The 72089-nt window shown below is 40.6% G+C and overlaps 1 protein-coding gene and 1 pseudogene across 1 annotated transcript in view; both read right to left on the bottom strand.

The window, feature by feature from the left end:
- LOC127970975 (solute carrier organic anion transporter family member 1C1-like) overlaps positions 1–10282 on the bottom strand; it is a 12558-nt gene extending 2276 nt beyond the window's left edge. Inside the window, exons 1-7 of the mRNA XM_052573697.1 lie at positions 10220–10282; positions 9912–10053; positions 9602–9734; positions 9064–9170; positions 8816–8968; positions 8246–8344; positions 5007–5210 (exon numbers count right to left, since the gene is read on the bottom strand). Of these exons, the coding sequence (XP_052429657.1) occupies positions 5007–5210; positions 8246–8344; positions 8816–8968; positions 9064–9170; positions 9602–9734; positions 9912–10053; positions 10220–10282 (901 nt within the window). The remainder of the gene's footprint in view (positions 1–5006; positions 5211–8245; positions 8345–8815; positions 8969–9063; positions 9171–9601; positions 9735–9911; positions 10054–10219) is intronic.
- Positions 10283–39260: 28978 nt separating this feature from the next.
- Positions 39261–71593, bottom strand: LOC127970953 (solute carrier organic anion transporter family member 1C1-like; annotated as a pseudogene).
- Positions 71594–72089: the final 496 nt, after the last annotated feature.

The raw sequence follows: 72089 nt of genomic DNA, 5'->3' as shown, positions 1-72089 counted from the left end.
TCATTGAAGTAAAACAATGGAAAGTGAGGGGAAACACATGAATTAAATCAGGAAGTTCCCCTTCAGGAACTTGAGCTATGTCAAATGCTATGGGTATGTCTTCAGTGTAAACACGCTCTGAATCATGTGTGTAATCAGTCCAATGGATTGGCAAGACATCACTAGTGGGGTGACCAGGAATCTTAAAAGCACCTGCAGTGGAAACAAGCATAAGCTTTCTGTCATTCAGCCAGCACTCTGTGTGTGTTAGTTGCTATTTGTTGTAAGCCTTGTTGTTTGTCCCACTTTAAAGCTCCAATGTGTCTAAAGCTTCAGCCAAAGTGAAGCATCTGGGCAAGAGTAGACAGCCTTGTAGGCTGTGTGTTCCTCCCCGCCAACTGTACATTTCAAGTGGGGATATACACAGTCTGTGCTTTGTCTGCTCAGGAGTGAAGCACGCAGGGTCAGCTGGCTTTTGCCACTGCATACGCTTTTCTCTCTTTAAGGAGGGAGCCTTCACCAGCGTTCCTTGAAGCGGAGTGGCGGCTGCTCTCGTGATGGCACTGGACCCACCAGATCCTGGGAGAGGTTTCTTGCCCCCAGGGAGAGGGCTCAATGCTCCACTTGTCTTCCTTGTCTTCAGGCTGAACCACAGAAAAGCAAACTGGATGAATGCTTTCGGCAGACTAAGCCGCCACCTCCATGCTGGAGCCTTCCTTACTTCCCTGATATCCTCACCAAGATGTCAAGGTAGTCGGCCCACCTCTTCAACCCTGCCACGTTATTATGCCAACTTGGTGGGGTTGAGTGAGCATGGCTACAGGGTGATGCCCCAGATTGAGCAGACGTTTGTGAGCTATCTGTCCCCTGGTGGACATCGTCCTTGAAGGCTCCGGCATTGCCTTCTAAGCCACTGCGTACCATGTCAGCACTGGTGGACAAGGGGTAAATGGCAGCGGGTCAGGCTGGTGCATGTCGGCAATGAAATGGCCATGTTACAGGCACAGAAGCCTACCTGCTGAAAGAGCAGCCTGTCTGATATGAAGAAGATGGACGGGGTCTTCCTTTTAACCACCCGTATGCACCTTCTTCCTGTTTGGCGATGCCGTCAATACCATTATCAAAAGGTGCCACGGGCTCGTAAACCCACCCATGGTGCTTCCGGGCTCAGCACTCTCCAATGAGCACTTCTCTCAGTCACTGCCTGGAAATGTAGTGGTACTAAGAGCCTCGCTACCTCTAAGGAGGTCTCTAGAGCAGCTAGTTCGGCTGTCCCCTGTTGGTTCTCTGCTTCAGGACACTGAGCTTGTCGCTCTGATTACACCAGAGGTCAGTCTCGAGAGTGTGGAACCTACTGCCAAATGTGTCTCTGTGGGTCCTGCACACTGTATAGAGAGGCTACAGAATCCAGTTTGGTTTTCTTCCGCCTCAGTTCAATGGGGTGATTCCCACTCTAGAAGACCCAGAGCAGGTTCTGGTAATGGAACAAGAAGTGAACACTCTCTTGAGGAAGGAGGTCATCGAGGTGGTCCCTCCTCAAGAAATACAGTCCAGGTTCTACTGCCGGAACTTCATCATTCCGAAGAAGGATGGAGGGTTGTGTCACATTTTAGATCTGTGTCTAAAGTTCAGGATGCTCACTATAAAGCAAGTTGTGTCTCAGATCAGGTCCTAGGGCTGGTTTGTCACGACTGCAGTTAAACAGTTTATTAGGAACAATCAAAGATGACTTTCAAAGCAGAATTTTTATAATCATTACTCCAGTCACACGATTCTTCGGAATTCATTCTAATATTCTGATTTGCTACTCAAAAAAAACATTTATTATTATTATTATTATTATTATTATTATTATTATTATTATTATTATCATCATCATTAATGTTGAAAAGAACTGAGAATATTGTTTTTTTTTTTTTTTTTTTTGATGAATTGAAAAAACAGCATTGTCTTAACATAATTATTGTATTTATCATCACTTGTGTGCTTAATAAAAGTTTTAATTTCTATATATACTGACTTCAAGCTTTTGAATGGTATAGTGTATATTGTTACATTTGGAAGCTTAAAATGTATCTTTGATCACAGGAAACAAATTAAATGTAAAATATATTCAAATAGAAAGCAGTTATTTCAAATAGTACAAATACTGAACAATATTACTGATTTAGCAAACTGGTATTGACTGGTATTGTGTAATGTTCAAATATATAAAATGAATATCACATAACTAGCATTTCCAAAGTGTATATTTTTTATGTGCTCTCAAATAAACTAAATGATAAACTACATTATTAACATTATTTTGATGGTCACTGATACTAGTAGTGCAGTAGAACATTTAGATGATGTGAATGAAACTTCATAATGTTTTAATTGATTATACATTAATCAGGAATTATAGTTTGGAAAAAGTCTAACTAGTAAAATGTGAACAGTTTGTGTGAAAACTAATACAAGTAGATTAAAAAAAAAATATTGGGGAATTTTCTGGGGAAATCCAAAACTCAAATCCTGAGGTTTTTTAAAAAAAAAAAAAAAAAAAACTTGAATAACAGTCTCGCTGCTTTGTTTTCTGTGGTACGGGCGTTTACATGCTGCGAGCTTCACGTGGAACATTATAATATCAATAGTTCGTTTAGCGCGTGGGCATGGTCACATTAGATATAATGAAGGGAGAAGTGAAAGACGTGAAAGTGTTGTTTTCATATGGATAACTTTATCACAGAATATTTGTTTATTAAGACTTGCTTAGTTTAAAAGTAGACATGTCAAGCTTTCTATGGACATATCATGACTCTTTGTTGAGTATTTGCGGAGTAACATTTCATTTTAATGATGCGTTTCTAAATGAAGATCACCGCAGACCAAGGCTGCAGACAGTGCACCCTGATTGTCCCTAAGGTTCCCTCCTGGACGCAAGTTCTGAATGCATACATCCACAGAATTGCTCTGTGGACAAGGGCGGACCAACTGCTGCTATGAGATGCTGCGTCTCAGTGCCATACTGGAAGAGGAGGTCTGTCTATAATATCCTAATGCAGGGTGAAGAGGAGAGTTTGAGTGGTCAAAGACTCTCCAAGGATCATAGCTGGAGAACTGCCTATATATATATATATATATATATATATATATATATATATATATATGCAAAATTATTGAATCATAATTTCTATTATACATTTTTAACCCAATTTTGCTTCTTTGCTTGCAATCAGATAATAATAATAACAATAATAATAATAATAATAATTCCTTACATTTATATAGCGCTTTTCTAGGCACTCAAAGCACTTTCCATTGTCAGGGGCTATCTCCTCATCCACCACCAGTGTGCAGCATCCATTTGGATGATGCGACGGCAGCCATATTTTGGCAGAACGCCCACTACACCCCAGCTTATTGGTGGAGAGGAGACAGAGTAATGAAGCCAATCAGCCGATTTGGGGATTGTTAGGTGGCCATCATGGTCAGTGGCCAATGGGTGAATTTTGCCAGGATGCTGAGGTCTCACCTCTACTCTTTTTGAAAGACAACCTGGGATTTTTAAAGACCACAGAGAGTCAGGACCTCGGTATAACGTCTCATTCAAAGGACAGTGCTTGTTGACAGTATAGTGTCCCCATCACTACATTGGGACACTAGGACCCACACCGACCACAGGGTGAGCACCCCTTGCTGGCCTCACTAGCACCTCTTCCAGCAGTAACCTAGTTTTTCCCCGGAGGTCTACCATCCAGGTACTGACCAGGCTGAGCCCTGCTTAGCTTCAGTGGGCAACCGGTCTTGGGCTCCAGGGTTATATTGCTGTCGGCAAAGATAATTTTAAGCCGCTGAACTCTGGGAAAGTTTTATTTTTCCAATAATCCAGTAAGCAAATGCATTCAAACAGTGCATCCAAAATACCGCTAATATAAAGGAAACTAGGCTTACATCAGAAATTGCAAAGAAAACAGAGACTTGCGTTGTGTTTTCAGTGAATTATTCATTCCAGTGTGTTTGGCTTTTAAACACAAGGTCTGTAATATTCTGTGTTTGTCTCTGAAGCCCTCACACATCACACACGCTGTGTGAAGTACAGACTGAATGCAATGTCAACACATTCCACTGCTCTATGGCCAGATGAGACGCAAATTATGTTTTCTTGACTGGATAACCACTGTCTCACTAGTAAAGTTTTGATGGATGAAGACTGCACTCAAGGTAAAGACGATTGCGGTGGCGTACATGAGTGAGTTCTGTCAATGATTTGCTGATGTGCACAGAAACCTGCCAAATGTCCTGGACATCTTGTTCAGATACTGTACATGGCATCATGGATTCTATCAAATATCAACAGATAAACATTTTTTCAACATGACCACCTCTGTTATAAATTGTATAGTGGGCCATGGTTGGATATTCTATCAGGACAATGATCCAAAATGAAAATCAGAACCAAGACAAAAATGTGTCACTGAGCACAAATTAAAGCTTCTGCCATGTCCATCCCAGTTCCCAGACCTGAGCCCTATAAAAATGAGTGGGGTGAACTAAAGAGAAGAACTACCAACATGGAGCTGATAATCTGAAGGATCTGTAGTGATTATGGATGAAGGAATGGTCTCTGATCTCTTGTCAGCTGTTCTCCAAACTTATTAGGAATTATACTGTAGGAGAAACTCAGAGCTGTTACCTTGGGAAAACAATTTTGCAATAATTGGGTGCCAATAATTGTACACACACACACACACACACTTTCCATTATTTTACTTCAATGATAGGTTAGAATTTTGTGAATTTTTTGAATGTTAGATCAAAAGGATGCACAATGATTATTTATTTTCTCTGCTCATATTTACCAAGGGTGCCAATATTAGTGGTGGGCACTGTAATCATTATATATAATATGTCAAGCTATAAAATGTCACACAAACCTTTAAGCGTATCTAAGTAGTTCATACAACTGCACTATACAAATCATTGACTATGTTAGATTTAATTAGACCTTAATTCTACCGTTTGTGGTCAGTGTATCTTTGACATACCTTTGGCAATCTCTGTAATGCTGAGTGTTTGCTTGTGTTCGTTTGAGGGGTGATATGCTTTAGAGGTTTGGGGGTTTTCAGGTAAAGATTTTGGCAGGAACCAAAGAGGCAAAGCAGCAAGAAGAGTCAACAGCCCAGAAACCACATAACCCAGCCACCAGGCCCCAACCCAGCGAGAGTCCTGAGGGGTGATGGTCACACTGTCTGATAATGAGAAAAAAATATTTAAATAAACAAAATATCTGTTAAACATATTACACCTCCACCGGGCTCTGTCTTCATCTGTTGTCTCCATGTATGGCTCCCATACTGGCTGTCCATAAATTCCATCAGTTCTTTCAGGTTAAGCTCTTTTGTTATCATACATACCTGTTCACTATACATAACTTGCAATTAAGTAATAAACCCAACTCCACTTGAGATTACAATCAAACTCTGTGTGATGTATACCTTAAAGAAGCCCAAGCCTTTATCATTAACCCATTGGGATTTAAAATGCATTTCCTCCTCCTCAAAACAGCGACCTAATCTTCATCCTGGCCATCTCTCTCTCACAGACCAATCATCCTTACTTCTGTTCTGCCGGTGAGTTCTTCCTTTAGTCCCTTTTTCTAATCATAGATGCTGCCTGTGGGCTATACTTTCTGGTAACAGAAGGTTCCATTATACTTTTTGTTTTGGCCACAAAAACCCAAGCTTTTAATCATCCTTCAATATTTCACCAGCTCCTCCTTGGCATTTTCACTAGCTTTTTTCATGGCTCTTTTCACGGACTTTCTTTGGGTCATTCTTCTCTATGGTTTAAAATAGTCCAACCAGTTCCACAATGGCCTCTTATGTTGGACTTTCCTAATTTGGTTTCTGCTGATTCCCCAGGGAATCCTATTTTCCCAGAGCTACAAGAGCAATTTACTCTCCTGTTCAAATTCTCCCAAGTCTCCTCTTCCTTTGCCCACTCAGCCAAATTCTTTGAGTTCTCCTATCCAGATTGCCTACCCTAGTTTGATTGCTATACTGGGATTTCCTAAGCCACATACTCCACTGGCTCCCCTGAGGCCTCTTGCCTCTACCAGATCCCAATGGTCTTCCTGCTCCAACTGCGCAAAACAGGGTGGTCCCCTGCTCTAGAACTGAACCTCCTACTCTAACATGTCCATTGTTATATTCATATACCATGGTATTTACATGGTACTCTAGGGTTCTTTAAAGAGTAAGTACTACAGTGGTACGTCAAAAAAAAAAAAAAAAATATATATATATATATATATATATATATATATATATATACATATAATAATAATAATAATAATTTTAAAAAAAAATCCAGCACCCTTGTGATGAAGGGATCTTTAATAATTAAAAAGTGTTATTGTTTCGACCTAAGAGACTTACTCAGGGTATTCAATGCACATAATACATAAACATAAAAAAAATTATTCTCTCAAGATGTCACACAAATTAATAAGTGTTAACTATTCAAAAGCAACAATCACCCAATCAGAGTTGATCCACATCACCATTAACATATTTTACACATAGAAAGGAGACATACAACACACTTAAGTCTCTGCTGCAAATCAGAAAAAAATTTATAAAAATGTAAGTTCAAGTTAAGTTCAGGTCTATGCTCAAAAAGTCTGACAGTTAACGGGTTAAACCACTATCACAAAAAGTCCTAAAAAGAAAAATCCTCATTCTTACCCTTTGGAAAAATAATTTACAAATAAAAAAACCCAAAAGCTTCCCACTTCCTTCTTATACAATCAATATTACTTCCTCGTATATTCTGTTTAACCTTTTCAATTCCAACAAAGATAAAAATATATATATTTTATGGTTATGTTCACACACACAAAAAAAGGTCTTTCAGCAGGACTATATTTTTTCCATTAATTGCACTTCTGTGTTCTGTTATCCTTTCTTTTAATGAACAGGATGTTTAACCAACAAACATTTTGTTAAAGTGACGTGACATTCAGCCATGTATGGCAGTATTCACCCATACTCAGAATTCATGCTCTGCTTTTAACCCATCCAAAGTGCACGCATACAGAGCAGTGAACACACACACACTGTGAAAACACACCCGGAGCAGTGGGCAGCCATTTATGCTGCGGCACCCAGGGAGCAGTTGGGGGTTTGGTGCCTTGCTAAGAAAAATAGCTCCTTCATTGTTCAATGTAAAAAAAAACATACTTTGTTAGTTTTAAACTAGCTCTATTCGTCGGAGAATCGAACCCCGGTCAGTGTGACAGGCGGAGATACTGTCCACTATACTAAGGAGGAGCTGTACATGGACATTGAATTATATAAATCACATTATTTGTCTTACATGTTAACAAACTCTTGAAATGGCTTGAAATAGCTCTTAGGCCCGAAATGCATAGGTATTTTTTATTATTATTAAAGTTCCCTTCACCACAAGTGGTGCTACACTATTGTATATATATATATATATATATATATATATATATATATATATATATATATATATATATATATATATATATATATATATATATATCACTCAATATTGCGTACTGAGTGAGCGGAGCGCCTATAGTGGAAAACGCAGGTTTTAAGAACATGCTTAATGTAATTGAGCCCCGTTACAATATTCCTTCACGAGCCCATTTCAGCCAGACTGTAATTCCTGCTTTGTTCCAAAAAACATAAGCCCTATAGAGAACCAATTGAGTAAAAACACTCAATATAAAGAGTTATAGAGTTCCATATACAAAGTTACATCTTTGTATTTGTTCATAACTACTACAACAATATAACATTTTCATTTTTTTTTATAAGGAGCTGTTTTTGTTTTATACAGTATGCTGCTAAGAAAAATAGCTCCTTCATTGTTCAATGTAAAAAAAACATACTTTGTTAGTTTTAATAAATAAAACGTTTTTTAAAAATCAAGGAAATGTATCTGCCAATTTTTTTCATTTTGCTGTATCTAAAACGTACCGAACCGTACCGAACCGTGACACCAGTGTACCGTATCGAACTGAACCGTGAATTTTGTGAACCGTTACACCCCTAATATATATATATTTTTTTTTTATTTTACACTTTCTGTACTGTTTCTACACACCTTGTGTAAAGTTTCTCCAGATACCATTTTACATGTCAAAACTAAGAAAGCAATTTTTTACTTCTTTTTGATTCTTGTTTTGTGAGTTACCACTAAGAAGGGTGTATACCAATTCTAATTTGGCAATATACCAGTTTTAACTCACCTTGATTCACTAAGCCAATATCCACATATAGACTAGCACACAGAGATCCAAGTGAGTAACCGAAAATTGGCCCAATGCCTCCGATTGTGTGCAGACAACCTACAGAAAATAACAAAAGAAGAAAATGGACTACCGTATTTTTCGGACTATAAGTCGCACCTGAGTATAAGTCGCATCAGTCCAAAAATATGTCAGGATGAGGAAAAAAACATGTATAAGTCGCACTGGACTATAAGTCACATTTATTTAGAACCATGAACCAAGAGAAAACATTACGGTCTACAGCCACGAGAGGGCGCTCTATGATTTCAGTGTAGACTACAGGAGCACTGAGCAGCATAGAGCGCCCTCTCACGGCTGTATATGGTAATGTTTTCTCTTGGTTCATTTCTCTTGGTTCATTTCTCTCGGTTCATGTCAAATTAATTTTGAAAACTAAGTCACACCTGACAGTAAGTCGCAGGACCAGCCAAACTATGAAAAAAAAGTGTGACTTATAGTCCAGAAAATACGGTAAATCACATGCTGATACATGCATAGTTTTTATGGTAGATGCAAAGAAATTCTCACCAATGTAAAAAGCAGTGTTTTCTGGGCGTGCATAATCATCTATGAATGACATTCCCAGAGGGCCAATGCTGGCCTCCCCAATGCCACGCAAAATGTTTCCAAACAATACAATCCCCCATGTGGGTGAGCTTTCCACTTCTCCTTTTAGATTACCTATACAACCCATAAAGTGTGCTCTGTTAGGTATTTAACTGCATTTCACAAATAAAATATCCCACATGTTTTCTCACATATTCACCACATATTACCAGAAACAAGCTGTTGAACAGTATTCTGGGTGTCAGATGAGAATGTGGAGCTCACTGTGAAATTATCAGGATCATTAGTGTGGGTGGCAGCTGTATCGTACATGTACCTGTCAGAAAAACAGATAGAAAAAAAAAGAAAAGTTCAAAATGACATATTGTCTATATTTATTACCGAGAGAGCAACAATGCATGAATTCAATTAAATATATATTTTTCCCCTTCTTCTTATTTATTTATTTATTTTTTTGTGATGGACACATTTTTACTGAATTAAAGTTAATTTGGGTGACATACAGTGATATAACTGTCATGGGGGTCTACAGAATTTATAGACTACATGACATTTTTGAGTGATTAAATATGAACTTTTTTTGCAAATGTTATGAAAGTTTTTAAAAACCACATGAAATTGAACATGATTACAAAGAGGAAGTTTCTAAGAACTTTACACATGTGTTTTAAGCTAGATGTTTAAATGATCTTTCCTATTCTTTATTGTGGACACTGAATTTTTCATTGACCAATGAATGTTACTCACCGCCCCATGAGGAAGTGAGGTAAAGCCATTAATAGAGTCCCTATACCCATCAACAGGACCCCTGCTCCGATAATCTTGGGCCTGTGAAACTTAGCACCAAAGTAGCTAATAACAGTAATGACCAACAGATTACCTGCAAGCAAAAGTTATGTTATTTAACAAGTTTTATGTTATTTTACAGCATCAACTGTCCCATTTTTTAAAAGTATGATCAGCCATTCCATCACAATATAACATCAATGGTGTGACTCATCTAATGTCTGAACCACATCACTAATTTCTCAGTGCAGCTCAACACATCTCTACTCACCCATTTCAAAGCTGCCATCAATGATACCAACAGTGGAGCTTGGGATCTCAAACCGCCTCTCAATCTGGGTGATGGTGCTCTTGGTGTAAGCCCCCGTCAAGGATTTTGTGAAATAACAGAAGGCAAGTAAACCAATAAAGACCTTTGCAGACACAAGGGCAGAAGAGAGATTAATTTAGTATTTTATAGTTTTGTTGTTGTTGTCTGACAAATATTCAGCTACAGCCATTCAACCATTAAAACAAATTATCACCTAATAGTAACTTAGTTAAACTTAGATTGTGGCAAATTGTCAAAGTGTCTCTTGCCTTCAGAGTTGGGGAACAGCAGTTGGCTTGAGGTGTTGTCTGATTCCGGCCTGAATACTCCATAGGTCTGGGATCAGTCAATCTGTCTGGGCTGCCCTCCACTGTCATAATGAACTATGGGCCAGGGAAGAGATGGCAAATTTTGAAATCATGAACAATTTGGTTCCTGTGTTTAACTGCCTTGATATATAATGTTGTATCTGTGTTCAGAATCAAATACATTTAAAAAAAAACACTGCTAAACTGACTTATGAATAAATCAAAAATTAAATACATAATAAAAAAATACATATATATAATAATCACAATACATAATAATAAAATACAAACAAATAGTATATTTATTTAACATTATTAAAACACTCACATGTCCAGAGGTGTATTCACATAGAAAAGATTCACTAATATGCAGAGATGCAGTAATATGCAGATATATCCCCAAATGATATATCTCTAAATGGTTCTTTATATGTACCTTTATATTTAGTCATTAACTAACACTGATTAATCATTCAACCCATTTGTAGATCAACTAGTACAGTACAGTTTGTAATGTGTCCATTTTTTTATGCTTGTTTAAATGGCAAAAAGTATCAGACACCAGAAATTTCAAAACAGAGAGAAAATTCAAACATGATGAGCCATTAACAGCATTTAACAAACACCAACCAACAAGAAAACAAAGTGACAGCAATCAGCACATGTTTGCTTATTTATGTCTTTCTGCTTTTTAGTAGTGATGTGTGTGCATTCACATGTGCCTCCTTAGCCTTATCGGAAACTTGTGGTAAATTTGGAGTTAATATGGGCCTATGATACATTTTGGCAAATAAATCTGTATATAATTATTATTTTTATATTTTTTTTCTGTTTATTTTTTTTTTTACAAATAACTAGCAGAGGTTTGCAAAGCTACACTGGTGAACCAGCAGCAAATCTTTAGAAATAAGAGACAAACGCAACTGATATTATCCAGTGGAGTTAGAAAAATATTAATAATAATAATTCTCCCCGGGTGATGCTACCCCACCAGTAGAGTAACATATAAAATACCAAAAAATACAAATATTTTTTTTTATTGGGTAAAATACTGCAATATGACAATTCATACAAAAATAAAATCAGAAATGGCTTTTTAGAAAATCAATGCGTGTGACAGTATCAGATTAATACACAATGATTTTGCTCAAAACTCACTCTACTCTGACCTAATGTAGATATTGTATACAATTATCTAATGCATAACTGTATTATGAGGCAGAACACAGAATTTACTGTCACCATGTGGGAATTATGATCATGCAATATTGCCTGATGAATCATCAGAGAATCGTCTTTCTGTGAGTCATTAAGAAAATATGACTCTATTCTGTTTAAATAAATGTCAGGTAAACGTGAGAATACATGTACACACTTTTAGAGTAAAAGTTAGCATGTTTTGTAGCGAATCACAGATCAAAAATAAATGAAAGCAAACACGAATGAATACGTACAGGTTTTTGTACTAAAATAAAAGAAAACAGAAAATATAAAAAGAAAATTAGTGCTGTCAAATGATTAATCGTGTTTAATCGCATCTAAATTAAGTTTTTTTGTTTACGTAATATATGTGTACTGGGTGTATTTATTATGTATATATAAATACACACATACATGCATGTACATATTTAAGAAAATATATATTGTTTATATATATTTAATATTTATTCATATATAATAAAATGATCTTTGAATATATATATATATATATATATATATATATATATATATATATATATATATATATATATATATATATATATATATATTTGTGTATTTATAAATAAATGATAAATATAAAAAGTACAGATGTATGTATTTTGTAAACAAAAACTTTTATTTTGGATTCAATAAATCGTTTGACAGTAATAAAGAAAACTAAAAAAAACTCTCATCAGTTTGATGCTGATATATTGTTCATTATAGTTATTGCTATTTTGAACGGGCCACACCAAGATAACTGCAAAGTATTAAAAATTGCTCTTACTCAAAGAGAAAAGCTAAGTCCATAACACAACTATGATGAAATGGGGTAAAGTTAGTTGGAATCACTTTTAGAGTTATTTTTTGTCCAGCTGGTGAACCATAAAAACAAAATGTACCCTACAGAGCTCACTAATGCAAACTGCAAGATAAGCTTGTACAGTCTCACATCAAAAAAAAAAAAAAATGTAACATTTACTTTTGGTACTCTTTACAATAAGGTTTATTAGTTAAAGGTCCCGTTTCTTCGTGATCCCATGTTTTAAACTTTTGTTAGTGTGTAATGTTGTTGTTAGAGTATAAATAATATCTGTAAAATTCTAAAGCTCAAAGTTCAATGCCAAGCAAGATATTTTATTTAACAGAATTCGCCTACAGCGAACGACCAGTTTGGACTACATCCCTCTAGTTCCTGCAGTAATAATGTCACTAAAACCATTTTTTGACTAACCTCCTACCCACAGGAATACACAAAAAAGGGGGCATGGTCTTGTTGCGCTCGCATGGAGGAGGAGGAAAAGTTGCGTTTGAAGAGTGCTTTTGTCGCCATGTCGTCGAAACGCTGTTATTTTCATCTCAGAGTCCAATCATGTTTGTTTGGGCTTCCCATGGACGCTGTATTTAGAGATCAATGGTTACAATTTCGGTTCACGAAAATTATAATCCACATGTAAAACTATGTGCAGCAAATTTTGCTGAGGACAGCTTCCTCAATCTCAATCAGTTTAATGGCGGATTTGCACAAAGATTATTCTTGAAAGATGGAGCAGTTCCCTCTTTGTCTGGACAAGGCATTGTTTATGGACCACAACCAGTAAGTATATTTTATTATTTAATTTGGTGCCTTTAAAGGTGCCATCTGTAATGTTTGGCAAAAAAAATCAAGTCATACTCCACATTCCATACCAGATGGGGGCAGTATGCCTCAATAAAGTGAATTGGTCTACTCTAGAGTAACAAATGAAAAACGGCATAGTCTCTATGCTCCGCCCCTACTTTCACAACAACACTACAGCCATAGCCGAAGCCTAACTGTGCGTTCACACCGCCAGCGTCTAGAGCATCAAAAATCGCTCTTGCCGTTCTGCTCACGACGCTGCAGAAAGATTTGTGAGCGCTCAGATGCTCTAACGTAGATCGAATACTTATTTTGTATTTAAAGTGGCCGCAAAGCAAACAAGCTTGTTGATCCTGTGCAGACTAACCACAAGGAGTTATATCCTCATTAAATATTGTTGTGGACGAAATATTAGGATCCTTTACTTAAAATGAACAATCTCAGACACCTTGGTCCACATATCACTTTTAATTAATTTTTTTATGTCACTGTAGGCAAACAGGGACACATCATAGATTAATACAAACGCTAAACAGCAATAATCAACCTGTCCTTTATTCTGCTTGAGAACTAATGTGCCAACTCTTAAGCATTCACCGTGAGACACACGCAATTGACTCTTTTCACATGCTTTCACGCCACACATCAATTTCTTCATGCACAGAAAAACCACGAAGCAAAGAGGACACGGAGACCAACAGACTAGACAGAGCAGGTTAGTTATGATACATAGGGTTGTGCAAAAAATCGAATGGAATTTTCATGCACCTCTCATCAGTAAAGACGCTCCTGTAATTAGAAGTATATCTCCAGCATGTGCATTCAGATCAGGGTTGCCAGGTTTTCACAACAAATCCTGCCCAGTTGCTTCTTAAAACTAGTCCAAAACTAGCCCAATCGCGTTTCCGGGAGGTTCCCCGATAAAAATTGCTTCCCGGGGTTAAAATATAAATTTTTGGGAAGGGTTTCCCTGGTAAAATTAGCATTTTAGGGGCTAAATATCACTTTATTGGTATTGGGATTGCTTCAAAGCGCAGACATGAAAAACAACCGCAGACTTGGCAACACTGGTTCAGGTGGAGCGGCAGTTACTGCACAGAGCCTTAGTCTACCGACAACTAACACAAAATAGCTTTCAAAATTGACAAAGAATCGCCTGCGATTTTAACATCGATGTTGTGTAGATTGTCAGTGAATTACGGCTCTGTGTAGTAAATGCCAACCAGTGTTGCCAAGTCTGTGGTGGTTGTTTTTCATGTCCGCTGGTCACAGCGACCCCAATACAAATAACGTGATATTTAGCCCCTAAAATGCAAATTATACCAAGGCAACCCTGCTAAAAAACCTATATTTTAACCCCGGGAAGCAATGTTTTATCGGGGAACCTTCTGGAAGCGAGATTGGGCTAGTTTTGAGAAGCAACTGGGCAGGATTTGTTGTGAAAACCTGGCAATCCTGATCTGAACACACGTGCTGGAGATATACTCCTAATTACAGGAGCGTCTTTACTGATGAGATGTATAAGAGTAAAGACATGCAAAGCCCTATATAATAAAATGGGTAACGTTAAGTTATAGCTAGCTAATTATCAAACGCAGCTACGGTTAGCCATCGCTAACATTAGCACGTTTATCGAACAGCCTTCGATACATTTTTATGTTATAGCTTCCCGAAAACAAATACACAAACATATAAAACAAACTTCTAGCGAAATACTAACAGCATCTACCTTGCAAGTTCGGAGTCGAACCTCATTTCTTTCAGGTCCATCAGTTGTCTCCATCTATTAAAAGCAGTGCCGATGTTTACTCTGGTATTCTTATCGGATTTGATTTGTGATTCCGAGCGTGGTTGTTTCCCTGTAGCGGGTGTTGGTCTCTTGCCAAGGGCTTCAGCTATCCTTCCGCTCTTTTCCCTGAGCTGAAAGTAGTGGGCTGTACTTTACACACGATTGACATCAAGTTCAAGTACACGCCCACAAGCCCTGCGAGTTATTCGTGTATTGCAGGTTGGCTGGTGGATATGTTGCCCACATACAGCCTCTCAAGGCCGAAACTGTTATTACAACACCTGTCGGGCCGGGGCTAGTAATGCTAATGCTAATTAAGGTTGATATCTCTGCAGCACTATAACTTGACATTTTTTTTATGACATCATCGCCCTTATTTCTTCTCATTCTTTTGATGCGTGTAGGTCATGTTATGGATATTTTTACCTCAATTTCTGTATATGGCACCTTTAACAGTTTCTGTAACTTATTACACAAATGGCAATGCTGTTTAGCTTTGTTAACTATATGGTAGGGATGTGCAAAAAAAATAATCAAACGCGATTTTCATGCACATATCATCAGTTAAAGCTTTCTGTGATTAGAAGTACATCTCCAGCATGTCAGTTCAGATCAGGATTGCCAGGTTTTCAAAACAAATCCTGCTCACTTGCTTCTCAAAACTAGTCCAAAACTAGCCCAATCACGTTTCCAGGAGGGCAGCGTGCGCTAAGCTGCTGTAGAATCACAACACAGGAACCGCTGGCACAATCAGAACTCGTTACGTATTTCTGAAGGAGGGACTTTATAGAACAAGGAAGTCATCAGCACGTTTTTATGACAGTGAAAACAGCGGTATACAGATAAGTGAATTGTGTGAAAAATACTGTGTTCCCTTTTGAGTTGTTCAATCTCGATGCCACGTCGGTGACCGACTCAAAATGGGATATCGCTTTGATAGACCAATCTATAGCGTAAACTAAACGAGCATGCACATTGGCATGCAATTATTGGTGGTGAATCTTTTGTTTATTTTTTTCCCAAATACTTGACAAAAGAGCAGTTTCCCTTATCACTGGGTCCCAGGAGGGCACGGAGAGTTATGGACGACCTCACTCATCCTCCTCATTCATCCTCCTCCTCGGTCGGTGCTAGCCTGCTTGAATAGGTTCAAGGGCAGGACAGTGGTCCCACTGAAACTTTTTTAGAGGCTCCTGGGGCATATGGCGGCTGTGGCGGCACTTACACCGCTCAACCTGTTACATATGAGACTGCTCCAGCACTGGTTTTATGGCCGAGTCCCGAGGTGGGCCTGGAAGCATGGCACTCACCGGGTCCAAGTAACACCGGCCTAACCCTCACCCGTGGTCAGATCTTGCATTTTTCTGGGCAACAACCCCTCCCTGGCCGATTCCTCTGAGGATGGATCTACTGACATTTGGCACCCGCATCCAGACCTTTGGAAACTCCATGTCTGGTCCCTGGACGGGACGCGGAGGTTCTAGGTGACCTACCCCAAGAGGCAGTGAACACCATCACTTCCGCAAGAGCACCGTCTACGAGACACGCTTATGCCTTGAAGTGGAACCTGTTCATCAAGTGGTGTTCTTCTCTGCGAGAAGACCCCCGAAGGTTACCCGATTGCGGTCGTGCTTTCCTTTTTGCAGCAAGGGCTGGAGCGAAGGCTGTCTCCCTCCACCTTCAAAGTCCAGGTTGCTGATATTGCTGCGTACCACGACCCCGTGAATGGGAAGTCTTTGGGTAAGCATGACCTCATCGTCAGGTTTCTTAGAGGTGGTAGGAGGTTAAATCCTTCCCAGCCCCCCTCTATACTCTCTTGGGACCTGACTCTAGTGCTTAAATCACTAGAATTTGAGCCTTTGCATTCAGTTGAGCTAAAGTTTTTTTCATTGAAAGCTCTGCTCCTGCTTGAACTGGCCTCCATCAAGAGGGTAGGGGACCTGCATGCATTTTCGGTCGACAATTCATGCCTAGAGTTTGGGCCGGCTTACTCCGAGGTAATCCTGAGGCCCTGGCCTGTATACGTGCCCAAGATTCCCACTACACCCTTCAAAGACCAAGTGGTGAACCTGCAAGCACTGCCCCTGGAGGAGGCAAACCCAGCCCTGGCTTTGCTCTGTCCCGTCCAAGCATTGAGATGCTATGTAGACCAGACAAAAAGCTTCAGGACCTCAGACCAACTCTTTGTCTGTTACGGAGGCCGGCAGAAGGGGAGTGCCATCTCTAAGCAGAGGATGGTCCACTGGATTGCTATATGTGTATTTGCTCCCGAGACCTCCTTCGGCAAGAATGGGGCTTCCACAGCATCCCTGTCCCAAGCGGAACGGGTACGTTTTCCCAGTGTTATCCAATCTCACCAAGTGTGGTAGTACTTTGGCAATGGTGAGTGGAACTACTCGTTCTGAGCCCAAGCCTACACCAAATTGGGGTGCAGGCGGCTCGCACTGGAAGGGGCAGCACCCATGGAACTTTGGTAGATCCCATTTTGCGGCGGTCACCGACGTGGCATCGAGGGTGACCGACTGAAAGGGAACGTCTCTGTTATGTATGGTAACCCTTGTTCCCTGAAGTAGGGAACGGAGATGCCACGTCCCATCGCCATGGTTGCTGTACCACCGCTGAGCTGCCAGGTCTCTGGCTAGGCTCCTCAGAGAAAAACCTGGTATGCATTGCACCTGCTGGCTTCTTATACTCACGCTGTGATCAACGGCAGCTGGATGCAGTAATTACATGCCAATGTGCATTGGCTCGTTTAGTTTACACTCAAAGTAGATTGGTCTATTGAAGCGATATACCATTTTGTGTCAGTCACCAACGTGGCGTCTCCGTTCCCTCATTCAGGGAACGAGGGTTACCATTCATAACCGAGATGATTTTTTACACGCAAAATATGAACACATGTTATATTGCACACTGTAAACAATCAAAGCTTCAAAAAAACATGACCTTTAACATTAATTAACTTATGTAATTAACATGACTTAAGAATGAACAGTAGTTCTTAGAGTTGGGGTACTCGAACTTGGACTCGGACTCGAGTCCGGACTCGAGTCCAATTTTGAATGAACTCGGACTTGTCACGCACTCGGGTGAATTTGTACTCGGACTTGACACGGACTTGAACATTTTGGACTCGGAAAATATTCCGAGTACAGTTGAGTCCACGTCATGTGTAACAATAAAACCAGCATAAAATTGAAATGATACATTAATGAATGTCTCCCCTTCTGTCATTTTACTGCACCACACCGGCAGGCAGAAGTCTCATGCTTGCAGACGAAACACACGCACCACTCACTGGATATCAATGTGGATTAGTGATGGGAAGTTCAATTCTTTTCCGCGAACCGGTTCTTTTGGACGGTTTGATTCAATAAACCGGTTGAAAAAAAAAACAGTTCACCGGATACATAATCCATTGCGATGTATTTGTTATTAAATGAACTTACGTTTCGTCAGATTGCCCTTCATTCAAGCCCTCGGTTTACCCGCACTCGTTACATTAGCACAAAATCAGTTCAGAATCAATCACCAAAAGAATCAGTTCGGTTCAGACGCGCTGTGAGTCAGTCGGCTTCATGCTGAATCACGAATGCGCAGTATCATCAGCTCCTCGGTTCTTGAATCGGACGCGTCCGAAAGAAACGGTTTTCGGTTCAGTGTACTGATGATCTGAAAACTGATACAACCGGTTCTCGAGAACGAGAATAGCTCAAAACCCGGGTAGGAAAATCTGACGGTAGGATAAAATGTCAGGACACCGGCACATGCTGCAGTTCAGTATCATCAGCTGCTCTACTCGTGTTCATGTTCTGTTTACTACAAACTCAGTTTGTCAATCTGTTATCATTAACTATAAATACAGTACAGATATTTCATAAATCATCCCTTATTCATATTAAACATGGAGTCTTTAGAGTCTTAATTATTGTCCAACTTCCCTGAAAACCCCTTTGGCCCATACATAATCTACAATATACAGATTAGAAACATGTAGCCCCTATCTTAACAAAAAACGTATATATATATAAATATATATATATATATATATTTTTATTATTTATTTATTTATTTATTTATTTTTTTATAGTTTTATCACACTTTCCGATGTTTAACAAAATACTTGAAAAATTACACGCATGCGCAGTATCATCAGTTCATCGGTTCTCAAATCGGACGCCTCCGAAAGAAACGGTTTTCGGTTCAGTGTACTGGTGATCTGAAAACCGATGCAACCGACTACCAGAGACAGCAGCAGCAATCAACAGATGCTGCACAGCTCAATATTGCAGGATTTGCAAGACCAGACCTGACCAAACAAGCAGTGCTACTCTATGATGCAAGTTCTCCAAGACAAAAAGAAAATCATAATGTCATCATTAAGGATCTCCTCATTGGCTGCACTTTACCTCTGTCAAATGTGGGGGAGAGGCATTAAATAACTGAAATGTCATCTTTAACTGGAGGACAATATAGTGTGATACAATAATAAAATAGGTTCATTTGTATTTTCATGCACTTGTAATACAATAAAACCTTTGAAACCTTTTTTTGATAGGAAACTAGTTCTGTTGACATAAAATAAAAATGTTCAATGGCAATGACTAGATGTAACAGTGGTATTTTTTTTATTACATTTTTATATTGCCATTGGTTTAATGGGATGAAAGGTTAAAATATTAATAGAATGTAAAAATGTACAATACCAATTTATAATCTTTTTTAATTTAATTACTTTCTGGACTCGGGCGGACTCGACTCGGACTCGGTCTTTAAGAACTCGGACTTGAGTCCAACTCGGCCCCTTTTGGACTCGGACTCGGACTTGGACTCGATGTTTGTGGACTTGGTCTTGACTCGTACTCGACAAAGGTGGACTCGGACCCAACTCTAGTAGTTCTGCAGCACTTATTAATCTTAGCTAATGTTAATTTGAACATTTACCAATGCATTATACAATTCAAATGTTGTGCTTGTTAACATTAGTTAATGCAAATTAACATGAACTAACAGTGAACATCTGTATTTTCATTAACTACCATTAACCATCTCGATTCGATTAACACATATACGCGTTATGAGTCATTTTCTCCTGATAACCCCAAAAAGAACTTAAACCTGGGTTGTTGTTTTTTTTCAACCCAAATGCTGGGTTGAGACCGCTGCGCAGTTTGGGTTGAAATTTAGTTTCGAAAACCAATTTTGTTTATAACCCAGCGGCGATGGGTTGGGAACGCTGACGTGAATGCACGTCACGCTAAACTCATACGTCTCCAGTGCGAGAAGCTTGCCATTTTCCTCAGCGTGAAAGAAGCGAGAAGCGAGTGAAAGACATTATGGTAAGTAAAAATGTATAATGTAAAGTAAGCGTTGATTGTTTACCCGGTTTTATGAAAGGCGGAAACAAAAGAGCTTAACATTATATAGAAAAATACACGAACATGGTTTTCGCCTCAGAAACGGAGGTCTTAACGGCCTCCTTTAATATTACTGTATGGAAGAGGTAACTTACTTTTAATATAACGTCCATGAGTGTCTGATGTCATATTTATATAAGATTTTACAAAATCTGCACTTTTTGAGGTGTTAATAGACGGTTATGGTTACGGTTACACTCTACGGTTTTACTCTATTAATTTGTTATCTTATTTTTCACGGTTAAACTGAATGTATGTTAGTTTCCTAAAGGAAACGGACTTATGTAATTGTCATAAGTCGGTCAGGCTGTTCATCCACCATGCACTCCCTCACTCAAACACTCATCTCCTGCACCTGTACACCTTCCAATCAACCAGTACCTCCTTTTGATGCAACAACAGTCCCAGCCAGCATTACAACGTTGAATCAACATTGAAACAACGTCAGGTACCATGGTTGAATCAACGTTGAATAACCTTTCAATTTTGCAAATTGGATCAACGTTGAAATCACAACGTTGATTCACCATTGAAATCACAATGTTGATTCACTGTTGAAATCGCAACGCGGTTTCAACATCTGACCTTCATCACGGGTGAAGTACAGTCATTCTGCCGACCTTGGATTAACGCTGAATGAGGTGTTGATTTTGAAAAGTGAATCAACGTTGATAACACGATGTTGTTTCACTGTCGTACCTTACACCATGTATAAATTCACACACTTGTATGTTCAATGAGATCCTAGTTTGCATTTAGATCAACAGTACATGATAAAGGTTAACAATCAAATGACTGGCAGCAATGGCTTTACAATCAACTTCAATAAACTACCACATGCTCAAAATTGTAAAGTAGGCCTAACTATTCAGCTACAGCTCTACACTTAAAAAAAATGAGGCAGTCTTATTCTAATAAGAATATTTATTGTTGTCAGCCACTTTACCATGGTAAATACACTTTGAACATTAACACTACACTGTGCTTACATACAGGTAAATGAACACTTAGTTTAAATTAAAATGTGTTATAACCAAAGTTACATAACTTTACTGTTCATTAACTGTACTTAAATTTACAAAAAAGCCTTACTCAAAGATTAAATTAAACTGTATTAACATTAATATTTAATTTAGTGATTCACCTGCGTAACCACTAGAGAGGGTCTGACACTGAGAACTACTGCTTTAAACAATCCTAATTCATTTTTTAAATGGATTTTCATTAATTAATTTAAACTGTACCGAAATTTGCACTTATGTTTCAGAAAACCCTTTGAAACTATTATTAGAATAAAAACATATATAACACATCTAATGCATGGGATTCATATCAGGGAAATGTGGAAAAAATATTTAAAAGACACACATTAACACATAACGTTAAAGGGTTAGTTCACCCAATTTGTTGCTCCAAACCCGTAAGACCTCTGTTTATTTTTGGAACACAGTTTAAGATATTTTAGATTCAGTCTGAGAGCTCTCAGTCCCTCCATTGAAGCTGTTTGTACGGTATGCTATCCATGTCCAGAAAGGTAATAAAAACATCTTCAAAGTAGTCCATGTGACATCAGAGGGTCAGTTAGAATTTTTTTAAGCATCGAAAATATATTTTGGTCCAAAAATAGCAAAAATCTACGACTTTATTCATCATGGTCTTCTCTTCCGTGTCTGTTGTGAGACAGTTCAAAACAAAGCAGTTTGTCATATCCGGCTCAGTGTTCATCTTCAGTTCTCTCTTAACAGCAGTTCAGTCAGTGTACTGTTTGAGTATATTAATTACTCCGGGATATTTGTTTTTTTTAACTCCGAGGGAGTGTCAGCCACATTAAAAAAGTTAACAGCTTAAGTCATTTGTGGATTAATGCGTATTGGAGACGCGAACCATTTCAAACGGTTCAGTTCGATTTGGTGAACTGGTTCAAGAAGATCCGGTTACATCAAATGATTCGTTAGCGAACCGGATATGACAAAATGCTTTGTTTTGAACTCTCTCACAACAGACACGGAAGAGATTGACAATGAAGACAATGCTGAATAAAGTCGTAGTTTTTGCTATTTTTGGACCAAAATGTGTTTTCGATGCTTCAAAAAATTCTAACTGACCCTCTGATGTCACATGGACTACTTTGAAGATGTTTTTCTTACCTTTCTGGACATGGAGAGTATACCGTACACACAGTTTCAATGGAGGGACTGAGAGCTAAATCTAAAATATCTTAAACTGTGTTCCGAAGATAAATGGATGTCTTACAGGTTTGGAACGACATGAGGGTGAGTTATTAATGACATAATTTAGATTTTTGGGTGAACTATCCTTTTAACTTACCAGCAACACATTAGGTGAGCATCTAACTTGATCATCTGTGATAAAGCAATGCAAAAATACACACAAGGGTATTTATTTATCTTCTGCAGGTTACATGTCCTTTAAGCTACCCATTTGTAAACTCTGGTTATACTTTACTATTTTCAAAAGATAATAAAGATAGTGATTTTCTTACCTCATTTTGCCAGTATGTTTGCAGGACCTCACGGATCACATCTGACCCTTCTTGTGTTCAGTTTTTGTTCTTCTTTGACATGCCACGACTCAAATTTGCTCAAAATAAAAATAAAAATGTTTACAGGCAAATATTAAATAATTCAGGACCGACCGAGCAGTCAGTTATAACGAGCAAGCAGCTCACAGTTAGCTGCCTCACTCACAGAAAGACGACAATAACGGTCATATTTTTAAATGTACAAAGGCGCGAACCGATTCATTGTCCAGTTACCTGAATGACTGCCAGATTAACTGATCAAAGTAATAAAATAAAACGACCAATGGAGTTGTTTCAGTGTGATAAAGCAGCAAAATGTATTTAGTTTTAATGTTGTTAATGATGATAATATTTAACATATAACTTTAGATTTTATAATAGGTATCATGACAAAAATATTTTTAAATGCTATTAAAATAATAATAATCTTAATTTAATATAAATAATTTAAAAGTTTGTTAACCTTTTTCAACCATTTAGCATTAAACATTTTTAACGTTGTTTCGTTAAAACAACTGACCTTATATCAATCATATTTCAACGTTGAAAGTTGGTCATGTGCTGAAACTTTTTCACTGTTTATCTTTAAACGTTGAATCAATGTTGTTTCAACATTTAAACCACAACTGACCTTATTTCAACCATATTTCAAAGTTGAAAGTTGGTCATGTGCTGGAAGTTTTTCAACCATTCGGCTTTAAACGTTGAATCAACATTGTTTCACCGTTGAAACCACAACTGACCTTATTTCAACCATATTTCAACGATGAAGGTCGGTCATGTGCCAGCTGGGGTGTGATTACGTGCTCTTTTCATTAAGACCGTTGATGTCTGTGTTTTTCATTGCAGAACTCAAACCAACTTTGGAGTTGTCTGATTTGGAGGGTCATCATTTTTGGTCTTCCCGCTTAAAGGAATAATCCCCACAATTTTTTTTTTTTACTTGCCCTCATGTCATTCCAAACCTCTAAGACTTATTACTGTATTCACACAAATTAATATATTTTTTTTATTTTCTCAATTTTTTGTTAATCCATTTATAGTCTAAATAATTAGTATTTTCACGCCTCATAAATACAGAGTTATCATTATTATTATTATTATTATTATTATTATTATTATTATTACATTTATTTAGATAGGGACAGATACAAATAACAGAAACTTTGAACGTCATTTACAACACTTGTACCTAGTAGGGCTTTTTTGATAAAAAAAAAATATATATATATATATATATATACAGTTTAACATTAACATCAACATTAACAAAAGAATGGGAAAGAAAAAGGATAAAAATGGAAAAAACAATGGAAAATAATAAAGAAGGACTAAAAGTATACAGAATGGGCAAAGTCAAAAGACTATATATATATATATATATATGAGAACAACAATGTTCCTGAATTAACCACAATTTAATTGTTTTTTTTTTTTTCCTTTTTTTTTTTTTTTGAAGGTGGCTAGTACCGGGATGGATTTCAGATGATCTGGCAGAGCATTCCATAATTTTGCCCCTTTCACTGAAACGGCAACCTGGGCAAATGATGTTCTACGAAAAGGGATGTTACATTTAACTTTAGAAGCAAATCTGGTGGATCTATTACTTTGCTGTTTTATCACTATTTTGCAAAGTGGTAAGTGGAGCAGCATCATTTAAGCATTTGAAGACCAGTTTAACCAGATGCAGAGAAATAAAATGAACAAAATCTTATATTAACTTAGAATTTGGCAGTGACGGTAACTTATTCTATTCTTGTCCAGAACTTTCAAGGCTCGGTTGTAAAGACACTCTATGGTTTTGACTGATGAATGATGAGCTTGGGACCATGTGGTCAAGCCATAAGATATATATGAAAGAATCATAGAATTAAAAAAAATAAAAGCACAGTCAAGAGTCAGACAATTTATTATCATCATACAACAGCTCAAATTGGCCCTAATGGTTTTACAGATTTTATTTTTGTGACATTTAAAATTCAACTGATAATCTATATTTATGATAAGATACTTCACTTCAGGTACTTATTCAATAAATTCCCCATTAATTTTTATGTTCAAAAGTTGTGTCAGAGGTAGTTTTTTTAATAGAAAAGCAGGCAAAGTGTGTTTTTTAGTATTTAAAGTTAAACAAGAAGAGGCCAGCCAAGATGATATACTTTCTAAATTAGCATTAAGTTTGTCAGCCACAGAGATACATGTATCAGCAGATGCATACACCTCTGTGTCATCTGCATACATCAGTAGACCTATATCTGGACATACTACATTTCTGAAACAATCTTCTCTAAAACTTTAGACAAAGCTGGGAGAAGACTGATAGGTCTATAATTACAAGACATTCTGTCATGTCCTGATTTAAAAATCGGTATTACTAGAGCATTTCTCCACCCATCTGGGAATTTAATGGAAATATTAACAAGATTAGTGATAGGCTGGACCAGAATAATGCTATATCCTTTAAGAAAAGCTGTATCTAAATTAAACATATCTTTTGAGAAGGTGGTGTTTAGGTCTTGTTAAGCTTTCAAAACAGCTGTCTGACCAACCTCCCTGAGCTGGAATGAGTTATCTTGACCTTCAAGCAGGCCTATACCGTTACAGCATAGAAAGCTTGATGCTAGTTGTGACGGCTGGTGAAAAGACAGTCCGGAAACAATAGTGTTAACAAGATTTAATGAGATGATGAGATATAGTACACGGACACACAAAGACGATGAGGTGGTAACACTCCAGGGAGACGATAGACGGTGATAAATCCAGACGGTAGTGGAGTGTAGGTGAGGAGTCCGAGTCTTGACGGCGTGAGGCAGCAGGAGAGAGTGGCACAGGAACTGCGGGGAACAGAGCCGAAGGTAAGTGTCCGTGGCTGAGTGATCGTGCGGAGAGTGGATGAGGTTCTGGGGAAACACAGACATCCAAACGCAAACTACACAGAAGCCAGACGGGGGTAAACACAACGACATGAAACAACGATCTCACAAACACAAGACGTGAGACAAGCCATTATATAGGAGATGAGTAATGAGTGGCAGCTGTTGCTAATACAATTAGCGGAGACGCCCACAACTAATCAGTGCAGACGCAGGACACACAGAATTCACCACAAAGTGTAAACAACCCGAGATCACGGTTTACCAACCGTGACAGTAGTGAAGTAAAGTGACATTCAGCCAAGTATGGTGACCCATACTCAGAATTTGTGCTCTGCATTTAACCCATCCTAAATGCACACACACAGAGCAGTGAACACACACACGCACACTGTGAGCACACACCCGGAGCAGTGGGCAGCCATTAATGCTGCGGTGCCCAGGGAGCAGTTGGGGGTTCGATGCCTTGCTCAAGGGCACCTAAGTCGTGGTATTGAAGGTGGAGAGAGAGCTGTTCATGCACTACCGCCACCCACAATTCCGTCTGGCCCGAGACTAGAACTCACAACCCTTCGATTGGGAGTCCAACCCTTTAACCATTAGGCCACGACTTCCCTAAAAAGTACCCCCCCAGAATACGATTAACCGAATTAGTCGGTTCCCCATCTACGAGACGCGGTGGCGGGGGAACCGGAGTAGGCGGATTAATACGTTTCTCTCTTGCTCTCAACGGAGGCGGTCGCATTTCTTTCCTCTCCTCCCTGCCTTTCCTTGCTTCGCTTGTTTTTTCTTGTCTTGTCTACTTGAGAGACTCTCTCTGCACTGCTCTCCTAAACTGGAATATGGACTTGATAAATTGGTCTCTCAACGCAATTGACACCATCTTCTCGACGAGAAGCCTGGGTTCGGGGGAACCTGACTGCCCTGCCAGAACGTTTGCAGCTGGCTACACGATGGACGCGTGGGCGAATTGGCGGGTCGTGTGTCTGGCGACTCTTTCCGTGGAGGACATTGAAGACATCTACCTATTCGGAACCATGATAACAGGTCTTTTGCTGATTGGATTAGGCTTTGCCCTGGGTTATCGGAAAATTAAGAAGACGGGAACAGCCGTCCAAAGCCTCACAAGGCTGCCCGTCATGATTGAAGTAGTGGGCAGAGCGGTCAGCATTGAGACTGAGACTATTAACCGCAATATGGATAACATCATGAAGAAGCTCACGGATTTGGAAAAGAAATTGGAGAATTTGGAGACCAATGGACAATGAAAAATCATAGTGACCGTGAAAAGAAATGCGGCTACTAGACCAAACAACTGGTATTTTATCTTCTTTTGGCTTTCTTTACCAGCCTTGGCTGGATGACAAAAATCTCCCAGGCGAGCAGGGCAGCTTGGCTTCTCTTGCATTCCTTCACCCTCTCCCACAGACACCTGCTGATTGTTGACTCTATCTAGGACCTGACCAAGGACGTCTCCATGGCAACTTGCTGTGACGCTGTAAAATCTGCGGACTGAGGCATCTAGAGAGAGTCTCAACTCTCCAGGCCTACAAATACACAAACTCTTACACATATACAGATATGCATTCACCCTCCCAACCCCCATCCCCCACCTTCGCCGCTTTGTTCCGCCAGTCTGGCAGGCGGGTCTGTGACTAGCGCTTTCAAGCTGCTGGGACCGGATGGCTGTTTGCCTGCGCTGGATTACCTCAACCACCCCAAGTTCCGTACCCAGTTGCAAAGTCGTGTGTCTATGGTGTATTGATTATGTGCTTTTTTGTGCTGAGGTGTTTTTCCTGTTCTCATACTGTGCTCCCATAAGGAGCATAGTCTGGGTGTTGGTTTTTTTCTCCTCACTTACCTAATGTTATGCTGTACTTATTTCTTTCTCAAATACCCTGTCTTCCTGTCCTGTCTACCCCACTGATATATTGTATGTATGTATGTATGGACAGGTTGATGGCTAATTTCGCTGGTACTTGTGACTAGTGACAATAAAGGGCTACTACTACTACTACTACTACTATAAAACACAGGTTTAATTTTGGACACATGAAAGGCGGGGTGTATCCTCTTGTATGCAGGAGGTAGTTTGAGGCAGACTGTCACCGGACTAATGATCTTGGTGATAGTGAATGGGCTGATAAATTTGGGAGCTAGTTTATTAGAAACGGATCGCAATGGAATGTTACTGGTAGAAAGCCACACTTTTTGACCCACGACGTAGACGGGAGGCTTTGACCGGTGGCGATCGGCATTGGCCATAGTGCGCTCCCTCACCCGGAGCAGAGTCTCACGGGCTCTGGTCCAGGTGCGGTGGCACGTCTGGACAAATGCGTGAGCAGAGGGGACCGCGACTTCAGATTCCAGACTGGGAAACGCTGGTGGCTGGTACCCTACACTACACTGAAACGGAGAGAGGCCCGTAGCTGACACTGGCAACGAATTGTGGGCGTACTCCACCATAGAGAGTTGTTGACTCCAGGAAGAAGGATTCTTGGAGACTAAACATCTCAACGTCCTTTCCAAATCTTGGTTGGCTCGCTCAGATTTTCCGTTGCTTTGGGGATGATAACCCAAAGACAAGGTAACTGACGCTCCTAATAACTTGCAAAACTCTTTCCAAAATTTGGATATGAACTGGGATCCCCTGTCTGAAACCACGTCTACCGGGAGGCCATGGAGCCGAAAGACGTGATCTAAAACAGTAACCGCTGTCTCCTTGGCTGTAGGTAATTTGGGCAAGGGAATGAAATGTGCCGCCTTCGAGAACCGGTCCACTACAGTCAAAACGACTGGCATGCCATTAGAGGGCGGGAGGGCGGTAACAAAATCTAGAGCGATATGTGACCAGGGTCTCGAAGGGACAGACAGCGGTTGAAGGAGCCCATCAGGAGGTCGGTTAGATGACTTACCACTGGCACAAACTGCGCAAGCCAAAACAAAATCGCGGACGTCGCGAGCCATACGTGGCCACAAGAATCATTGTCTAACCAACCCATTAGTTCTACTTATCCCTGGATGACAAGCCATGTTGGAACAATGACCCCACAGGACAACTACGGACTTTAACTCCTCCGGCACAAATAAGCGGTTCGGTGGGCAACCGGACGGAGGCGTTACCCCTTCTAAGGCCGTCTTGACCTTCGACTCGACCTCCCATACGAGTGCTGAGACTACTACTCTCTCAGGCAAAATACACTCTGGAGTAGCGGGACGGGCGGAGGGATCAAAAAGACGTGACAAAGAATCGGGTTTAACATTCTTGGAACCCGGGCGGTACGATAGGGTAAATTCAAAACGGCCGAAAAAAAGGGCCCACCGAGCTTGCCTGGAATTGAGTCTTTTAGCAGTTCTGATGTACTCTAAATTCTTATGATCGGTCCAAACAATAAAGGGAACCCCTGAACCCTCTAACCAGTGGCGCCACTCCTCCAACGCTAATTTGACCGCCAACAACTCTCTATTGCCAATGTCATAATTACGTTCGGCAGGAGATAATCGATGAGAGAAAAACGCGCAAGGGTGGACCTTATCGTCTGAAGCAGCACGTTGGGACAACACTGCTCCTACCCCCACCTCTGATGCGTCAACCTCCACCACGAACTGCCGTGTGGGATCAGGGGCGACAAGGATGGGAGCCGAAACAAAGCGGTTCTTGAGGTTAGAGAACGCAGCCTCAGCTGCGTCAGACCACCTGAACGTAGTACTGGGGGAGGTCAAGGCTGTCAGAGGTGAGGCTAGTTGGCTGTAATTCCGAATAAAACGCAGATAGAAATTGGCGAACCCCAGAAACCGCTGTAGGGCCTTACGGGAATCTGGAGATGGCCAATCTATCACAGCCTTTACCTTGTCAGGGTCCATTCGTATTCCCTCAGACAACACAATAAACCCTATGAAGGGGACCGCCTGTGCATGGAATACACACTTCTTCGGCCTGACAAAAAGCCCATTCTCTAATAACCTCTGGAGCACTCGTCTGACGTGTTAAACATGTTCCTGGAGAGATGAAGAAAAAATCAGTATGTCATCCAGGTAAACATATATAAACTGATCTACCATATCTCTCAACACGTCATTCATGAGTGCTTGAAAAACCCTGGGCGAGTTGGAGAGCCCGAACGGCATCACCAAATATTCAAAGTGCCCTCTAGGGGTATTACAGGCAGTTTTCCATTCATCCCCCTTCCTGATGCGTTACGTAAATCCAATTTTGTGAATACAGATGCTCCCTGCAACCTCTCGAAAGCTGAAGACATGAGTGGTAACGGATAAGTATTCTTAATAGTAATGTTGTTCAGCTCTCGGTAATCAATACAAGATCGCAGAGAACCATCCTTCTTACCCACAAAAAAGGAACCCCGCCCCCGCTGGAGATGAGGAAGGACGGATGAACCCAGAGTCTAGGGAATCAGAAATATATTTCTCCATGGCCTCCCTCTCAGGAATAGAAAGAGAGTATAACTTGCCTTTAGGCGGAGATTTACCTGACACTAAGTCTATGGCACAGTCGTAGGGATGAAGCGGAGGAAGAGAAGCAGCCCGGGACTTACTGAACACTTCCTTCAGGTCCAGATACTCAACGGGCACGTTTGGCAAAGCCATGGTCTCCTTCTGTAAGACAGAAACAGGAACAACAGGACAAGCAGAAACCAGACACGACTCATGATATCTTTCACTCCACAATGTGACAGTGTTAGAACCCCATTCCACTCGTGGATTATGTTTGGACAACCAGGGGTGACCTAATACAATGGGAGCAACAGGGGAGTCCTTTAGAAAAACAGATATGGTTTCTTGATGGTTGCCAGATGTGATGAGTGTGATGTGTTCAGTATGGTGGGTGACGTGAGGCAGTTCCTGGCCGTTGAGTGCGGTGACATGGATGGGGAGAGACACAGGAAGGACAGGAATGTTCAAGTGATGTGCCAGAAGGGCGTGACACTCGTGATGTTGATTTGTCCACCGCAGTTTCACTGGAAGGAGGGTCGATGATGTAGGTGAGGACTTCTCAGCGGAGATCCCGCCCGATAGTAGCCTCAGGTTTAGGGCATGAGTAGATGTTATGGTCAGAGTCTCCACAGTATAAACATAGTCCTTGGGACCTCTGCCGTTCCCTCTCCCTCCGGGACAGCCGAGCTCGACCCACCTGCATGGGCTCGTGATCGTCGACAGAACCGACCGTGTTCTCTCGACTCAAGCGCCCCCTACCAGGAGAGAATGGAGGTCTGGAAGGACTGTGTTGGTGGCCCAGGCGATTAAACCTGGCCTCCACCCGCAACGCCAGGTCGATGAGTTCGTTGAGGGTAGGGGGCAGCTCGAGGAGGTAGATTTCCTGCTGCACACGGTCGGATAACCCATGCAGGAATCTATCCCACTGCGCCGCCTCGTTCCACTGGCACGCGGCCGCCAGGGTACAGAACTCGATGGAATATTCTGTGACAGATGAATGTCCTTGTCGGAGTTCCGAGAGGCGATGGGCGGCCTCCCTGCCGGTCGCGGCCCGGTCGAAAACTCTCTTCATCTCGTCAGATAGTAGGTGGAACGAGGCACAGCACGGATGTTGATTCTCCCACACCGCCGTTCCCCATAAGGTAGTCTTGCCCGATAAAAGTGTGAGCGTGAACGCTACCTTGGATTCTTCTGTGGCGAAAGTGCGGGGCTGCAGGGCAAAATGCATAGAGCACTTGTTAAGGAATGTTCTGCAATAAGTTGGCTCACCAGCGTAACTCACCGGCGCTGGAAGTCGCGGCTCAGGCCGGAAGTGGTCCTGGGGAATCCCTGGGGGAACAGTCGGCACAGGCGGGGCGATGGGCACAGTGGGAGACGTGAGCTGATGGATCTGCTGGGTGAGCTCGGACACCTGTGCCACCAGCGCTTGGACAGCGCGTCCGGTGTTCGAGATGCTCTCCTGCTGCTGATCCATTCTCTTGACGCTATGGTGCATGAAATCGGTGAGGGTGTTGGTGCTCGCTGCTTCCATGTTGAGTGAGATCGTTCTGTGACGGCTGGTGAAAAGACAGTCCGGAAACAATAGCGAGTTAACAAGATTTAATGAGATGATGAGATATAGTACAAAGACACACAAAGACGATGAGGCGGTAACACTCCAGGGAGACGATAGACGGTGATAAATCCAGACGGTAGTGGAGTGTAGGTGAGGAGTCCGGGTCTTGACGGCGTGAGGCAGCAGGAGAGAGTGGCACAGGAACTGCGGGGAACAGAGCCAAAGGTAAGTGTCCGTGGCTGAGTGATCGTGCGGAGAGTGGATGAGGTTCTGGGGAAACACAGACATCCAAACGCCAACTACACAGAAGCCAGACAGGGGTAAACACAACGACATGAAACAACGATCTCACAAACACAAGACGTGAGACAAGCCATTACATAGGAGATGAGTAATGAGTGGCAGCTGTTGCTGATACAATTAACGGAGACGCCCACAACTAATCAGTGCAGACGCAGGACACACAGAATTCACCACAAAGTGTAAACAACCTCAGATCACGGTTTATCAACCGTGACACTAGTTTCTTAACAGATTGTATGAAAAAGTTATTGAATCCAATTATGGTGTGTTCCCCCATTTTAAGTTCATATGTTGTTTGGGTGGCGTTACCCTTTGGAATTAGTAAGCTTTTTGTTTCCACATTAATTTGCCATTCCCTTTAGCCTCTGTTAGAGCTTGAATATAATAATTTGATTACGACATTCTAACTTGGTTAAGCAAACCTTTAAATAGTTTCAAATCAGTGTCCCTTCGGGTCTTAATAAATGTTTTCAAGGCAAGGTCTCTCCTTTTCATCAGTTTTCGAATATTATCGGAAAATATAAATTGGATTATAATATTATTGTAGAAGTAATCCATTACGATATTTATATATGAATAAATCTTAAATTATATGATAGCAAACACATATGTTCAAAAGAAAATATTGGTCTCCCACACTTACAATGGAAGACAAAAATTAAGAGAATATTAAATATATTTATTTGTGTCCCAAAAATTTGCAGAGTTTGTATGGGTCTGGAGCAACATGGGGAGAGTAAAGACCTCTAAAACTAGCTTGTTCTATTCTTTTTCAATTCTATCTGTTTTCTTTTTATTTATTATATTATTTAAAAGCTCTTGTAACGTTGTAACGGCCAAAACTATGTATTTTGCATGTATCACATTATAGTGCGGTGTGCCCTTTAAGAGACTAATCACTTGACTTGTAACGCACGCTATGTGGTGATGACGCAGAAGGACTATATGTGTGTTTAATGAGGACCCCCATGGATGATAAGTACGCTCTGCCTTCTCGTTGTTATTTTTCTCTTTACTTTATTTGTAACGCCAAGAAAGAGTTAATCTCTCATGTATGAGAGGAGTGCGTTGTCGTGTACCAGCCATTAAATGTGTGGAACACCAACTCTGCGTTTTCTCTTTCACTTAATGCATTTAACGAGTTATCCGAGAAGAAGCGTTACAATTGGCGCCCGAACAACTGAAGCTGGATCCGTCATCTGTGTGGGACCTACGGCGATGAAACCCTAAAACTAGTACGGGAGTTGGGGAGCCGTGAGAGTGTTCAATCGGCATCCTGGAAGCTGGTGAGATTAGCTTGCTAAATCTGGTTGCCATGTGCGCAAGGAAGGAACACCTGTATTTCTGCGTGAGTGGATGACGCAGTTTTGTTGACAGCGGATTAATCTGCAACATTTGGACTTTGTGCTTTATTGAACATTTTGATATTGTTTACAAGCTGGTGGTGATGTTTTTTTGAACGAAATAGTTCAGTTGGAACAAAGGATTATTTTTTCTTTTGAGGGAGTGATCTAATTTAAAAATTTTCCCTGCCTGTTTTCCAAGCACAGACTGATATTTTTTTTGTATATAATCTTTTTGGGATATTTCAGCAAGGATTTTTGTGTGTGTGTGCACGTTGAATTTGACTGCACAAGCGAACAGCAGAGATTTTTCTTTTTCAAAGACTACTTGTGGTTTATTTTTGTTGTGCATTGGAATTTCGTTTTGAACATTTTGAGGAAATAATACACCTGTTGGAACAGTTTTTCTTCATCGTGAACTGTATTTACTTATGCTGGACTGAGGAATAGTTTCAAACTCCGGACATTTTTCCATGGTCAAGTAACATTTCATTCAATTTAAAGCAACATATTCTTTTGCTCTGGGCCTATTCTGTTACGAAAAATACTAAGCTCTTGCAAAATAGACTATAACTAACTCAAAGGAATTGTTGAATTTTTTTTGAAGATTTTATTGATGGTGTGTGCATTTTAATAACGGGTTGTATTTTTCTGGGTTACATTTAGAATTTTTACAATTTCTAGATTGCTGGTTATGTAAATGCACATTAGCTGATATGGCTTATCACCCAGACTTTAACACTGACTTGACTTACACATTACCAGATTCTGCCCCCAGACAGAGACCAAAGTTACCTAAGCGTGTGAGCCTGGAGACTCAAGTGGAGCTCTTACAAGCTGAAGTATCTGTGTTGCAACAGTGCCTCAACGATTCTCTCCAGTTGCAGCAGAGTATATTAAGACGTTTTGGTCCTCCTGATGTCAACAACCCTGCAGCACCACATGTGCAGCTCCCTCCTATGGCCAGCTCTACGCCACACATCCATATTCCTCCAGACCGAATGCCATTACAAAGTACCACCACCAATAACTTTTCTCACGCAAACACGACTTTCTCACCACAGCCCAATTCTTCTGATGTGAGTAATACTAGTAGAATCCTCGCATCTGTTCTGTACCAGTCAAGGCTTGAACCACCTGTGTTTGCGGGAGACGGACACGTTAGCCCTGAGGATTGGCTACAATCGGTCAATGTGTACAGAACCTCCCTTGATTTAACCGATGCTCAGATTCTTCTCGAGCTGCCACGGTTTTTAGCAAAAGAGCCAAAGAAATGGTTTTCAGTCCTTGACGCACATGTCGTTACATGGGCCCAGTTCTGTGATTTCTTCAGGAAAGTCTTTCTTCCTTCTGACAGCCAGGAACAAATAATGAGAGGTATCTTGGACCGTATGCAAAGCCCTGAAGAGCCCCTTCCTACTTTTGTGGCTCACATGCTAAGTGAATTCAGAAAACTGAAAACTCCTCCGCCGGAGCAAGAACAAATCGACCTTATTTGTAAACATGCTCTTGAAAAGTATAGAGTGGCTCTCTATGGAACTTCTGTTTCCTCTGGTATGGATCTTCTGCTGAGGGCTCACGAGCTCCATGTGGTCCTGGGACCAAGTAAATGTTCATTGCCTGCAATGCAGAATAAAGCTAAATTTGTCAAAGAAACCTACTGTTACAAGTGCTCACGCCCTGGCTTCACTTCTCGAACATGTCCAGACTGCAACTCACTTTCTGGAAATGGCTCACAACAAAGTGAGTCCCCTAATGCTCATTCGGAACATGCTCTTGATGCAAGAGTTACAAACGACCCTGAAAGTAGCAATGCAGGGGAAGGAAGCTCATTTGTAAGGCACAAGGGAAACTCCAAAGGGGGGAGGATGATTCGCAGAGGCAATCCTCCCTCCAGAAGATAATTTCGCCTCAACCGTCTAATGCTGCTGTTCCAGAACATCCTGTCCTTTGCCATGTGGAAGATCCCACATCACCTTCCTTTTGGAACACTCCATTTAGAGTCAAGATTAACCTACATGGCCAGGTGTTAGATGCTACACTTGACACAGGCGCATCACTTTCTGCGGTGCAAGCGGACATTGTTCAGAATCATGCCAAACTGAAGGTTAACATTAAACCATGGTCTGCTCCCCCAATCCAACTAGCAGATGGTGGGGCATGCCAACCCTTAGGGCTGACATGGTTGGCTTTTGGCTTCATGGGACAGCGTTTTTATCACAGGTTTGCCATTGTCCCACGCTTACCCTCAACCTTGGTCTTGGGGATGGACTTCATGTTGCGTGCCTCCATCACCATTCACATCCCATCCAGAACTGTTGTCATAGGCAACGATCCTTTATTAATAGAGGAGATGGAAGGCAGGGAAGTGCAGGAGTCGGAAAGCAGTTTGTTATTTATGGAAGTCCTATCTTCCGCACTTCGAGAAAAGGTTGAAGAAGCATGTCTGAGTAATGCTGAGAAGGAACAACTGTCAGGGCTACTTGAAAGTTTTTCTGATCTCTTTGACGGTCATCTGGGTCGCACATCACTAATTGAGCACTCCATTGACACGGGGAACGCCAAGCCAGTCCACCTTCCCCCTTATCGAACCTCCCCAGCTAAAAAGCGTTTGATTGAGGATCAAATAGGAAAAATGTTGAACGATGGCATCATTGAACCGGCAACAGGTCCTTGGGCAGCCCCCGTGGTGATTGTTCAGAAACCTTGTGGTGAACCACGATTTTGTGTGGACTATCGTGGGTTGAACCAGCTTACTGTGAAGGACTCTTATCCATTACCAAGAGTTGATGAGTCCTTAGACTTCCTTTCTAGAGGAAAATTTTTGACCACGATCGACCTTGCTCGGGGATACTGGCAGGTCTCCATGGCAGAAGACTCTAAATCTAAGACTGCTTTTGTTTCACATTGTGGGCTATTTCAGTTCCGTGTGCTTCCATTTGGTCTGTGCAATGCACCAGCGACCTTTCAAAGACTAATGAACAGTGTCTTGGCTGGTCTTATTTATAGGTGCTGTGCAGTCTACTTGGACGACATTGTTGTGGCTTCGCCCACTTTCAAGCAACATCTCAATGACCTCAGGGAAGTCCTTTCACGGCTCAAGTCTGCCGGGTTGACCATTAAACTGGTCAAATGCCAGTTTTGTCGCAGAGAGCTCACCTTTTTGGGGTACCGCGTCTGTCCGAGTGGCATCCTGCCGGACCAGGCCAAAGTGAAGGCTGTTATGGACTTTAAAACCCCTGTCAATGTGAAGCAAGTGAGGCAGTTTTTGGGCCTATCAGGCTATTACCGACGGTTCATACAGGACTACGCCCACCACGCTGAACCACTGTTTGCGCTCACTAAAAATGATGCTCCTTTTGTGTGGGACTCTGCATGCCAAGACGCCATGGACCTTCTGAAACAAAAATTAACTTCGGCACCAGTGCTAAGTTTTCCTGACTTCTCTCTACCTTTCTTTGTTCATGCCGATGCCTGTGATGCGGGACTAGGAGCTGCACTGATGCAGAGAGATCTGCATGGCAGGGAAGTTGCTGTGGCGTATGCTAGTCGTGCCCTGCATAAATCGGAGAAACCTTATTCAACGCCCGAGAAGGAATGTCTGGCCGTCATTTGGGCCCTTGAGCACTTTAGGCCTTACATTGAGGGTCTCCATGTCACAGTCTTCACTGACCACAGCGGGCTCAGGTGGTTGATGTCCCGTCCCAACCCCACTGGCCGCCTTGCTCGTTGGTCTCTCCGCCTTCAGGACTTCGATTTCGATGTTGTCCACAAGCCTGGATCTCGAAACAAAGTCCCTGATGCGCTGTCAAGGAATCCTCTAGCAGATGATGTGCCACCAATGGACCTTCTTCCTGACTACGCTGTGATTGGTGGTCTTGATCTCCGTACGCTACCTTCAGTGACACTTACGGATCGCTCTCATGTCAGACAATTACAGCTTGATGATCCAATCACAGGTGATCTCCTCCGTAAAATGGAGGCCGCATTACAACAGGAGAGTGAGATGGATGATTGCTCTCAGTATTCCATTCAGGATGGCCTGTTGTACTTCCAAGATCCTAAACCTGCTTGCGGCATCCACCCCTTGAAATCTTTAAAGCTGTATGCTCCTGCTTCTCTCAGAAGTACCTTGCTGAGATACTACCACGATCACCCAACTGCGGGTCACTTAGGGATAACCAAGACCTTGGCCCGACTGAAACACAGGTTTTTCTGGCCTAAAATGGCATCTGAGGTGAAGAAATATGTAACCTCTTGCACGGTTTGCCAACTGACTAAACCAAGTCAGAGAAAACCTGCTGGTCTAATGGTCCCAATTCGTCCCCAAAAACCTTGGGAGTATGTTGGGGTGGATTTCGTTGGCCCTTTGCCGCGTACTCCCAGTGGAAATTCTTACATTTTGGTTTTTGTCGATTATTTTTCAAAGTGGGTCGAGATCGTGGCAGTGAGAGAAGCTACTGCTCAAGTGGCAGCAAATAAACTGCTAAGTGAAGTGTTTTCCCGTCATGGGGCCCCCACATATCTAATTTCAGACAGAGGTTCCCCTTTCATGAGCGACCTTTTTGAACGGGTGCTCACTCTTCTGGGAACAGAACATCGCCTCACAACGGCATATCACCCACAGACAAATGCCACAGAGAGGGTGAACCGGACTCTCAAGACAGCAATTCGAGCATATGTGGATGATAAACATACAACCTGGGACCGATATATTCCACACATTTGCTTTGCACTACGAACAGCACCGCATGAGAGTACAGGTCAGACCCCGTCCATGATGTTGTATGGGAGGGAGTTGAACACTTCATTGGACCTGGTGACTCAGCCTGTCTGGGATGGAATAAAGGAACCTGAAATTCCTTATCCTGAGAGCTTACATTTGACATTGCAAGAGGCACATGACCATGCTAGGGCAGCCCTGGAAACCAGTCACAACAAAAGGAAGCAGCATTATGACAAAAGACGTCGCTCTGTTTTTTATGCCATTGGTGATCTTGTCAGAGTGAAAACCCACCCTAAATCAGATGCTCTGGCCAATTTTACAGCAAAACTGGCACCCTTGTACTCTGGTCCATACTGTGTCACTCAAGTTTTGTCTGATGTGAATTACAGACTTGCGAAGTTGGACACAGGACAGGATGCTGGTGTCTATCATGTGGTCAATATGCAGCCTTTCCACACTTGGAACGCATGCAGCAGCCATACACCAAATGGGTCTCAGGATGAGTCTGAAACACCAGATGAGGGGTTGGGGGACACATTGCTGGTGACACAGAGGGGTGCAGACCAACCTCAAGACGCTTGCTTTTCTCTGCCTAATGAGGCTGATGTTAATTGTGACGATCCTATTGACAATTCACATGACGTGACCAAGCATAACATGAGCAGTTGTCCTCGTAATGCAGACGCTGATGCTAACACATCTTCACAACATACACATCTTCCTGACTTTGACATTGATCTTGAAGGTCATCGCTACAATCTCAGACCTAGACTGCCACCTAGAATCACCTCAGGGTGGTCAGACAATAGATGGACTAACGAGTATCATACTGACAGATTGGATCTGAAGTAGTAATGTGTTTGCTTGTTTGAATTTCTCCTGTATTAAAAGTTACTAATACGCTTTACTTTCCTTGCGTAGCAGTGGGACTCTAGAAAGCATTGTTCTAATTGTTATAGTTTCATGTGTTGTGTTGAGGAAAAACAAGTAAATTGTTTTACACATTTGGGTTGGTTACACAAACATTTATTTTTTTTATGTGATATGCCGTTGAAAAGCATACTGTATAATGTGAAGCTGTACTGACGTGTATGCCAGTTATTGCCTTCTGTATGTAAAATATGTTTTGGGTTGATGGATTTCCAAGTTTCCATGTATGGAGTTGAATTTTACCGTTGTCCTTATGTTGTGTACGGCTGGGGACAGCCTTTTTCTTTCCGGTGGGGAATCTGTAACGGCCAAAACTATGTATTTTGCATGTATCACATTATAGTGCGGTGTGCCCTTTAAGAGACTAATCACTTGACTTGTAACGCACGCTATGTGGTGATGACGCAGAAGGACTATATGTGTGTTTAATGAGGACCCCCATGGATGATAAGTACGCTCTGCCTTCTCGTTGTTATTTTTCTCTTTACTTTATTTGTAACGCCAAGAAAGAGTTAATCTCTCATGTATGAGAGGAGTGCGTTGTCGTGTACCAGCCATTAAATGTGTGGAACACCAACTCTGCGTTTTCTCTTTCACTTAATGCATTTAACGAGTTATCCGAGAAGAAGCGTTACAACGTGTACTGTGTTAAGTTAACTGAGACTTGTTATAGCACTTATATAGCATTGCTCTTTTTGCTGTTTTTGATTGCTTCCACTGTTCTCATTTGTAAGTCATTTTGGATAAAAGTGTCTGGTAGACAGAGACATTAAACAACCAAAAAAAAAAAACAAAGTGTTGAAATTATGAAAGTATACCTCTGAAAATGGATAGTTTAATTAGTTTCTCTTTTTAGGCCACTGATGAAGAGCGGGCGGTGACTGGGATGAATGCTGGAGAATGTCCTTTCCCCTAATCTGATGCAACAGTGGTTTAAATGGAGGACGCTGTCCTGGATGATGGAAAAGATGTCACATACTGTGCTAATGGGGCTTCTTCATGACTATATCAAATAAGGCTAAAGAGATCATGAAAGTTGACAGTGATGCATGATCTGTATTCATGGACTATGAAGTGTATAATTTGTAAAAACAATGTTAAATGCTTGTTCTGTGTTTAGTAGAAGAGTTTGCACTCGGTCATTCATACACATGCTCACATTCTTTCACACACACATGTGTCCGTTAATTGTTATAATATCAGTGTTGATTTTGTGGTTTATAATGTACTGTCATGCCAGAATAGTCGGTAAAGAACTTAACTACATTGAACATAAACATGAAGAACATATTGTACAGTTATTGTATAATAGTGTTTTTGTATATAAAAAAGATCAAATTGGACTGTTAAATTTTATATATATATATATATATATATATATATATATATATATATATATATATATATATATATATATATATATATATATATCAAAAGTTAAATTCAACAAATGTTCAATGCTTTATTTATGAACTATGTAGCTGTTAATGACATACTTTTCTGCATTTCTTACATGCAAGTTACTTTGACTTTTCTCTTGTTTTTAATAAATATTTACCTTTTAATAGTTATTATTTTTGTGTAAAAGTGATTTTTAAAATGAACAAGATTTGTAGGTTTAATGCCTAGCTCAATTTGGGTTCATTTTAGCCTAGCAATGCAGTGTTTCCCACAGTCTTACACTCAATTTGTGGCGGCACTCCGCAAAAACATATTATACACTACATTATTATTGCTTATGAATTATTGTTTAGTATATTGCTTTTACCTGTGTTCGCATTACATGAGTTTGAATTCCAAATACCAGGGACTTAAGGTCAGGTGTAATGCATCTAAAACCATAATATACAGTTAGTGCTTTTCATCTTTCATCGTTGAAATCTAAATATGCATCTAAGCAAGTAGTGTCTGATTTAAAATTAAAATGTAATAACTGTGAAATTACAACTTAATAGTTAAATGATTATTAAATATTTAAATGCAATTAATATTAATATTACAATTAATATTTTATTAAATACAAATTTATACTTTATTTTGATTGAGCCCTTTAGAAACTCTATTGATAAATAAACTTTGCAACTACATGACAGCTAACTCTCTTTAGAATATTAGTAGTGTTAAGTTAGGGTTAGTATAATAAGTTGACGTACTTGCAAAGCCAGTAGAATGTCGGTTGGTGGACCATCTATACTCACTGGCACAATTCTTGCCTTACAAAAGACCAGTAACTAAATTCTGTCCTTATGCAACTGACCATATAGTGATCATGTATCCAGGATTGGTGCCCAGTGAGTTGATGAAGGAGCTGAGGACAGTGCAGGAGGTGAAACTCTGGGTACATCCTGGCCCACGTGGACACTGGCCCAGCAACACAGATCTGCTGCCCTCTACTGGTGAGAGGGTTAAGACACAGCTGCAGTTGTGAAAAACCTGTGATCATCAAATGCAAATGAGATGAAAATAAATATTATTATTGTACTTTATAGTATGCAAAGGATACATACAATCTATCTTGTGTGCCTAGGGTTTAGAAAAGTGCAGTTTTAGGTTGATTGCTTTTGCCTTGTCCAGTTGAGGTGGTGCATCCTGCCAAACAGGGCAACATGTATCATAATGTCACTGTCAGAACACACAGGATCCCATTCAGATGTAAGGAAAGAAATGTCCTGGTTACCCTGAGAAATGAGTGAGTGCTCATCATGTGTTATTTCAGGGGTCCTGAGGAGGAATTCTGAGATTGGTGTTTGTTTCCAGTTGGAAACACTGTATTCTGGCTGAGAGTCACAATTGATTTATAGCAGTAGTTCTCAATGGAGATTATATTTTTTTTTTGGTCAAATCACACTTTAAAACTAGAAAAAAAAAAAAGTTTTTTTTTTTTTTTTTTTTTTATTATTATTATTATTATTATTATTATTATTATTATTATTATCTGTTTTCGGAAATATTTGTAAAACTTTTATAAAATCCAAAGATAAATGATTAAATGGTAAAACTGATTTGAATGGACATTATGAAATATATTATAAATGTATTTCATATTAAATTATCATATGAAAAAATACACTACAATGAATAATATATATTGTTCAAGATCAAGCCCTTTCTTTCGGAACATGCTGCACAACTCCTTGTTCAAGCTCTTGTTCTGTCCAGGCTGGACTATTGCAATGCCCTCTTGGCAGGTCTTCCAGCCAATTCTATCAAACCTTTACAATTAATTCAGAACTTGGCAGCAAGATTAATTTTTAATGAGCCAAAAAGAATTCACGTCACACCTCTGTTTATCAATTTGCACTGGATTCCAGTAGCTGCTCACATAAAATTCAAGGCATTGATGTTTGCCTACAAAACTACCACTGGCTCTGCACCCCTTTATCTACTTCAGACTTATGTGCCCTCTAGAAGCTTGCGTTCTGCAAGTGAACGTCGCTTGATTGTGCCATCTCAAAGAAGCACAAAGTCACTTTTACAGACTTTTAAATTAAATGTTCCCTCCTGGTGGAATGACCTCCCCAACTCAATCCGAGCAGCTGAGTCCTTAGCGACTTCAAGAATCGGCTTAAAACACATCTCTTCCATCCTTATTTGACCCTCTAACTTTAACACTCACTATTCTAATTCTATTGTTTAAAAAATCTAACTACCTTTCTAATCTTTTTGTATTCTTTTTTCTTTTCATTTATTATGCAATTGTATATGTATGTGTGTGTGTGTGTGTGTGTGTATGTGTAAAGACCTCTAACTAGCTTGCTCTATTCTTTTATTTTTTTTTTAATCTATCTGTTTTTCTTTTTATTTATTATATTAGTTAAAATCCCATGCTACGTGTACTGTGTTAACCTAACTGAGACTTGTTATAGCACTTATATATCATTACTCTTTTTGTTGTTTTTGATTGCTTCCACTGTCTTCATCTGTAATTCGCTTTGGATAAAAGCGTCTGCTAAATGAATAAATGTAAATGTAAATGTAAATATTGTTTAACATTAACCTTGATGTCCTTTTTCATTCGTGTTACCAATAAGGACATACTTCAGAGGAGGGTAAATGTAATTAAAAGAAAAAGAAAAAAGGACACTTGAAAAATCACATATATTTAATAAAAAAGTGATAAATTCAACTTCTGTGCTGTACAACATACTCTTGTGTGTAGAACAGAGAGAGAGAGAGAGAGAGAGAGAATCTGCTGCTGCATTAATGTGGAATGCAGAAAAGAAAGAAACTGGGGAGTTTTAAAAGTGAGGAAGTGAACAAGATTTCCCTTTATGATATATACTACATTTTTGGGTTACTTTACCCATCGTAGGACACAGTAAGCCTTGCAAAAGGCACATTGTCACACTTTGTACTGAAATGGAAAAGAAGGAGAAGGAAGGCTGTGAATGAGGTGATAAAGGAGAACCTTAGCCCCTGCCACAATGCCCACTTGTATCTTTCATTACCAATCCACCAAGGAATATCCCCACAGCAACCACAGGCAGGATCAGGACAACTGTGGGACATGGCTTGTCTTTAGCTTTATTAATAATAAAATAATAAATGTCAAGCCTGACATGCATCTCTGTGTTATGCTGTATGGCTGGGTTTCTTGTATATGCGGAAACGATACATTATTATTATTTTTTTTTTATATACTATATGAAGATTTCAAAATTGGAGGGTTTGTTCATATGCACAACTAGAAACACTGAATGAAGACCAGACATTAAAGCTGCAGTCGGTAACTTTTGATGCTCTAGCAGTTAATAAACAGAACTGCTTGCGTCTTGTGGAAGAACATTTTAGCCGGATCTACTTCTCTCTGTTTATGTCTATGAAGAATCACAAAGGTACTGGGTTACTCCACCGCGGTATCCCCGAAGCAATCTAAAATAGTCTGAATATAAACACTTATTATAGGTGTACCCTAGTGATTCAGGACAGGCTAAAAACAAGGTTTGGAAAATCGATTCATGGTGTACTCACTTATTATATACATTTTGTAAATTTTGAACACATAAAAAAGTTATGGACCGCAGCTCTGATTGGTTGTTTCTTACCGGGAGCAATGTATTCCTGCAAATGGCAATAGGACCACTGGGAGGAGCCAGAGGAGCTTCATTTTTTTCACAGATTATCTGTCTCATATTCTACTGTCAGGACATAATAACAGGTTTAACAAATGTGTAAAAAAATATATATATTTTTTACAAAAGTTAACTACTGCAGCTTTAAATAAAACAATCAACTACCTCAAACTTAAAAAGGAAGGGTTTACTTGCAAGGGTTCTTTGAAGGTGAGAAAGCCAATAAAAGAGTTGAACTTCAAAACAATCCCACACAACAACAGGAAGTATGTAGGAGGGCACAGGAGTCTTTTCAGGAAAGGCAGGAATTCTTAACATTTACATAACAATACAGAGAATGAACTGAGCTTTTTTTGTAAAGATTTGCATAGACGTTGGTATAGCTTCATATAAAAAATGTTTTAAGACTTCTAGGCTACGTGTCTTACGAATTGGAGTGACTCCTGCTGAAATACTGCCATTTCTAATATGAATTTGTTAGTTTTAAAAAGGAAAAGGAATGGGAATGGGAAAAAAAAGTTCAAACAATGATGGATTTGTTAAAAAGGTGGAAAGAAGTTGCCTTTTGCAATGTTGTCAAGTTTCACTGAGTGTGTGTTTGGGAGGACAGACTGCTCCTTGTTGCCCTGATCCACATTAAAGTTTTCATTACATTTTTCCCCTTGTCTGGGCAAAGATCTGGGCAGGAACCGCAAAGGAACACCAGCAAGTAAGATGGCAGATGAAACAAAGAATCCCAGCCACCAAGCACCCACCCTGCGTGCATCCTGTCGAGTGATGGTCACACTATCTGCAAAACAAACAAACAAACAAAAAAAAACTTACATTATACAACATTATAGGTAATACTAAGCAAATACCAAGTATTTATAGTAATGTATTGCTGCTAACCATGAGATTATAACTAAAGTATGATAGTATTTCAGCCCAGTGAAAGTTCATTTGAAAATCAGATACTTACAACTTGAGTACATTTTGGTAGTATAATTCACTTTAGATTCGCCATATAAGACAGTAAAATAAACTTTGATAGTTTGGTATGATGACAACTTGTGAAAGATCAATTTGAACAGAACTGACTGATTCTTTATTACAAACCAAAATGTCATTAAAAAAAATAAAATTAAGTCACTTTATATTAAATGTCTTTATCTACTATTATAAAATTAAGCATTTGGTACAATTTTTTACACAAACATGATGATCGGCAAAACTCTTGACAAGTTTGCATATGAGCAGGTTATGGGTAGATTTGTCAAAAATGTAAACACATATGTAATTGCAATGTAAATACAATGTAACAACCTGTATACAATAGTATATATTTTAATGTAAAAGGACATGTAAGTAAAATGCCCCCATTATTAAACAGTAAAGTGAGCTCCAGTAAGTAAATAAATTAATAAATGTTGTATTTTTGTTAGTTCAGATGGCCAGCTGTCATTTAATTTATTTTCTTGTTTGTTAAAAAAAAGAAAAAAAAAAACTTTCAAAACCTGTAAACATTCAGACCCCAGAAGCACATTAAGACTAGATAAAAAAATAAAAAAAACATAATAAAGAAATAATAATCAAATACAAATTAAACTTCACATGTGTCACGGAACGCTCGACAACGCCTCCTCCTGGTTTCACCAGATCCCTCTCTCCTGCGCATTAGGACTGCCTATTACTCACCTGCTCATTATCTCCTGATTAATCTCCTTCGCTTTGCATTATTATCACCTGTGTATCCTCAGCTCCCCTTTATCTGGACTGCTCTGCTGATAGTTCATTTGTGAAGTCTTGATTTACCCTAACTCTGCCTCTAGTTTGTTTCTTGTGTTTGTTCTTGTGATTTTGACTTGGACTTTAATCTCGTTTGTGAATCTAAGCTGCCAGCCCTTTGACCCACGCCTGTTTAAGTTACGATTCTTGGATTGCCCTTACCTGTGTTAATAAAATACTGCAGATGGATCCGACAGCCTCAGCCTCTTCGTCACAGAAGACTTCACCTAAACAGGATCCAGCAGATTTCCATCGACTGGCCTCTGAGGTATCCTCTCAAGCTAATGTGCTGGCCGCCCATCAGCAACAGCTGGTCAAATTAACAGCTCTCACCGATGAGCTCGTGAGATCTGTCCGAGCCCTATCCTCGCCGAGCACGGCTGAGAATCAAGCTCAGAGTACCGCTGCATCCGCTCCCATTACACCTGCCGTGAGTAACAATAGAAACCAGCCTAAATTATCCCTTCCTGAGAAATTTGATGGCTCACCTTCTGCCTGTAAGGGATTTTTGTTGCAGTGCAGCTTGTATTTTAACCAGCAGACACAGTCCTACTCCACTGATGAGAGCCGCGTTTCCTTCATATGCTCCCTACTCACCGGCCGAGCTCTGGAATGGGCTACTGCACTCTGGTATGGAGGTCAGCTATCTTTCCCCTCTTATGACGAGTTCTTAACCCAATTTAGAGAGGTGTTTGAACATTCAGCGGGAGGAAAGGATCCAGGAGAACTACTGCTCACGTTACGCCAGGGTAATTCCACCGCAGCGGACTACACACTCTCTTTTCGGACCCTCGCAGCTCAAGCTGGATGGGAGGAGGAACCTCTTAAGCTCCTGTACCGCAAGGGACTCAACTCGGACCTCCAGGGAGAGCTGGCATGCCGCGATGATGGTAAATCCTTGAATCAAATTATGGAGCTCGCCATCCGCCTTGACAACTTGATTCGCTCCCGACGCACACCTCTCAGGTCCAGTTTCTTTGAGTGTGCTTCCCCCAGCACGGAGTCGGAGCCCATGCAGATTGGTTACACGCGCCTCTCTATGGCAGAGCGGGAAAGGAGACGCCGTAATCATCTTTGCATGTACTGCGGAGAGGCAAGACATCTGAGAGCTACCTGTCCAGTTAATCCAGGACTCAAGAATTCTGCTGCGGTGAGTTCTAATCACTCTTCTAAATTATTCTCTGTGGATAGTTCTTTGAAGTTTAACGGACAAACTTTAAACGTCAAGGCCTTGATTGATTCTGGAGCTGCTGGAAATTTTATCGACCTTGCATTTGCCAAAACTCATCATGTTTCTCTCCTCGCATGTGAGTCTGGTGTGACCGTGGAAGCACTGGATGGACGCCCCCTGGAGACTGGAGAGGTGCATTACACCACGGAACCCCTCACGCTCAGCTTCGGGACACAGCATTCTGAAACTATTCAGTTCTTCACTATTCACTCACCTGGGCATCCTATAATCTTGGGGCTTCCATAGCTAGAGAGACACAACCCCCAAATTTCCTGGTCAGAAGGGAAAATATCCCGGTGGTCCGCATTCTGTCAGATCAACTGTATGGCTGCTGTCCAAGGTTCTGAACTCCACAGTGCTTACCTCAAGGGAGTGGATTTTCAGAGGATTCCCTACGAATACCACGATCTAGCTCTGGCTTTCAGCGAAACCGAGGCCTCTCATCTTCCGGCTCACCGTGCCGGCGACTGTGCCATTGAGCTTTTGCCTGGGGCTGTACCTCCACGGGGAAGAGTTTATCCGCTGTCACAACCTGAAACAGAAGCCATGAGGGCGTACATTGAAGAACAGCTGGCTAAAGGTTTCATCACTACCTCTACATCTCCGGCTTCAGCCGGATTCTTTTTCGTTAAGAAGAAGGATGGGGGTCTTCGGCCGTGCATCGACTATCGTGGTCTTAATGAAGTAACAGTGAAGTACCGCTATCCTCTCCCATTAGTCCCAGCAGCCCTGGAGATGCTTCGTACTGCCCGCTACTTTACCAAGCTGGACTTAAGGAACGCATACAACCTGATTCGCATACGGAGTGGTGAAGAGTGGAAGACTGCGTTTTCTACTACATCCGAACACTACGAATATCGGGTAATGCCGTTCGGCCTGTCTAAGAGTCCTTCAGTTTTTCAAGCCTTTGTAAATGAAATTTTCCAGGACATGTTACATCAGAGAGTTATTGTCTACATTGATGACATTTTGATTTATTCTGATTCCCTTGAGGAGCATGTCCAAGATGTTCTTGCGGTCCTCAAGCGCCTGATTGATAACCAGCTCTATGCCAAGCTCTCCAAGTGCGAGTTCCACCAGACACGTATCTCCTTTCTGGGCTATATTATCTGTGCGGACAGAGTTTTGATGGATGACAGCAAGGTCAAAGCCGTGGTGAAGTGGCCCCAACCTTCCTCTGTTAAGGAGCTGCAACGCTTTTTGGGCTTCGCCAACTTTTACCGCAGATTCATCCGCAACTTCAGTGTAATTGCATCTCCCCTCACATCTCTGCTTCGAGGAGGGGGTAAATATTTTAAGTGGACAACGGAGAGCGCTGCGGCCTTTGCTCAGCTCAAGGAAAGATTCACTTCTGCTCCTATTCTCCATCACCCGGATCCTGAAAGGGAGTTTATCATTGAAGTGGATGCATCTAACACAGGAGTGGGGGCTGTGCTGTCTCAGCGGTATGGTAACCCTGCGAAAATGTTCCCGTGTGCCTTTTATTCCCGCAAACTCAACTCTGCAGAACGCAATTATGACGTGGGTGATCGCGAACTCCTGGCAATGAAGAACGCCTTTGAGGAGTGGAGGCACTGGCTGGAGGGAGCTCGTCAGCCTTTTACAGTGCTCACTGATCACAGGAATCTGGAGTACATCAGGTCAGCTAAGCGTTTGAATGCTCGCCAGGCTCGCTGGTCTCTATTCTTTTCAAGATTCGATTTTAAGATTACCTACAGGCCGGGCTCCCAGAACGGCAAAGCGGACGCCCTGTCCCGACAGTTTGATGGTCCCAGTGAAGAATCTGAGCCTGAACCCATGATTTCCCCTGCACTAATCGTGGCACCTGGCCAGTGGGACATAATCTCTGAGATCACGGCGTCTCTAAGTAATCATCCCGCTCCGCCAGAATGTCCCGCCGACCGCCTCTTTGTTCCGTCTCGGCTCCGCCACCGTGTGCTTCAGTGGGTTCACTGCACCCCTAGCGCTGGTCATCCTGGTATCGCGGCCACCATACAGTTGGTTTCCAATTGCTTTTGGTGGGCTTCACTCCAGTCTGATATCATAAAATTTATTCATCAATGCTCCGTTTGTAACACTGTAAAATCCTCCCATCTCAAACCCGCTGGATTATTACAACCTCTGCCAGTACCACAGCGCCCCTGGTCGCACATCGCAGTGGATTTTGTTACGGATCTGCCTCCATCCCAGGGATTTACGACCATCCTCTCCGTGGTGGACCGCTTCTCTAAGTCCTGCCGTTTTATACCCCTGACTGGCCTGCCCACGGCCTTACAGACAGCCGAGGCTCTTCTCAACCATGTGTTCTGTCTCTTTGGTCTGCCCGAAGACATTGTCACTGACCGCGGGCCCCAGTTTACCTCCCGTGTCTGGAGAGAATTGTGTTCCAAACTCAATATCAATGTCAGTTTAACTTCTGGTTACCATCCCCAGGCCAATGGGCAGGGTGAACGTCTAAACCAGGATTTGATTCGATTTCTAAGAACTTACTGCCACCAGAATCAGCAGGACTGGAGTCGCTTTCTGGCCTGGGCGGAGTATGCCCAGAATTCCCTGTTAAAACCTGCCACTGGTCTAACGCCTTTTCAATGTGTTTTAGGTTTCCAGCCTCCCCTCTTCCCGTGGGCCGGGGAGCCATCCGACCTCCCAGCAGTAGATGCATGGCTCCGGCGCAGCGAGGCCACCTGGGACGCTGCTCATGTTCACTTGCAACACGCCATTCGCCGTTACCAGCATCAGGCATATCGGAGGAGGCATGGGGGTCCCAGGGGGTCGTCGGGCCATTTAAGATTCTACGTCAGATAACACCAGTTTCTTTTCGTTTGGCTCTTCCTGCTCACTACAAGATCTCACCCACATTTCATGTGTCCCTTTTCAGACCCGCTGTCGCCCCCAGGAGAGAGAGGAGCCGGGAGGAGGTCGCTCCTGTGCAGACTCCCCCCATTGAGGTGGATGGCGCGGAGGCTTTCCGGGTGCGAGAGATCCTGGACTCCAGACGTCACGGTGGGGTGTTGCAGTACTTTATCGACTGGGAGGGGTACGGTCCCGAGGAGCATTCCTGGGTCAGGTCTCAGGACATCCTGGATCCCACATTAACTGCTGCTTTTCACCGAGACCATCCAGATCGACCTGCTCCTAGACCCCGTGGTAGACCCCACCGTCGGCCAGGTCCTCTCTTCCGGAGCCGCTCGCAGGGGGGGGGGGCTCTGTCACGGAACGCTCGACAACGCCTCCTCCTGGTTTCACCAGATCCCTCTCTCCTGCATATTAGGACTGCCTATTACTCACCTGCTCATTATCTCCTGATTAATCTCCTTAGCTTTGCATTTTTATCACCTGTGTATCCTCAGCTCCCCTTTATCTGGACTGCTCTGCTGATAGTTCATTTGTGAAGTCTTGATTTACCCTAACTCTGCCTCTAGTTTGTTTCTCGTGTTTGTTCTTGTGATTTTAACTTGGACTTTAATCTCGTTTGTGAATCTAAGCTGCCAGCCCTTTGACCCACGCCTGTTTAAGTTACGATTCTTGGATTGCCCTTACCTGTGTTAATAAAATACTGCAGATGGATCCGACAGCCTCAGCCTCTTCGTCACAACATGAATACACACAGTTCTGGTGAAACTGAATAAACTGTATGCTTACCACTGTTGGGAACGTTACTTTAAAAAAGTAATTAGTTATAGTTACTCACTACTTGTTCAAAAAAGTAACTAAGTTAGTAACTGAATTACTCTATAATAGTAACTCTATTAAGCGTGTGCTGGCATCTGTGTAAAAACACTGTCTCTGATTGGCTACCATGAAACACATGACTCTGCCTTAGCCAATCATAATCGCTTATCTCGTTATTAACCCACCTCCTCACTCGCTGTGTGAGCCAGGGGTTTGTTCTGATTAAATAGTTTATTAAATCAATGCGTAGTAACGCAACGCATTTAAAGTCCAGTAATGTTAACGGCGTTATAAAGACGTGAAAAGTAATTAATTAGATTACCCCGTTACTGAAAAAATAACGTCGTTACCTAACCTCGTTCCAAACACTGATGCTTACCAACACTGACAAATCAGATATCCATACACTGTTTGGCACACATGGAGCCTAGCAGGAATCCAAATATGGGACCCAGCAGCATAATTGTTGGAAGACACGCTAAGCATCACAAGAAAGATATTCATTAAACATAATAAACTAATTGTGACGAGTGGGGTGGGGCCGAGGGCCGCGGGAACGGAGCGAGGCCGGAGGAGTGATTTGGGAAATGAGCGACACCTGTTCCACTCCGTTCTCGCACTCTCGGAAGAGTTTGGAAGGATACAAAAGAGAAGTGACGACAGTGAAGGACGAGAGAGTATGAGGTCTGGGCTTTATTTTGTTTTTGTTTTTGTTTTTTTGCAGCAGTCTTCCGTGAGTGGCTGTTACGCTGTCACGCTGTTTTGTGTTTATTTCATTATTAAAGTTTTGATTTAAATGTCCAACAGTTCCCGCCTTATTCTTCCCAAGATTCTGAAGTTTATAAACTGTTACACTGGTGCCGAAACCCGGGAGGAAGGAGGGATGCGCTGCCAAAGATCCCTCGCCACTGAGGTGAACCCGCGTTCCCATCGAGCAGGGCAAGGGAGTGTGCCGCCGTGGACGCTCGAGGCAGTGGGCTGGAATGAGTTGCCGGGGACGGATGAACTCGCTGCCGGCCGCCCGCGATGTGGGGGCGCCGTTCGCCAGGGGGCTGGAGCCTGCTGCCATCCAGAATGGAAAGGAGCAGGGAACGGGGGTCTCCTGCCAGCTGCCCAAATCCGGAGAAGCCGTCATTGTCCTGTCCACCGAGGGCCATCCAGTGCCACTGCCAGGCACCGCAAAGGAGTTCACCCAGCTGGTTTATATTAAATGAAGATAGATGAACTTCATATTTTCTGTAGTTACATCTATTGTAAACTAAACTATACTTTCATAATTCTGCTGATTATTGCATGTCATACATTTAAATGTAAATCAGTAATGACATATTTGTAATTATAGAGTTGCATTTAAAATATGAGCATAATATTTATATTAATATCAGTTTAAATATATATTAACTTTCAGTGTAACATTGAACTACAAACTAAAATCATAATCATGTAATTTACATGTGCTTTCGTAAGTAAACAATACCTCTTCAAAGTATGACAAAAGATTATTTAAACAATAATTTAAAGGGGACATTGGATGCCAAATTAATTTTTATATGATGTTTGCAATAAAATAAAATTGTTTAAAAATGTTTGCATATAAATGTGTCTTAGCACAGTGTCAACACAGCAGTGTGTGAACACAACCACCCCATAAAAATCCATTCACTATTTTATTTATTTTTTTAATTGCCAAAAAACTCTGTTTTGATTTTGTGAGCAGTATGATGTCATAATGCTCAGTCACTGGCCACATAAAAGTGAACAAAAGAGTCTTCATTTTCTCCCGACATCAAAGCCACAGTGGATTGGTTTGTTTTTGTAACGCGCCACCAAATACAGAAAAAAATAGCTGTTTTTGACAGGGAGTTGTTTTGGCACAACCACTGAGGAATTTTAACCAACATATGTTGCAGACATTTCATGAAGACACTAGAGAATCAAACAAACTTTTTTTGCACATCTCCCTGACTCCTGACTCATACATGGCCTGGAGGACTTTGGCCTGAAAGACCTGGAGCACAGCCATTGAATACAGAGCTGAGGTAGCCTGCCCCGCAGAGGAAAATGCTCGTACAGTGAGGGCAGAAGTCATCCTGCAAGGTTTGGATGAGTGACCTTCGCTTTCCATACAATGGCAGTGAGCGGGCAAAGAGAGGACATCCTCTCATTAACCTTTTCTTCAGTGCCATCCACTGAGGAGAGAGCAGAAAAAGAGTTAAAGCGAAGAAGGGCTGAGTAAAGAGCATGCCACAACTTCGTAAGCTCATCATGGACCTTCGGAAAAAAAACTGAGAGGTTCACTGACGAGGGGCCTGGCGGAGCCCCGACTGCAACCATTTGTAGAGATGGCAATGAGTGGCCTCCTCCAGCGTAGACTACTCCAATTCCAGTTCCTCAACTGCCTTAGAGAGGATTCGTAAATGTTTGGCATCCATCCCTGGGCGCCAGTGGCTCAGTGGTTCATGTAGGTTGTCTACAAACCGGAAGGTTGTTGGTTCGATATTATCTATTCATTTCATTTTATATTGGGACAGATTTGTTATGTGACAGCATTAATGAAAGTTAAGTCACCGGTGATCTTAAAGGACAGAGTCAAGTCACTGGTTATCTACAAGGACAGAGTCAAGTCACTGGTGATCTTCAAGGACAGAGTCACGTCACCAGTGATCTTCAAGGACTAAGTCAAGTCACAGTCGATCCTCAAGAGCACAGTCAAGCCCCAACAATCTTCATGAGCAAAATCAAATCACAGTCAATCTTCAGGAACCAAGTCAAGTCACAGTCAATCTTCAGGAACCAAGTCAAGTCACAGTCAATCTTCAGGAAACCAATTAGATTGAGTGCCCATGAACTTCAGTAGAGGGCACTCCAATCAGGACAATTCCACATCTACCACCAGATGTCACTCGGACTCTCACACCTCTCATCTGTTGCACCACACCCTAACTACATATCCCATGAGTCACTGCATCACAATCACCCTGCCACACCTGCACATCATTCCTCAGCCAATCTTCTTGCCCCACCTGCACCTCATTACACACACATATAAGCAGCACACTCACTCTCTGCGAAGTTGTGTTTAGCCAGTCTGACATTTCCGAGCGTTTTCCTTGTGTTTGTTCTCTCTGTACCTGACCTTTGGATTGTTTATACCGACTCTTGATTCTCTGCTGCCTGCCCCTGACATCTGCTTGTTTCTGTTATCGATTCTGGTTATCCCTATATACCTGACGCCGTTGCTGATCATTGCCTGTCTGACCATTCTCATCATTAAAAGTTCTTCACATGGATCCGAACCTCTCTGTCTCACCATTACAAGTTGTTTCTTTGGATAATGTTATATAATGAACCATTACTTCAAATGAGTTATACTTGCAGCCTGCCTTCTAAGAAATAATGAAAATATTATTATAAATTGAAGGACACCTCCCCATTTACCTTTTGGATGGGCCTCATGTTTAATAACTGTAATCTTGTGGCGTAGACTCATTTAAAATAATATAATCATCTGGTTTTAGCTACAAAGTTTATCAAACGGAGCACATCTTTGTTGAACATCAGTAAAGTTGCTACTCAAATTGTTTTGGAGTTTTTTTGTATTTTCTAGTTCGGGGAACAGACTCCGTCTCTATAGTGTGATATCTAGGTGAAAGAGTCTCTATGGGCTGGTGTCTCTATTTTCATGTTTTGTAATCGCATCCAAAAGCCGTAACTACAGCCCTCAGATTCTTACTATCCTTAATTAAAGTTTGGATGCATGTCTCTAACTCTGAAATCTTCTCTGTCAGCCTAACTTTCCCTGCCTTTATCATATGTGAATCCCTCACCGCCAGCAGAGAAAGCTAAACTATACATCTGACAAGTGGTGCAAACAATAATAACATGAGAAGACATTACTCACCATTACTGATTAATGATTATGACTTATCACTGTTGTTGGTAGGAAACAATCGAGAGAAAAAAAGAAAAGGAGTTAGAAAAGAAAAGACAGCAATAGATGCGAATATAAACATGGATGAAAACGTGAATGATAAGCTAACAAGCTAAAAAAGGTTAACACGCTGCGAAATATGCTGTCCTAATAAAAAGATATGCTTTCCTAATTTAGAGGCACTCTTTATAAAATGTAAACATTCATACTTGCCATGGGAGATTTCTTCTTTCATTCTTGCCAATTCCTCCAGACGTGTGTGTGAGTGCATCACACAGCAACAGCTGGCAGAACAAATAACTAAAATATATCAAAGTACCCAGACTTTATTTTAATAATTCTTGGAGATTTTAGCAAACCAAATATTTCCTATGAACTGCCAAAATACAGACAGCATGTTACATGTTCCACCAGAGACAGTAATATAAATAACTCTTACACCACAATAAAGGATGCATATCACTGTGTCTTATGGGCAGCTTTTGGGCTCTCACTGCCTAGTTCATCTCATACCAACCTACCGGCAGAAGCTGAAATCAACTAAACCTGAAGGACTGTTAAGAGATGGACTAATGAAGCAGAGTAGGATTTACAAGCCTGCTTTGACTGCACTGATTTGAGAGTTTTTGAAGCTGCAGCCACCAATCTGGATGAGAACACAGATACTGTAACTTCATATATCAGTTTATGTGAGGATATGTGCATTACTATCAGGATAGTCCTATCATTTGATAATGATAGACCATGGTTTACTGGGAAACCCAAACAGCTTTGTCATTCTAAAGAGGATGCATCCAGAAGTGTGGATAAAATATTGTATAAGCAGGCCAGAAACAGACTAACAGAGAAGATCAGAGTGTGTTAAATATAATGTAGGATCTAGAAAAAATCTTATCGTAATTAAACCAGAAAAATGTAAAGTAAATGAACAAAAACAATTTTTAAAGTTTGGGCTCATAAATATTAAAGCAGCACACCAAAAGCAGTTATTGTAAATGAAATGATCACAGATAATAGTTTTGATTTACTCTGCTTGACTGAAACCTGGCTAAAACCAAATGATTATTTTGGTCTAAATGAGTCTACTCCACCAAACTACTGTTATAAGCATGAGCCCCATCAGACTGGTCATGGCGGGGGTGTTGCAACAATATATAGTGATATTCTCAATGTTACCCAGAAAACAGGATACAGGTTTAACTCTTTTGAAATACTTCTGCTAAATGTTACTCTGTCAGACATGCAAAAGAAATCTAATGTATCTCTTGCTCTGGCTACTGTGTATAGACCACCAGGGCCGTATACAGAATTCCTAAAAGAATTTGCAGATTTCCTCGCAGACCTTCTAGTTACAGTTGATAAGGCGCTAATCATGGGAGATTTTAATATTCACGTTGATAATGCAAATGATACATTAGGACTTGCGTTTACTGACCTAATAAACTCCTTTGAAGTCAAGCAAAATGTCACCGGGCCCACTCATCGTTTTAATCATACACTAGATTTAATTATATCACATGGAATCGATCTTACTGCTATAGATATTGTACTTCAAAGTGATGATATTACAGACCATTTCCTTGTATCGTGCATGCTGCGTATAACTGATATTAACTATATGTCGCAGCGATACCGTCTGGGCAGAACTATTGTTCCAGCCACCAAAGAAAGATTCGAAAATAACCTGCCTGATCTATCTCAACTGCTATTTGTACCCCAAAATACACATGAATTAGATGAAATTACTGACAACATGGGCACTATTTTCTCTAATACATTAGAAGCTGTTGCCCCGATCAAATTGAAAAAAGTTAGAGAAAAATGTACTGTACCATGGTATAACAGTAATACTCACTCTCTCAAGAAAGTAACTCGTAGTCTTGAACGCAAATGGAGAAAAACTAACTTAGAATTTTTTAGAATTGCATGGAAAAACCGTATGTCCAGCTATAGACAAGCTCTAAAAACTGCTCTGGTAGAGCATATAGACAAACTCATTGAAAATAACCAAAACAATCCAAGGTTTTTATTTAGCACAGTGGCTAAGTTAAAAAAAAATTACCAGACGCCACCTGATTCAAATATTCCACCAACGTTAAATAGTAATGACTTTATGAATTTCTTCACTGATAAAATAGATAACATTAGAAATACAATAGCGAATGTAGATTCTACATCATCTAACACTTCAGTTTCATCCATCGCACCCAAAGATAAACTGCAGTGCTTTACAACCATAGGACAGGAAGAGCTAAATAAACTTATCACTGTATCTAAACCAACAACATGTTTATTAGATCCTGTACCAACTAAATTACTGAAAGAGCTGTTACCTGTAGCCAAAGAACCGCTTCTCAATATCATTAACTCGTCGTTATCTTTAGGTCACGTCCCAAAACCATTCAAGCTGGTGGTTATCAAGCCTCTTATTAAGAAACCAAAACTAGATCCTAGTGTACTGGCATATTATAGGCCTATTTCAAATCTTCCATTTATGTCTAAAATTTTAGAAAAAGTTGTGTCTGCTCAATTGAGCACCTTCCTGCATAAAAATGATCTGTATGAAGAATTTCAGTCAGGTTTTAAGCCCCACCATAGCACAGAAATTGCACTTGTTAAAATTACAAATGACCTGCTCCTTGCGTCACACCAAGGCTGCATCTCATAGTCTCATAGTCTCTAGTCTTACTTGATCTTAGTGCTGCGTTCGACACCATAGATCATGACATCGATTACAAAACTATACAGGTATTCAAGGGCAGGCTCTAAGATGGTTTAGATCCTACCTGTCCGATCGCTACCATTTTGTTTACTTAAATGGGGAGTCATCTCATTTATCATCAGTAAAATATGGAGTGCCACAAGGATCCGTCCTAGGTCCCCTTCTATTTTCAATATACATGTTGCCCCTTGGTAATATTATTATAAAATACGGAATTAGCTTCCACTGTTATGCTGATGATACTCAGCTATATATCTCAACGAGACCAGATGAAACTTCCCAATTATCTAAGCTAACAGAATGTGTTAAAAATGTAAAACGGATGACAAATAATTTTCTCCAATTAAATTCAGATAAGACAGAGATACTAATTATTGGACCAAAAAACACTACACAGAATCTTGTAGATTACAATCTGCAACTAGACGGATGTACTGTTACTTCCTCTACAGTCAGAAATCTGGGTGTTACATTAGACAGCAATTTGTCTTTCGAAAATCATATTTCCAATGTTACAAAAACTGCATTATTCCATCTCAGAAACATTGCCAAGCTACGAAACATGTTCATGTTATCTGTTTCTGATGCAGAAAAGCTAGTTCATGCATTCATGACCTCTAGACTGGACTATTGTAATGCACTTCTAGGTGGTTGTCCTGCTTCGTCAATGAACAAGCTACAGGTAGTCCAAAATGCAGCAGCTAGAGTCCTTACCAGGTCAAGAAAATATGATCATATTACCCCAATTTTACAGTCTCTGCACTGGCTACCTATTAAGTTCCGTATCAGTTACAAATTATCATTACTTACCAATAAGGCCCTAAATGGTTTAGCTCCTGCGTACCTAACTAGCCTTCTACCACGTTACAACCCATCACACACCCTAAGGTCCAAAAACGCTGGACTTTTGGTCGTTCCTAGGATAGCAAAGTCCACTAAAGGAGGTAGAGCTTTCTCACATTTGGCTCCCAAACTCTGGAATAGCCTTCCTGATAATGTTCGCGGTTCAGACACACTCTCTCTGTTTAAATCTAGATTAAAAACACATCTCTTTCGCCAAGCATTCAAATAATGTATCTTTTTAATTGTGAGTGTAGTTGCATGTGATCAAAGGTGCATTTTTATTCATCAGCTTGGGTTAAACTAATTTTACTTTGTTGGATCAGCAGCTATGCTAATGATGTCTGTATTTTTTTTTCTATGTTTCGTCAGGGGATTCACATCCCGTGGTAACTAGGATTTACACAAGCTCCAGTCTGGATCCAGAAAACCTGAGAAGAGATGATGCTGACCCCTCAGAGCAGTGGTTCCCAACCTTTTTCCTTGGGCCCCCCCTATATATATATTAGTGCTGGGAAAAAATGTATCGCATCCCAAATAAAAATGTTTGTGTTTGCATATTATATATGTGTGTACTGTGTATAATTATTTTGTATATATAAATACACATATATGCATGTATATATTTAATATATTTATTTATTATTTATATTTATATATAATATAAATTATGTATTAATGTATATACAGTATATACATGCAAAAAAAATAAATTAATACATGCATATGCGTGTATTTATATACAAAATAATTATACACAGTTCACACACACATATATTATGCAAACAAAAACTTTTATTTTGAATGCAATTAATTTTTTTTCCCAGCACTAATATATTATATATATATATATAAGGGGTTTAACGGTTCACAAAATTCACTGTTCGGTTCGATATTAAAACTAACATAATAAAGTGGGATATTTTTTACTTTGAGTAATTCTGGAGCTATAATTTATTCTTCTTATGAGCATATAAAACAAAACAGCTTCTTGGAAATAATGAAATATTGTAGTAGTTATAAACCAAGGTTTATTTTATTTCAGATTAACATTTGAGGGCAGCAATTGTATTCATAATGCCAAAATAAAACCGACGTAATGCTACTTGAAGGCATTATAGCCTACTTTCATGGTTGCAGTTAGTGTTACTACAGTTAATAACTTAATAATATTGATCATCTAGCTGACTACGTCTTGTATTATTATTATTATTTTTATTTTTTTCTAAAATCCTGTCAAATGTGCACAAACTACTAGCTACTACTAAATATTGTAGAAACATAATTTTCTGTAAAGTTGTTTTGTAACGATTTGTTCTGTAAAAAGCGCAATACAAATAAACTTGAATTGAACTAAACTTGAATTGTTAAAAGAAAAAAGTCTGAAAAGCTGAAATAATAAAGTTTTCAGCCAACAACCCGGCATCAATATGGAGTCATCTGAGGAATATCACCTAGTACAAGACACCATCCCTGCAGACTATGGAGATTGTGAATTTGTTTTACTGTCGGTTTGAAAAGCCCAGTTTCACACCCCTCACCCGCTTTGAACTGCACTTCACACATACTCCCCTGCAAACCCCTCTCCCTCCCTCTCCTACCATTCAACCTGCATTGATGACCAGTCAGTGATCAGAAGGGTTTACACGTCACATTTTAGTAACAGTATGGCTCACTTGGAACCTCAGCTGAGGTGGTAGTGAAAAAAGTACCAGGTACCAGATACTCTACACAGTGAAAAAAAAAAACTCCAAATACAAGCTGTACCATACAATGCCGTACCATGCAGAACAAAAAACCCATAAGAAAGCTTCAGGTCCTGAAGGTGTTTCACCTGCCTGTTTAAAAGTCTGTACTTACCAACTGGGCCCCATAGACAGATCTTCAACAGATTACAGAAGCTGTGTGTAGTTACCACCTGCTTCAAACACTCCACTACCATTCCGGTCCCCCCAAAAAAACAAAATCACTGGACTCACATCTCACTTTCAGGTCTTTGGTCATGAAGTCATTTGAGAGACAAGTGTCTGCATATCTGAAAGACATCACTGGACCCTTGCTGGATGTTCTTCAGTACACACACAAAGCAAACAGGTCTGTGAATGATGCAGTGAACATGGGACTGCATAACATTCAGCAAAATCTTGATCGACCTGGGACTTATGCAATGATCTTTATTGTAGATCTCATCTTGGTCTCCAATACCATCATGCCTGACATTCTCTCAGCCAAACTTACCTAACTCTCTGTCCCCAAACCAAACTATCAGTGACAGACAGGCAGCAGCTAGTGAAAATGGGTTAACGCAACCAGGACTCTCATGATCAGCATTGGCACCCCTCAGGGATGTGTACTTTCCCCACTGCTCTTCCCCCGTATACAAACAGTTGCACTGCAATACAAACAGGAAGTTAAAGAGCTGGCTGTCTGGTGCAATAACAACAACCTGGAGCTCAACACAAAACAGTGGAGATGATAGTGGATTTCAGAAGAAATGATTACAGTTACTGATGTCAATAAAATTAAGTTACTTGCGTTACAAATGTATTGGTAAGAAAAAATATTAAAGTAGGCTAAATAAATCAAAATGCATTTCTAATCACGTTTTGTGGCGCCTGCGTCAGTTATTGAGCATGCGCTTTAATGAATTACTGGAGAACTTGTGCTGTTAAAATGGACGGAGATTTTTGTTCAAGATTGGGAGGGAAGGTAACTTCTGGACAGGTGAAGAGCTAGCAGCGTATGTGGTGGAGGAAATGCGGTCCTTGTCGACTGTGGAATCTCAGTCATTTAAAGACAGGTTTCGGCCCGAGCCTGAGAAGTACATTTTGATTGACAGCTTTTTAAAAGCCTGAACCCGTTTGCAGCCCGACATTCAGATGTGCGCATACACACACAGCTCTTTTGCATTTTGTCAACAATGAGTCATTTATACATGTTTTAACAATTTATTCACAACTAACGTAGACTAGGACACTTGGAAGTTGGAATAAAGAAATAAAATAAGTCCTCTGTAACATCGAAACATCTCAGCACTCTAAATAGACATAGGCTCATTTAGCCTATAAATAAACCAACACATCAATAAAAACGATCTTTTATAACAGATTAAATTAAGATTATTTTTAAATTAAGATGGGTATTTGGCAATAACGAAATTAATATAAAAGCTCAGCCGGATTTGCTTCTCCACATATCAGCTGACATTTAATACAAGAATAATGCAAACATTAGCGTAAATACTCAGTCCACATTATGCATTTAAGCCTTAATGGATATATAGTTATCATTTGAAAAACCTTTACTCACAGAGATTAGGCTAGGTCTACATGTTTTTGTGGAGGAAAATGAATGAATCCACTGTAGATGTCTTCAGTGCGTTCCTGCTCTCACTGATGGTGATTATTCATTCATTATTCTCATTACTAATTTTACTAATTTATTCTCAGGACTAAATGACTACAGGCCTGTGGCTCTAACGTCTGTAGTCATGAAGTCATTTGAAAAACTGGTGCTGGCCCACCTGAAGGACATCACTGGGCCCTTGCTGGATCCTCTTCAGTTTGCCTACAGAGCAAACAGGTCTGTGGACGATGCAGTAAACATTGGACTGCATTATGTTCTGCAACACCTAGACAGACCTTATGTGAGGATCCTGTTTGTGGACTTCAGCTCGGCCTTCAACACGATCATCCCAAACCTCCTCCTGCCCAAACTAAATCAGCTCTCGGTGCCCACCTCCGTCTGTCAGTGGATCAACAGCTTCCTGACAGACAGGCAGCAGCTAGTGAGGCTGGGAAAATACACATCCAGCACCCGTACAATCAGCACCGGAGCTCCCCAGGGCTGTGTACTCTCACCACTGCTCTTCTCCCTGTACACCAACGATTGCACATCTAAGGACCCCTCTGTCAAGCTCCTGAAGTTTGCAGATGACACCACACTCATAGGCCTCATTCAGGACGGTGACGAGTCTGCTTACAGACAGGAGGTAAAAGAGCTGGCTGTCTGGTGCAGTCTCAACAACCTGGAGCTTAACACCCTCAAAACAGTGGAGATGATCGTGGACTTCAGGAGAAACCCCCCTGCACTCCCCCCACTCACCATCATGAACAGCCCTGTGACTGCAGTGGAGTCATTCAGGTTCCTGGGAACCACCATCTCTCAGGACCTGAAGTGGGACATTCACATTGACTCCATCGTAAAAAAGGCCCAGCAGAGGTTGTACTTTCTCCGCCAGCTGAGGAAGTTAAACCTGCCACAGGAGCTGCTGAAACAGTTCTACTCCACCATCATTGAATCCATCCTCTGCACTTCAGTAACTGTCTGGTTCAGCTCAGCTTCTAAATCTGACCTCAGAAGACTACAGAGAGTAGTCCGGACTGCTGAGCGAATCATCGGTTCAACTCTCCCATCTATTCAAGAACTGTACTTATCCAGAGTGAGAAAAAGGGCTGTCAAAATCACTCTGGACCCCTCACATCCAGCACACTCTCTCTTTGAACTGTTGCCATCTGGTCGACGCTACAGAGCACTGAGCACTAGAACGACCAGACACAGGACCAGTTTCTTCCCTCAGGCAATCCATCTTATGAACAGCTGACAATAATGGCGAACACACTACACTTTATATTTATATACACACACACTTTATTTATCCAACACACATACTTAGTATACACTTAAATCTTGCACACAATATATATGTACATACATAACTTCACTTTGTAATATACCTGCCTACAATTGTCATTTGTATATTGTCATTCACTGTCTACATATTTGTATTTTTTATTCTTTTATTATGTGTTTTATGTTCTGTCGCTGTCATTCTGTTGTACTGCGGAGCTTCTGTCACGAAAACAAATTCCTCGTATGTGTAAAAATACCTGGCAATAAAGCTCATTCTGATTCTGATTATAAACACGGTCAAAACTTTTCCACACCTCAGAACTTTGCTTTAGCTGCTGGTGCAACCAAAACGTATTTTCGCCAGAGGCAAGCCTCCGTTGCATCTACTCAGCATCCATTTCTCATCTTTCTCGCGCTAATCGAAACACATCACATGACCGCTCATTTACCTCACAAACCGGAGCGCAAGCCCGAGCCCGCTAAAGATGATATAAATTAAGCCCCGACACAAGTTTTTTTACATCTGTATTTTTTTAATTGTTTAATTATTTTAAAATTAATAGTTTGTTCAAAACCCATTCCCTATTTTCATTTTTGAAACTTTTTTTGTTTGGTCCGATCGATTGTGCAATCGATTTTCGAACGAAAAGTGACAGCCCTATGCGGATATGGAGTATGAACTTAAAAAAACATTTGAGCGTTTGGAATATGTCTCCACAACCGCAGACATCTGGAATAGAAGCTTCCATGGAATGGCAGCCCATATGTAGTTAAGACAAAATGTAGATGCATTTAAAAAGACTACAGTTTTCATAGGCAAGTTTATGTTAAGAATGTTAAGTTATAGGAATGCATTGGATTTTTAATTCAAGTTGCTGTTTTCATATTTCTGTAATATTTTTCAGTCAATATTAAATTACGGAAAGAACTGAGTTTCACTTTGTTTGTAGTTTTTTTCCTTGTAGGTTTAATAGGTTTTCAAAGTAACTTGAAAGTAAAGTAATTAGTAATCTGATTACTTTTTACATGCAGTAATCAGTAATGTAATCAAATTACAATTTTAGAGCAGTAATTAGTAATTTGTAGTGGATTACTTTTTTTGAGTAACTTACACAACACTGCTGTTGACAGCCGCGCACCCCACCCGCATGCAGGCACTTATTGAGACCGCGTGGATGTATGTCCGCGAGCCCTCTTGATGACGAAAATTGCATATTGCGGACGGTGCGCGGATGCGGATGGTCAAATTATACTTTGGCCTTTATCAGTGGCACACGAGATGCAATGACAATATAAAAGTGTCATTGCATAAGAATGTTTTTGTTAACATACAGTTGAAGCAACTAGATGCAGCGAATCAAAATATTGCGGAAAAAGAGAATGTGGAGAAGAGCTTGTTTACGTCAAAACTGAAACCAAGCCATTCACACAGAATGAGTATTTCACGCATTTTCTAGAGAGGGACGTCTTCTATTACCCTTGCACTCACATCTCACACAATAGAGCAGCATGTTTAGAAAGCCATGTAAAATTGAGGTGTGTTCAGTTTTTTCAAAAGCATTTCTTGAGACTTTATGGTTTTCTCCATCCTACTGCATCTCATGTTTAAATGAAAAATGTACTCTCTGTATTGGCTTACACCTCTTTGAATTAAATTATGCATGCACAAATGGTGCTGTTGTGTTTATAGTCCTTTAAGCTACTTAATTATAATTGGTTTATAAACATTATTTTAAATATTATGCATTTTTTTCACAGTCATATTTTCTAATGCTTTGAATAAACGTGCATTAGTAATATTTTGCCCAATGCGCCCTCTTGTGGCCTCAGAAGAGAAGCCAAAAGCTTTTTTTCACCCTAACTAAAATTATGCATTTTAAATACGAATATAATTCGAATTTGGATAATATTTAATTGCAAATTCGAATTTAGTTTTTCAGCCATTTTGACAGCCTTTATTTACCTTTATTTCACCTTTATTTATATAGCGCTTTAAACAAAATACATTGCGTCAAAGCAACTGAACAACATTCATTAGGAAAAAAGTGGGTCAATAATGCAAAATGATAGTTAAAGGCAGTTCGTCATTGAATTCAGTGATGTCATCTCTGTTCAGTTAAATAGTGTCTGTGCATTTATTTGCAATCAAGTCAATGATAGCTGTAGATGAAGTGACCCCAACTAAGCAAGTCAGAGGCGACAGCGGCAAGGAACCACAACTCCATCGGTGTGTAGCTGCACTGGGTTGAACATAATTATTAACTCAAATGATAAATGGGCAATTTGAATAATTAATCAGGAATATGATTAATATATATATATATATATATATATATATATATATATATATATATATATATATATATATACACATATATATATATCATATGACAGTTACATTAATATTATTGATTATGAAAAATAGCTCAATTGCATTTATCAATAACTCATTACAGGGCACTGTAATTTACTCATTAATATGTCAATATTCCATTCTTCATATCAATTATGGTGATATCTCTTACTGTAAATTACAGAAAAATCAAACAGTGGTTTGTCCAGCAAACGGCCGTAAGATTAACTTATCAATTTTCAATAAAGTTATCACTTCTTACAATTCTTACAATATTCTCTGGCCATGAAAATGTTATCCTATCATTATGATGAATTATGATTGAATTTATGAAGTAAACAGCGTGTAGCTAAAGATCAGACACTTCATTGACTCGTAATGTGAGCTGTTCAGAGGCAATCATTAATATATATTGGCTTTTAATAATTGAACTAATAATACATCAAACTACAAATCACACAGAGTAAATACGCGTACAACAATACAGACAGTAAACTTTGTACAAGACATAACGGAATCCAAATGAGGGAGAGAGAGAGAGAATGAATGAGAGAGAAAGGGTGAGAGGGAGGTGAGAGAGAGAGCATGATCACAGAATGAGCTCAGTTATGCAAACTCACAGAAAGTAACCTTTGAAAGATAACAACAAATCAAATCATAGACAAACTTTAAGCAGCATTTAAATTCTCCATAGAGAACGATACTTGCATGGGTCCAGCGTGCATGAGCGTGGTCTTTTGAAACCAGCGTGCGTGTGCTGGAGCAGCGTGGTCCTTTGTAGCAAGGAGTCTTTGTTCGTCTTCCGGGCTGATGCGGAATCGCGCGGTATTTGAAAGGTTTAACAAAGCAATGTTTCAGAATTCGTCTTCCTTGTGTGGAGAGGCGAATAGTTGAATAAACTTAGTAAAGAAAAGAAACAAAAACAACGGAAATGGAAGCTCCCAAAGGAGCTGAGAACGGCTGTCCTCTCAGCCACCGTGCTGAGAGGGACGGTGTTACGCCCCGTCTAGGGCAAAGGACATAACATGAAAAAAGTAAGGAAATGCAACGGGTTTCTTTTTATGTGGAAATAAATGGAACAATATTTATTGAATTTTAACAGGTCAAAAATAATACAATTGGGTATTTTACCTCAGGAGCCGACAGAGCCAAAAATAACAAACAAAATAACTAATTTATATGTACCTCTTACTGCCCTACTCCACAAAATAGAATAAAATAAAATACAATTACTTCCCCAACTCCCTAATCAAAAACAGGCAATAAAGATCAAAACAAAGAGTTGGCGTCGGACTCCCTACCTCCCAAAATAAAATAAAAACAAAAGTATAAACAGGTATCAGTTCAGGGGTTTATCTGGAATCTAAGTCATTAAACAGGCGGTGGTCGTTATCACAAATACGGCAGTTCACAAGAATCAAACAAACTCTTTCCACTTCAACAAACTCTTTCCACTTAAACAAACTCTTTCCACTTAAACAAACTCTTTCCACTTAAACAAACTCTCAACAGGCGTACCAAATATCGAAGCAAAGTCAGGCAAGACAAAGTATCGAGTGAGCACAAGGCTAATGAAGACAGTAATGTAGGAGGCTTTTATACACGTCCAGGTGTCAGCGGATCAATCAGGGCATGACACCAATCAGACTGCAGGAACCAATCCGGTCTTCTTCCTGGATAAAAACAAACACCTCCCACAAAGCCTAACACACATAAACAGACCAAAGGGGATGTAACACCCCCATACACAAAAATAAACATGAAAACATGTTTATACACAAGATCTTGATAGAGAATCCGCAATAACATTATCTGTGCCCTTCTTGTACTGGATGTGCAAGTTAAAATCTTGACAAATTAAAGCCCAGCGCATGAGTCTTTGATTTTTGTTACAGAACTTCTGTAAAAATACAAGAGGGTTGTGATCAGTAAAAACTTCAACAGGTTGTGAACTTGAACCAATATAAACTTCAAACTGTTGCAAAGCTAGCAAAAGCGCGAGTGCTTCTTTCTCAATTGTACTGTAGTTACATTGATGACGATTAAACTTCTTAGAAAAAAAACACAATGGGTGATCAATTCCATTTTCATCTTCTTGTAACAGTACAGCACCTGCACCAGTTCCGCTTGCATCAACCTCAAGTTTAAACGGTTTGGTGAAGTCAGGAGTGGCTAAGACAGGAGCGCTGCATAACAAATTCTTCAAAGAATCAAAAGCAATCTGACACTGAGGAGTCCACAAAAAGGGAATTGCTTTTCGGAGGTTATCAGTAAGAGGTTTCACTACATCAGAAAAATTCCTACAGAAACTTCTGTAGAATCCAGCCATGCCAAGGAAACCTCGAAGCTCCCTTTTTGTCTGCGGTATAGGAAAATTAACAATGGCGTTGACTTTGGCTTCGACTGGTCGTACAGTGCCCTGACCCACTTCCTTTCCTAAGTACCTAACAGCAGCATGACAAAATTCACATTTAGCAAGATTGAGGGTTAGATTAGCTTCTTGAAACCTAACAAACACTTCCTCCAATACCTCCAAATGACCCTTCCAGGTCTCGGAATAACACACAACATCGTCAAGATAAGCCTCACAATTTTTCACATTAGACAGTACTTTACACATCAAACGTTGAAACGTTGCTGGAGCATTTTTAAGGCCGAAAGCCAAGACCTTATACTGTAAGAAGGCATCTGGAGTAGCAAATGCTGAAATCTCAGATGCACGCTCCGTGAGTGGCACTTGCCAATACCCCTTGAGTAAGTCCAACTTGGTTACAAACTTAGATTTCCCAATCCTGTCAATACAATCTTCTATCCGTGGAAGTGGATGGGAATCTGGTTTAGTGACCTGGTTAACCTTTCTGTAGTCTGTACAGAAGCGTGAGGTACCATCAGTTTTCGGAACCAGCAAACATGGAGAGCACCAGGGGCTAGAACTAGGCACAGCTAACCCATGCTTCACAAGGTATTCAGTTTCTCGTTTCATTATTTCACGCTTGGCAGGGTTTACACGATAAGCATTTTGCTTAATTGGGCGATGATCAGCAACATCAATATCATGCTGTAACAGATTGGTTACAGTTGGTACGTCTGAGAAAAGGAAGGAAAATTTCTCAACTAACTGTAACAACTCATCTCGAGATGACTCTGATAAATGGGATAGTTTTGAACTTAGTGTTGTAAGGGCTTCTGAGTTTTGTAAACGAGCACCGGATAAGGCCGCACTGCCCAAACTAAGGCCATCAATACTAGGAGAATCAGCAGATGAAACTACTTCCACAGGAACAGCGACAGTGGGAGAAATTATCCGAGCATTTCTAGAATTTTCAGAGTTTGAACGTGAAACATACAATTTCAACATGTTTACGTGACAAACACGAGACTTTCGGTGTCTCTCAGGGGTCCGTACAACATAGTCTGTATCACTTAATTTCTTTTCGATTTCATATGGGCCTGCAAACTTTGCTTGCAATGAGGAACCCGGTATAGGTAACAACACAAGCACTTTATCACCAACCTCAAAGGAGCGTTTGACAGACTTTTTGTCATATTTATCCTTCATTCGAGACTGTGATGAGGTTAAAGACTGACGAGCAAGCCTCCATGCAGAATGTAGACGTTCGTGAAATGAACTGACATAATCTAACACATTGGAGGAAGGTTCTGATGAGTGGGTTTCAGAGAGGAGATGCTCTTGAAGCAACTTTAATGGTCCACGCAGTGAGTGCCCGAAGACTAACTCAGCTGGGCTAAATCCCAACGACTCTTGCACCGTGTTACGAACAGCAAACAGCAAAAGTGGTACCTCCTCATCCCAATCTTTCTCATGTTGTAAACAATAAGTACGAATCATAGTTTTTAGAGTCTGGTGAAACCGTTCGATGACACCTTGGGACTGAGGATGATAGGCACTTGACACAGCGTGGGTAACATTCAGTTCTTTCATTACCTTACGAAACAGGCGCGAGGTGAAATTTGTTCCTTGATCAGATTGTATAATTTTTGGTAGACCAAAAGTAGTGCAAAATTTCACCAGGGCCTTCACGATGTTGGGGGTCTTTAACGAACGCAGTGGAATGGCTTCAGGGAATCTAGTAGCGGAACACATCATAGTCAACAAATACACATGTCCAGACTTAGTCTTAGGAAGAGGTCCTACACAATCTATCACCAGCTTTTCGAATGGTTCACTTAGCACTGGGACTGGCCTTAAAGGTGCAGGAGGAATAACCTGATTAGGCTTTCCTGCAACTTGGCAGTAATGACACGAACGGCAATATTGGGACACAGAGGATTTCATTCCTGGCCAATAAAAATGTTTCAAGAGGTTATGATAGGTCTTCCTAACTCCTAGGTGTCCAGAAAGATCATGGTCATGGGCTAGCTTCAGTACGTACCCGCGATAGGATTGTGGAACGACTACTTGAAATACGGTGCTCCACTCATGCTTCACTTTCTCAGGGCTCCACTTTCGCATGAGTACGCCGTCCTCTAGAAAATAGGCAATTGCATGTTTAAGTAATTCAGTCTTATCTACCACAGAAGAACTGCTCGATAACAGGGTTTTATCCGCTTTCTGGGCACTGATTAGCTGTTGCTTGCCAAAAGGAAAATCAAAATTAAGCCCAACAATCACATCTGAGGAAACATCATTTTCATCATTGGCTTTCATATCTGACCCCTCTAAACACATAAAAGAGTTGGAAAGATCAACCTCATTTTCAAATTTTCGGGCTTGTGCCCGAGTAACAACACAAGACTGAAATACACTGGGAAATTCCTGCACTAACACATCATCTTCCCCTGATACACACGGTATATCTGTAACCTCTGGTAGAGCATTAACTCTACTTCCAGCAAGATCATTTCCAAGAATGAGAGAAATCCCTTTCACTGGCAACTGAGAACGTACAGCGACCTTAACTTCACCAGTCACAATGCCAGAACGCAAGTAAATGGTATGTAAAGGAACTCTCAGTACTCCCAGTTCAATTCCCTGAACCAACACATCCGATCCACAACTAGACTGAGGTGAGAATGATAGCGTACTTGCTAAAATAAACGACTGCGCAGCCCCCGTATCTCTTAAAATCCGTACAGGTGTGAACTCTGAATCAGAGTTAGACAAAGCAACTGCTCCATCACATACAAATGGTTCAAATGTCGGGTCAACAGAATTTAAGGAGTCAGAAGACGGTACATGAATGAAAGCTACACTCTTAGATATGTTGTGAGTCTTCCGCAGATTTTTCCGCTGCAGTACTGGACAAGCAGCGATCAAATGACCCTTTTCATGACAGTAGAAACATTCTCTAGCTACCGAAGAGGTATCGAGCGATGAATCATCCTTTTGAGAAACTACCGAATGCTTAGAATCGTGAGTACGATCTATTGAGGTGCGTTGCGAAGATCGCGATGATGAAAAAATTACTTTATGAGTAAGCACAAACTCATCCGCAAAGATAGCAGCATCAGCAAGAGATGAAACTTTCTGTTCGTTCAAATAGACCACAATTTTTTCAGATATGCGGTTTTTAAACTCCTCAACCAAAATCAACTCTTTCAACTGTTCAAAGGTCGTAATTTTACTCGCTGCACACCATTTCTCAAATAAAGTGGTCTTTTCACGAGCGAACTCAACAAATGTTTGGCTGGGGTTTTTTACATGTCTTCTAAATTTCTGACGGTAAGCCTCCGGAACTAACTCATACGCACGTAACACTGCCGCTTTAATCGCATCATATTCCAAACTTTGCTCTAATGTTAGAGCAGAGCACACTCCCTGTGCTTTTCCCACCAATTTGCACTGTAAAAGCAAAGGCCAAATATTTCTAGGCCACTGCAATGTGGTCGCGATTCGTTCAAAAACAGTGAAGTATGTGTCTACTTCACTCTCTCTGAACAACGGAACAAGCGAAATTTGTCTACTAATATCAAATTCAGGAGAACTTACCGGCGCAGTTCGCGACGCTGAAGGTAGAGGAGATGATGCACCAGATGAGGCACTTACTGATCCTGGAATAACCTTCTCCTTTGTCTCCGGAGAAGGGCGCTGAAATCTGGTCTTTAACTCGACCTCCAGCTCTTTCAGTCGGACATCACGCCGCGTCTCAAGCTCAAGTGCCTGGACATTTAGCAGCTGACTCTGATACTGTTGCCGACTAATTTCCAGGTCTAATTCTTTTAAACGGATTTCCAATTGTTTCTCACCCGGTGAAGGGGCAATGGGATCTATGCCATCGACTTCGCCAGATTTGAGTTCCGCCTCCGCAGCACCCAAACCTTCAAGTTCTAGGTTAAAAGCAACACCCGGAGCCACACCCTCTTCCGGTAAGACCTTTTGTTTTATAAGCTCCATGCGCAACATCTCCTTTATCTCCTTTTTAAGTGCATGACGAGATACGCGAATATTAAAGAAATCTGCAAGCACTAATAAATCGTCTTTAAGGCACTTATCAAACTGTTCATGTGTGGGATCGATCGTAAATTTTTCCAATTCAAATTTTGACGTCATCACGCCCCCTACGTTTCCTCCCACACAAAGTAAAAATCCCAGGCAAACAACAAGTTGAATAATACTTAAATCGACCAGTTTCACTGATGAAAAACAAGTTTGTAATTTCGTCTTAGGAAAAGAAGAGAAAAAAAAGAATCGGACGAGCCCCCAATTTCATGTTACGCCCCGTCTAGGGCAAAGGACATAACATGAAAAAAGTAAGGAAATGCAACGGTTTCTTTTTATGTGGAAATAAATGGAACAATATTTATTGAATTTTAACAGGTCAAAAATAATACAATTGGGTATTTTACCTCAGGAGCCGACAGAGCCAAAAATAACAAACAAAATAACTAATTTATATGTA

The sequence above is a fragment of the Carassius gibelio genome, chromosome A4, assembly GCF_023724105.1.
Source record: "Carassius gibelio isolate Cgi1373 ecotype wild population from Czech Republic chromosome A4, carGib1.2-hapl.c, whole genome shotgun sequence".
In the NCBI taxonomy this organism is placed as follows: domain Eukaryota; kingdom Metazoa; phylum Chordata; class Actinopteri; order Cypriniformes; family Cyprinidae; genus Carassius; species Carassius gibelio.
The sequence above is the reverse complement of the archived record's forward strand: the minus strand, read 5'-3'. Positions and strand labels throughout refer to the sequence as shown.